Raw genomic sequence first — 67,686 nt, forward strand, 5'->3', positions numbered from 1 at the left:
AATTCCAGTGGGTCAGAAGTTCACATACACTAAGTTGACTGTGCCTTTAAACAGCTTGGAAAATTCCAGAAAATGGATGTCATGGCTTTAGAAGCTTGACAGACTAATTGACATAATTTGAGTCAATTGGAGGTGTACCTGTGGATCTATTTCAAGACCTACCTTCAAATTCAGTGCCTCTTTGCTTGACATCATGGGAAAATCAGCCAAGATCTCAGAAAAAAAAAATGTAGACCTCCACAAGTCTGGTTCATCCTTGGGAGCAATTTCCAAACACCTGAAGGTACCACGTTCATCTGTACAAACAATAGTACACAAGTATAAACACCATGGGACCACGCAGCCGTCATACCGCTCAGGAAGGAGACGAGTTCTGTCTCCTAGATATGATCGTATTTTGGTGCGAAAAGTGCAAATAAATCCCAGAACAACAGCAAAGGACCTTGTGAAGATGCTGGAGGAAACAGGTACAAAAGTATCTATATCCACAGTAAAATGAGACCTATATTGACATAACCTGAAAGGCCGCTCAGCAAGGAAGAAGCCACTGCTCCAAAATCACCATTAAAAAGCCAGACTACAGTTTGCAACTGCACATGGGGATAAACACTGTACTTTTTGGAGAAATGTCCTCTGGTCTGATGAAACAAAAATAGAACTGTTTGGCCATAATGACCATCGTTATGTTTGGAGGAAAAAGGGGGACGCTTGCAAGCCGAAGAACACCATCCCAACCGTGAAGCACGGGGGTGGCAGCATCATATTGTGGGGGTGCTTTGCTGCAGGAGGGACTGGTGCACTTCACAAAATAGATGGCATCATGAGGTAGGAAAATTATGTGGATATATTGAAGCAACATCAAGACATCAGTCAGGAAGTTAAAGCTTGGTTGTAAATGGGTCTTCCAAATGGACAATGACCCCAAGCATACTTCCAAAGTTGTGGCAAAATGGCTTAAGAACAACAAAGTCAAGGTATTGGAGTGGCCATCACAAAGCCCTGACCTCAAGCCTATAGACAATTTGTGGGCAGAACTGAAAAAGTGTGTGCGAGAAAGGAGGCCTACAATCCTGACTCAGTTACATCAGCTCTGTCAGGAGGAATGGGCCAAAATTCACCCAACTTATTGTGGGAAGCTTGTGGAAGGCTACCTGAAACGTTTGACCCAAGTTAAACAATTTAAAGGCAATGCTTCCAAATACTAATTGAGTGTACGTAAACTTCTGACCCACTGGGAATGTGATGAAATAAATCAATCACTCTACTATTATTCTGACATTTCATTCTTAAAATTCAACTGTATTTAAAAAATGGTCTAATACATTCAATCAATCTAGAGGAACATTTAGGGGCTTTAACCCAGAACTGTGGTTCTAACCCTAACCCAGAAGTGTGGTTCTAACCCTAACCCAGAAGTGTGGTTCTAAACCTAACCCAGGAGTGTGGTTCTAAACCTAACCCAGAAGTGTGGTTCTAAACCTAACCCAGAAGTGGTTCTAAACCTAACCCAGAAGTGTGGTTCTAAACCTAACCCAGAAGTGTGGTTCTAAACCTAACCCAGAAGTGTGGTTCTAACCTTAACCCAGAACTGTAGTTAAAGTCGCTAAATGTTCCTCTAGAACCAATAAAGAAGCACTTTACAAAGCTAAAACTCTTTTTGTATTACTGACATTTTACCCACAGTGATGTATTTATTCTAACCGCTGCATCCTGATAAAGGTGTAACATCAGAAACTTCATCAGCATTTCAGCATGATGCTCCCCTCACACAGGGAAGAGCAGGAAGCCACTGCAACTGTTGTAGTATTCAGTATTGGCATAGAGCCCCCAGGGCAGACCACATCCCCCTCTGGCTCCAGAGACAACACATTAGATAGATATGCCCCATCTCCACCAACATTCAATTCAGAATTACTCACAGCCAACTGTTCATTGTGGTACAGACATCTACCCATGTTTTGGAATTTGCTGTAATCATAGTCAGTGAATCTGAAGTAGTAGACTAAAAAAGTTGGACCTGTTCCAAAATGGATCCATGGTTTTCCACCCGGTCAGATATGCATAAATTCTAAATAAAAAAAATAAAAAAACAGAAACCAGTTCTGAATGGACCAGAGGACGATCCGACCCATTCCGAAAAGACCCGTGGAAAAACAGACCCGTGCAAGGTTGGGATCAAGGTTGGGATCCGAGAGACCCATTCAGATCTGAAAGTAGAAAGAAACCTCTGGCCAGGCGCTGCCACAACCATCACCAAACAAGCCATATTGGTCACATGACCCAGTTACATGTCCTTAAAAACTGCCTAGGACAAAATAACCCAAAAATATATTTAAGTTACTAATGTCAGCTCAGCTGTCTGACTTTATTAGCAGCTAATATTCACAACATAAACTCAATTATTTGATCATTTGAAGTTGGCTAATGTTGCTCAACATTTCTCTGGCTTGCTAGCGGAGAATTCCATCCAGCTGACAAGATACTTGTTCCACCACCTCAAACTTTCCAAATGTCAGTTGTTTTTCGGTTACAGCTCATGAAGTCCGCTTCATCACCTTCTCACCTCCGTCCCCGTGGTCAGGCTTCTCACCAAACGTTACCTCTTCGTTATCGTTCAGGGGACGCGCTGCTCTGCCTTTCCAGAGCGCCCCTGATGCTGGAACTAGTCAGTTGGCGGTCTCTTCTCTCTTCAGTCAGGTGCTGCATTCTGTTGTTATGTGAATGACTGAATGAGCCTTGGATACAGCAGCCAGTACCGCTCCAAACGCAGATCACTGGTTCCCTTACAGCCAGTACCGCTCCAAACGCGGATCACTGGTTCCCTTACAGCCAGTACCGCTCCAAACGCGGATCACTGGTTCCCTTACAGCCAGTACCGCTCCAAACGCGGATCACTGGTTCCCTTACAGCCAGTACCGCTCCAAACGCGGATCACTGGTTCCCTTAAAGCCAGTACCGCTCCAAACGCGGATCACTGGTTCCCTTACAGCCAGTACCGCTCCAAACGCGGATCACTGGTTCCCTTACAGCCAGTACCGCTCCAAACGCGGATCACTGGTTCCCTTACAGCCAGTACCGCTCCAAACGCGGATCACTGGTTTGCTTATCTGGTTCACCAGATATGGATGAAAACACCCTAAAATTAAAGCACACGATATGTACATTAACCTCATAATAATTGTTTGATTTCAAATCCAAATATTTGGAATATAGAACCAAAAGAAAAACGGTTCACTGTCCCAAATATTACGGAGGGCACTGCACAGTATACAGTTCAAAAGGAAAGTATTCCTACACCGACTTTATCCACATTGCCATGTTACAGCCTTATTCTAAAATGGATTCAATTCATTTATTTCCTCAATCTACACACAATACCCCATAATAACAAAGTGAAAACAGGTTTAGACATTTTTGGTAATTTATCAAAAATAAACAGAAATACCTTATTTACATAAGTATTCAGACCCTTTGCTATGAGACTCTAAATTGAGCTCAGGTGCATCCTGTTTTCATTGATCATCCTTGAGATGTTTCTACAACTTGATTGGACTCCATCGGTGTTAAATTGAATTAATTGGACATGATTTGGAAAAAGGCACACACCTGTCTACACTACCGTTCAAAAGTTTGGGGTCACATAGAAATGCCCTTGTTTTTTAAAGAAAAGCACATTTTTTGTCCATTAAGATATCAAATTGATCAGAAATAGTGTAGACATCGGTAATGTTGTGAATGACTATTGTAGCTGGAAACGGCTGATTTAATGGAATATCTACATAGGCCCATTATCAGCAACCATCACTCCTGTGTTCCAATGGCATGTTGTGTTAGCTAATCCAAGTTTATCATTTTAAAAGGCTAATTGATCATTAGAAAACCCTTTTGTAATTATGTTAGCACAGCTGAAAACTGTTGTTCTGATTAAAGAATCAATAAAACTGGCCTTCTTTAGACTAGTTGAGTATCTGGAGCATCAGCATTTGTGGGTTCGATTACAGGCTCAAAATGGCCAGAAACAAATAACTTTCTTCTGAAACTCGTCAGTCTATTCTTGTTCTGAGAAATGAAGGCTATTCCATGTGAGAAATTGCCAAGAAACTGAAGATCTCGTACAACGCTGTGTACTACTCCCTTTACAGAACAGCGCAAACTGGCTGAATTTAACACAGGTGGAGTCCAATCAAGTTGTAGAGACATCTTAAGGATGATCAATGGAAGCAGGATGCACCTGAGCTCAATTTCAAGTCTCATAGCAAAGGGTCTGAATACTTCTGTAAATAAGGTATTTCTGTTCATTATTATTAATACATTTGCAAAAATGTCTAAAAACCTATTTTCGCTTCGTTATTATGGGGTATTGTGTGTAGATTGCTGAGGATTTAAAAAAATGTAATCCATTTTAGAATAAGTCTAACATAACAAAATGTGGAAAAAGTCAAGGGGTCTGAATACTTTCCGAAGGCACTGTGTGTGTGTGTGTGTGTCAGATCAGTTCTATGTTCTGAGTGGAAAGGTCACCATGTCCAGTAGTTGAAACAGAAGAACATGAAGCTCGTTTTACTATCGGTGATGCCACTTTATATTGTAATAAAATCGGAGTTCTATATCTCGTCTGCTGTATTTTTATATCGATAGACTTTATTAAATCAGAAACACACATGGTTTTGTATTGACACACACCGTGAGACAGCGTGGTGTTTAAAATGGTTTATTCATTTCCTCCCCATAAAAAGTAGCACTGCATTGTTTGTTATTTTTACACAGTCATGTTTTCTTTCCAGTGAAATGTCATGTTTTCTACTGTTCTCCAAACTCGAGGTCAATCTGTTGTGCTGCGGAGACGTTCAACTATAAAATCCCAAGCAATGTTCCGTCTAAGATGAAGATTGAACTTCACTCAACTTCCTAGAGTTTTCTCCCTGTAATTAACACTCAAAGTTTCCCTTTACTGTGGGAATTGTGATAGAATCAATGAAATATTAACCGCTTTCTATGTACCGAAACAAAACTAACTGTGCAAGACTTATTAGTATGCAAAACTAACTATGCAAGAGATGTTGTTGTCGGCAGAACCCACCGTAATAGGAACGATTACACACCACTCAGCCCGTACTCTACACAGACCACACATTGGCTGCTACTCTGGGCTGAATGATACAGATATTTTCAAATGTTATGGGATGCATTCATTTTGTCCATTGTTTTGATGGTAGGCCACTCTGGTAGGACCTACATTATGATCAAATAGCCACAGCCTACTTGACCACTGTCTGAAACTGTAACTTAAAGCCGGTAGAGCCTCAGTTTACACAGTAAACGCGCCGGAAGTTGCACAAAATTTTCACAACATTCAAGTTTGTGCTCAGCAGACCTTAAATCTGCTCAGCGCCTAAATGATTTTAAGTGAACATTGATCACAAGAACCAAAACTCCTCCACACTGCTGGAAGAGTATGACTTGTTAAATCCTGTCAACCTTCCAGGTGTCTTTTTACAATCAGGGTTCACCTCATGACATCACAAGCCACAGTAGCTTTATATTCCTTCAGTTCAAATATGTACCTCATCCTTCCTCACAAAATGACAGGAAGGAAGGGAGGGGAGGCAGCAAGGCAGTGTTTGAGTGGATCTGAACAGGGCCCAAATCCCTCATTAAGCCCCAGATAATAGCTAGCTATTGCATACTACAACTGAAGCAGAAACACAGTTCCTTCATTACCACCAATCAAATAGGAAAAACATGATGAAACACTTCCTTTAAACATGACATCACACACACAGTAAAGAAAGGCTGCATCACAATATCATGGAAGACTGAGAACAAGAAATGCTAAAGTAATCATTTGTCACATGGCACAAGTGTTAAACATTATTTAATTCTGTTTTTAAAAACATTTCAATGTGGAGAGCTGATCGATGGAGTGAAATGACAAAAATCTGAAAGGTTGAAAAATTGAGGATAAATCTTTGTCCCCTGGGCAACCTAACCCAGAGAGAAGGTTCTAATGTCCTAAAGACTCTCCTGCCCTCTCCTGGTGACAGCCGGTACTACCCCAGACTACGGAATGTCCTAAAGACTCTACTGCCCTCTCTACCCCAGAATGTTCTAAAGACTCTACTGCCCTCTCCTGGTGACAGCTGGTACTACCCCAGACTACAGAATGTCCTAAAGACTCTACTGCCCTCTCTACCCCAGACTTCTGAATGTTCTAAATATTATACTGCTCTCTCCTGGTGACAGCTGGTACTACCCCAGACTACAGAATGTTCTAAATATTATACTGCCCTCGCCTGGTGACAGCCGGTACTACCCCAGACTTCTGAATGTTCTAAATATTATACTGCCCTCTCTTGGTGACAGCTGGTACTACCCCAGACTACAGAATGTTCTAAATATTATACTGCCCTCTCCTGGTGACAGCCGGTACTACCCCAGACTTCTGAATGTCCTAAAGCACCGGTCGCTGACTGGTCGATCTTCAAGGTATTCCTAGTCAATCATCAAACATGTCTGTAGAAAAGACGATAAAGGCTCGCTCTCCTTTTTTATTCGTGTTACTCGGTTGTTGGTAGGTGCATTGATTCAGAAGCCCTGCGCACCGGCTAGGAAAAGTGTTCCCATTCTGAAACATTTTATTTGTCTGAAAATATCAACTCAGCCTACCCTGCAGACTGGGAGATCTGTAGCTAAATTGAGCTTGCCTACTGCACTGGCCAATCGGATAACTCAAATCACCGTGCCTACAGATCTTCCCTGGCCATAGCAGTTTGATAGGCTACTAGCCTACATACAATGTAAAACATTTTTAAATCATGACTACAGAGAGATCGTCATAGAATATAGCAAAGAGCTGCTGAGTTTGTTTATTCAGCACTGTAAAACGGTTTTTAATTCAACACTATTACAAAACATAAAACGCGCTTCTCCATACTTCCGCTCACGCTGTAGCTGCAATGAATGAGTAGCCAAGTGTATCGATAGCCCTGCGTTTTATTATCATTAGCAGCTCGTCGTCTCTATGTTAATATCAATGAATACTTCACTTTCTCTGGTCATAGGAACAACATGAATGTGTGCATGAGGCAGATGCGGTGCGACTCGAGTTTCGCCATCAGGTGGAAGACTATCTCTGGTCAGTCTCACCGGAGGAAAGGAAGGAGAGAACAGGGACCGTGAGAGGTGGACCCTCTGCTGCTCTCTCTCTCCCTCCATTGAGACTAATGCAGTGTTCAAAACAACTGGGAACTCGGAAATCTCTGCCTCCGACTTCAGTGCGTTACTGGGAACTCCGAATGTTTTTTTTTAGATCCGACTGGGAAAATTTGTTTTGAAGGACATCTAACTCGGAATTCCAAGTCGTAAACTCTGGCATCTTTCTAGAGGTCCGACTTTCCAACCTGAAGTTCACTGACGTCATTTTTTTGACCTAGTTTTATTTTTCTCGAATTCACAGTTGTTTTGAAAGCACCTTGACCATAAGATGCAGGTACCATCAGTGCAGTAAAATAAAAAAGCAAAATATTTTATATTCATGCTCCACAGTGCCTCAAGTGCTACACCAACTGATCTATTTTGTTATCAAAGCTCGAGTTAAAAAATATAATATGGTCTGATTAACAATATTGGCAGGCCAATCATATAGCCACTATGCTGTGATAATGTATTAGGCCAATCATATAGCCAATATGCTGTGATAATGTATTAGGCCTATCATATAGCCACTATGCTGTGATAATGTATTAGGCCAGGCATATAGCCACTATGCTGTGATAATGTATTAGGCCAGGCATATAGCCACTATGCTGTGATAATGTATTAGGCCAGGCATATAGCCACTATGCTGTGATAATGTATTAGACCTATCATATGATAATGTATTAGACCTACTGCATAAACCTCATTCCTACAGAACTGTTTTTATTAGGTCAATGTTAAATTTTTAAAGCAATTTATGGAAAAACAATCTGAGCTATAGATCTCAGCTTACTTTTTGACTGTGAAAGTGATTTTGACTCAGAAAACGTGAACACTGTTCTAAATATTATACTGCCCTCTCCTGGTGACAGCTGGTACTACCCCAGACTACAGAATGTTCTAAAGACTACTGCCCTCTCTACCCCAGACTACAGAATGTCCCAAAGACTCTCCTGGTGACAGCTGGTACTACCCCAGACTACAGAATGGAAGGACTTACTGAATGAATGCTCGTACTGTATCTGCAGACATAGGGCATCTCAAATAGTACCCTTTACCTTAGTGCACTATATAGGGAATAGGGCTCTGGTCCAAAGTAGTGCACTATATAGGGAATAAGGTTCAGCTTGGGACATATTGATACAGTATCTGCTGATATGATACAGGACAAAAATAAACACCTGTGTGTGTATGCCTGCCGATCTGTGTTCCTGTCATACACACACGAGAAAGGTTGTGTCTGTCTGCCGATCTGTGTTCCTGTCTGTCTGAATAGAGATAATATGGATCAGTCCCACACACACACGAGAAAGGTTGTGTCTGTCTTCAGAAAGATGTTCAAAGTGCTTAAAAAAAAGCTTCTCAGCTAAACTGAAAAGCTTAGAGGTTCAAATCACATCGTTGTGCTCCTCAACTAGGAATCTACATCATTACAGAATCACAATAGTCTCCACATTCAACTAATCATTAACATTATAAAAACAACACCTGGTATTACTTAACACTGTCAATCAATCAATCTGATCACCTATAATACTGTGATTGATCGTACAGCACACTGGATCTGGGAAGCACAAAGACTGATGTGACATGACCGTTCAGGTATGTATGAGGACAGTGTGAAGAGCTGGGATAGATGCTGGATGTTGTATATGTGAGCTCAGAGAGAGTAGTCCTCTGTTATAGCTTGTCTACTGTAGAGGACTTGGCTCAGTTTACCAAAGGTACCTAAACCAGAGGGTGTGTGTCCACATCAGGTCAGTCTCTATATAGCAGGGGTTGGCAACAGGCGGCCCACGGGCCAAAACCAGCCCAAAAGTGTTTTATTGGGCCCCCCGAAATAGTAGTAGTAATAATAATAATAATAATAATAATAATAATAATAATACAGTAATTCAGCTAAAAATGATTTAAATTTAGGAAATGTGCTCCCAACTATTCCAATGAATAAAAATAAAGATTTGTGATTGTGTCTCAATGTAATCAAGGTATGAAATGATCATGTTATCTATTTTTGGGCTTAGTTGTGGTGAATTTACAGTGTTCAAATTATTCTAATTATGTTTCGGCCCCCAAACCGCGGCTAAATTTAGTTGCCTACTCTGCTAAACATTATCTTCGTCCATCTTAGAAACATCTGTCATGGGTGTGGCTTCACTACTCTCCTCCCCCCTTTCCTTCTCTCCCTCCAGCATGGCTGTGCACTCCTCCTTGGGCCGCTCCGGCTCTCTCCTCTCCTCCTCCTTCTTCTCCCTCTCCAACAGCTTGTAGTTGATGCCCATCCCTACGAAGAGGAAGACTGAGGAGATGATAAGGATGATACCACAACACAGGTAGGTCCACTGGTAGTCACCATAGAAGTCATAGAAACGACCTGGAGGGGGGAAAGAGAGAGGAGAGAGAGATAATATACACAACTGAATTATCTACCTCACTTGCTTTGGCAATGTAAATATATATGTTTCTCATGCCAATAAAGCCCCTTGAATTTAATTGAGAGGGACGAGAGAGAGAGAGGGACGAGAGAGAGAGGGAGAGAGAGAGAGAGAATGAGAGAGAAAGAGAGAGAAAGAGAGAGAGAGAGGAAGGAGAGAGAGGAAGGAGAGAGAGGGTGGAGAGAGAGGGTGGAGAGAGAGGGTGGAGAGAGAGAGAGACTTGTTGATGATGATAATAAGGGAAATTTGTCCATTGTGATATAGGTAGAGTATGGCTCTCACTCTCACACACACACTCACACACACACTTACTGAGTAGTGGCGGTCCCAGCAGTACCGGTCCACACTCCACGATGGTGACCAGTCCGACGGCTGAGGAGAACCTCTGGGCCCCGACCAGGTCCATCAGAGTCTCAAACAGAACTGCTGACAGCCAGCCGAACGCGAACCCAAAGAACACAGCATACACCACGAAGCCTACATAGTCCACGGACAGCGGCGCCAAGACGTGACACACCCCGTTATAGAGCACGGATGCAGCGAAGAAGTACTGTATCCTGGGTCGGACCCAGCGGGTGTTGGCTAACAGCCCCATAGAAGGACGGGCGAACATGTCAACAAAGGCGAGGATGGAGAGGAGCAGAGCAGCCTTCTCTTTACTGATGTCCTTACTCTTAGCGTAGTTGGAGAGGAAGACGAGGGGAGAGAACAGGCCGAAGAACATGATGACGTTGCCAAGGAGATACAGCAGGAAGCCGCGGTGTTTAAACAACGACAGGTCGATCACGGCATTGACCCGCTGCATCACCGTCAGATTAGACTCGGCCTTCTTCACCGCCCCGTTCTCCGACAGTTGGGGTTCGGCAGGTTTGGGTCCGATCGGTCTCATCAAGGACCCGGCGACACAGCAGTTCAGCAGTAGACCGCCGAGGATGAGGAAGGAGCCCCTCCAGCCAAACTGGTCAAAGAACCAGGAGTTAAGAGGAGCCAGCGTGGACAGGAAGACTGGGCTGCCCGCCATGGCGATGCCATTAGCTATAGGACGACGCTTATAGAAGTATTTACCAATCATAGTCAACGCCGGGTTCAGGTTGAACGCTAGACCCAGACCTAGAGAGGGGAGGGAGGGAGGGGAGGAAAGGGAGGGAGAGAGGGAGGGGAGGAAAGGGAGGGAGAGAGGGAGGGGAGGAAAGGGAGGGAGAGAGGGAGGGAGGGAGGGGAGGAAAGGGAGGGAGAGAGGCAATGATGAGGAAACTACGGTATTAGAAAAACGTCCACATACAGAAACACAGGGTTGGTGGTACCTCCAATGACTCCGACACAGAAGTAGAGTTGTTGCACAGTGTTGCAGAAGGAAGCTGCTATCAAACCACTTCCTGACAGACAGCCCCCTAGCATCATGATTGGTCGACTGCCATAGCGGTTCACCAGGATACTGCTAATTGGTCCTGGAGAGATAGGGGAGGGGGGTGAAAAAATTAAAGAAGACAGGGAAGGGGGAGAGACGGGAAGGGAGAGGGACAGAAGAGAGAATAATATTAGGAACAAGTTAGTCCAGGAGTGAATGAAAGTATTTATGTAAGGCCTCCTGAGTGGCCCAGTGGTCTAAGGCACTGCATCACAGTGCTGGCTGTGCCACTAGAGATCCTGGTTCGAGTCCAGGCTCTGTCGCAGCCGGCCACGACCGGGAGACCCATGGGTCTGTGCACAATTGGCCCAGCGTCCCTCCGCGTTAGGCCGGCAGGGATGTCCTTGTCCCGTCGCGCACTAGCAACTCCTGCGGGGGCCGGGCGCAGTTCACGGTGTTTCCTCCGACACATTGGTGTGGGCGGCTTAAGTGGGTATTGTGTCCCCAGACCTGTTTGGTGCGCACGACCTAGAGCGCGCCTTTCTTGTTTTTCTTTTATATTGACGAAGCTATTGTACAGTTGAAATATTATTGATTATTTTGACTAAAAACAACCTGAGGATTGATTATAAACATCGTTTGACATGTTTCTACGAACTTTACTGGTACTATTTAGAATTTTCGTCTGCCTGTTGTGACTGCCTTTGAACCAATGGATTACTGAACAAAACGCGGCAACAAAATGGAGGTTTTTGGATATAAAGAGGGACTTTATCGAACAAAACAAACATTTATTGTGTAACTGGGAGTCTTGTGAGTGCAACCATATGAAGATCAAAGGTAAGTGATTAATTTTATCGCTATTTCTGACTTTTGTGACTACTTTTGTGGCTGCTAACTGTTTGTAATGATTTGTCTGCTGGGCGCTGTTCTCAGATAATCGCATGGTTTGCTTTCACCGTAAAGCCTTTTTGAAATCTGACACCGTGGCTGGATTAACAAGAAGTTAATCTTTAAACCGATGTATAACACTTGTATGTTTTATGAATTCTTATGAGTATTTCTGTTTTTGAATTTGGCGCTCTGCATTTTCACCGGATGTGGGACGGTAGCATCCCACATAACCATAAGAAGTTAAGGAAATCATGAATGTCATGGCTATATTGGAATTACAGTGGGGGAAAAAGTATTTGATCCCCTGCTGATTTTGTACATTTGCCCACTGACAAAGAAATGATCAGTCTATAATTTTAATGGTAAGTTTATTTGAACAGTGAGACAGAAAAACAACAAAAAAATCCAGAAAAACACATCATTTGCATTTTAAATGAGGGAAATTAGTTTTTGACCCCTCTGCAAAACATGACTTAGTACTTGGTGGCAAAACCCTTTTTGGCAATCAGAGGTCAGACGTTTCTTGTAGTTTGCCACCAGGTTTGCACACATCTCAGGAGGGATTTTGTCCCACTCCTCTTTGCAGATCTTCTCCAAGTCATTAAGGTTTCGAGGCTGACGTTTGGCAACTCGAACCTTCAGCTCCCTCCACAGATTTTCTATGGGATTAAGGTCTGGAGACTGGCTAGGCCACTCCAGGACCTTAATGTGCTTCTTCTTGAGCCACTCCTTTGTTGCCTTGGACGTGTGTTTTTTTTGTCATTGTCATGCTGGAATGCCCATCCACGACCCATTTTCAATGCCCTGGCTGAGGGAAGTAGGTTCTCACCCAAGATTTGACGGTACATGGCCCCGTCCATCGTCCCTTTGATGCGGTGAAGTTGTCATGTCCCCTTAGCAGAAAAACACCCCCAAAGCATAATGTTTCCACCTCCATGTTTGACGGTGGGGATGGTGTTCTTGGGGTCATAGGCAGCATTCCTCCTCCTCCAAACACGGCGAGTTGAGTTGATGCCAAAGAGCTCCATTTTGGTCTCATCTGACCACAACACTTTCACCCAGTTGTCCTCTGAATCATTCAGATGTTCATTGGCAAACTTCAGACGGGCATGTATATGTGCTTTCTTGAGCAGGGGGACCTTGCGGGCGCTGCAGGATTTCAGTCCTTCACGGCGTACTGTGTTACCAATTGTTTTCTTGGTGACTATGGTCCCAGCTGCCTTGAGATCATTGACAAGATCCTCCCGTGTAGTTCTGGGCTGATTCCTCACCGTTCTCATGATCATTGCAACTCCACGAGGTGAGATCTTGCATGGAGCCCCAGGCCGAGGGAGATTGACAGTTTTTTGTGTTTCTTCTATTTGCGAATAATCGCACCAACTGTTCTCACCAAGCTGCTTGGCGATGGTCTTGTAGCCCATTCCAACCTTGTGTAGGTCTAGTCTTGTTCCTGACATCCTTGGAAAGCTCTTTGGTCTTGGCCATGGTGGAGAGTTTGGAATCTGATTGACTGATTGCTTCTGTGGACAGGTGTCTTTTATACAGGTAACAAACTGAGATTAGGAGCACTCCCTTTAAGAGTGTACTCCTAATCTCAGCTCGTTACCTGTATAAAAGACACCTGGGAGCCAGAAATCTTTCTGATTGAGAGGGGGTCAAATACTTATTTCCCTCATTAAAATGCGAATCAATTTATAACATTTTTGACATGCGTTTTTCTGGATTTTTTTGTTGTTATTCTGTCTCTCGCTGTTCAAATAAACCTACCATTAAAATTATAGACTGATCATTTCTTTATCAGTGGGCAAACGTACAAAATCAGCAGGTATCAAATACATTTTTCCCCTCACTGTAGATATCAGAACAGATCTATTTGACTTCCTGTTCTCCATATATATATATATCAGAACAGATCTATTTGACTTCCTCTGTTCACAACACAAATGACATGATAATGCCTGTCCATTCACCTGTAACACATGATCACTAGCTGTTGAGTGAGTCGACAATGTGATATGTACACATATTTTTGTAAAGAAAGGGGTCAGAACAGAATGTGTATAGGGTAAAGCACATTATGAGGAGCCCCCTGAACCAATCACACACTTTGGCATGAAGAGGACTTTCACTCCATCCTTTCTCACCTTCTCTCTCTCTCCCACCCATCTTGCCCTCTCTCTCACTCCCCCCCAACACTCATCTCTCTCTCTATTTTGATGTATTTTTTATGTTTTTAATAAAGACAGTATCTGTATTTCAGTGAAGAATAACAGAAAACCCTTCGGGGAGATCAGATTCCTCCCATACCAGCCCCCGCTACTCACCTCCACCGTACATGCAGGCCAGCATGATAGAGGAGATCCATGAGACCTGTGAGGGCGTAGCGTCAAAGGTGGACTCCAGCTCCTTGAAGAAGACAGTGATGGATTTGGGGAAGGCATAGGAGAAGCCGATAGAGATGAAGGCTCCCACCACCACCGCCCAGCCCCAGCCCCCCTCTGGAGGAGTATAGCCCACCGGACCGCCCACCGCTGGGGCCATGCTGTCAGGGCAATAGGGATAGTTCTAACACCTCCCACACTGAAGGGTTGGTCACACACACCCGTTTGAAGTAGCTGGTTAAGACACTGGTAGAGGTTGTAGTTATAGTAAGTCAGTCCTTCTCAGTCTGTAGGTACCATCAGGAATCACTCTGGACCTGCAGACAGAGAGACATTTGAATGTTAGTCATTTAGCAGATGGAGGATTATTTAAGATACCGTTTGAAGAGGTTTCAGATAATTAAGATACCGTTTGAAGAGGTAGGGGTTTCAGATGTTTTCGGAAGATGAACCGGGACTCTGCTGTCTTAGTTTCAGAGGGAAGCAGGTTCCATCATTTGGGTGCCAGGACAGAGGAGAGCTTGGGGTCCGAGGGCTGAGAGACCCGAGGTGGCAGAACGGCGTGCTCAGGTTGGGGTGTAGGATTTAAGCATAGCCTGAAGGTAGGGAGGGACAGTTCCTCTTTCTGTTCCGTAGGTAAGCACCATGGTCTTGTAGTGGATGTGAGCTTCGACTGGAAGCCAGTGGAGTGTGGAGAGGAGTGGGATGACAAACTTGGGAAAGCTGAAAACCAGGCGGGCTGCTGCGTTCTGGATAAGTTGCAGGGGTTGTGGTGGAAAAATTACATTTAGACATACTATGCTGTTTTACTTATACAATTGTCCATTGTTATATGCTAGTGTTTTTTTTTTGCTGATGCAGGCTTGTCTTGTGTGACTCAAACATAAGTCTGGGTGTACAGTTAAGAGCTGGGTGCGACCACAGTACGTGACATCCCGTTTGTACTATCTGCAGAAACTCATCTGTGGAAACTTGCAGGAAGGGACAGACAATTGTGGCAAAATCGGCTATCTGCACAGACAAGCTAAACGCCTTTTATATATTATGTTCCCCCACCCGTTTGCACACATCTGCTAACTGCCACATAGACAAAGAGGTCGGACTTTTCTATAAAAGCTGAGCCAACTCTGTTCGTTTGGCTTAACTTCTCTAGGGTAGGGGGCAGTATTTTGACGTCCGGATGAAAGGCGCGCCCGTAGTAAACTGCCTGCTACTCAGGCTCAGAAGGTAGGATATGCATATTATTAGTAGATTTGGATAGAAAAAAAACAGAAGTTTCTAAAACTGTTTGAATGATGTCTGAGTATAACAGAACTCATATGGCTGAGAAAAATCCAACCAGGAAGTGTGGAAATCTGGGGTTCGTAGTTTTTGAAGTGATTGCCTATACAGTATACAGTGACTTAGGGTTAATTTTGCACTTCCTAAGGCTTCCACTAGATGTCAGTCTTTAGAACGTTGTTTCATGCTTCTACTGTTACTGGGGAGAGAATAAGAGCTGACTCCACAAGTGGACTGCCTGATGCCAATGAGTTGTTCACTGTGCGGTCACGCAGGTGCACCGTTCCTTCTTTTTCCTCTGTAATGAATACGCTATTGTCCGGTTGGAATATGATCAAATATTTATGTTAAAAAGACCCTAAGGATTGATTGTAAACATCGTTTGACATGTTTCTACGAACGGTAATGGAACTTTTTGACTTTTCGTCTAGGGTTTTGCACTCGCGCATTGTGCCTTTGGAATAGTGATCTGAACGCGCGAACAAAACGGAGGTATTTGGACATAAATATGGAGTTTATCGAACAAAACAAACATTTCTTGTGGAATTGGGAGTCCTGGGAGTGCGTTCCGACGAAGATCCGCAAAGGTAAGTGAAGATTTATAATACTATTTCTGAGTTTTGTTGACTCCAGAACTTGGCGGGTAAATGTATACCTTGCTTTGATGGCTGAGCTCTGTACTCAGAATATTGAACAATGTGCTTTCGCCGTAAAGCTATTTTGAAATCTGACATAGCGGTTGCATTAAGGAGAAGTGTATCTATAATTCTTTCAATAACTGTTGTAAATGTTATCAACGTTTATGATGAGTATTTTTGTAAATTGATGTGCTCATTCACCGGAGGTGTTGGAGGCAAAACATTTTCTGAACATCACGCCAATGTAAAATGGGGTTTTTGGATATAAATATGAAATTTATCGAAGAAAACATACATGTATTGTGTAACATTGAGTCCTGGGAGTGTCATCTGAAGTTTACATTCACTCAATTAGTATTTGGTAGCATTGCCTTTAAAAATTGTTTAACTTCGGTCAAACGTTTCAGGTAGCCTTCCACAAGCATCCCACAATAAGTTGGGTGGATTTTGGCCCATTCCTCCTGACAGAGCTGGTGTAACTGAGTCAGGTTTGTAGGACTCCTTGCTCGCACAAGCTTTTTCAGTTCTGCCCACAAATGTTCTATAGGATTGCAGTCAGGGCTTTGTGATGGCCACTCCAATACCTTGACTTTGTTGTCCTTAAGCCATTTTGCCACAACTTTGTAAGTATGCTTGGGGTCATTGTCCATTTGGAAGACCCATTTGCAACCAAGCTTTAACTTCCTGACTGATGTCTTGAGATGTTGCTTCAATATGTCCACATCATTTTCCTGCCTCATGATGCAATCTGTTTTGTGAAGTGCACCAGTCCCTCCTGCAGCAAAGCACCCCCACAACATGATGCTGCCACCCCCATGCTTCCCGGTTGGGATGGTGTTCTTCGGCTTGCAAGCATCCCCCTTTTTTTCCCTCCAAACATAACGATGGTCATTATGGCCAAACAGTTCCATTTTTGTTTCATCAGACTAGAGGACATTTCTCCAAAAAGTGCGGTCTTTGTCACCATGTGCAGTTACAAACCGTAGTCTGGCTTTTTTATGGCGGTTTTGGAGCAGTGGCTTCTTCCTTGCTGAGCGGCCTTTCAGGTTATGTCAATATAGGACTCATTTCACTGTGGATATAGATACTTTTGTACCGGTTTCCTCCAGCATCTTCACAAGGTCCTTTGCTGTTGTTCTGGGATTTATTTGCACTTTTCGCACCAAAGTACATTCATCTCTAGGAGACAGAACGCGTCTCCTTCCTGAGCGGTATGACGGCTGCGTGGTCCCATGGTGTTTATACTTGCGTACTATTGTTTGCACAGATGAACGTGGTACCTTCAGGCGTTTGGAAATTGCTCCCAAGGATGAACCAGACTTGTGAAGGTCTACAATTTTCTTTTCAGAGGTCTTGGCTGATTTCTTTTGATGTTCCCATGATGTCAAGCAAAGAGGCACAGAGTTTGAAGGTAGGCCTTGAAATACATCCACAGGCACACCTCCAATTGACTCAAGTGATGTAAATTAGCCTACCAGAAGCTTCTACAGCCATGACATAAACAGCTTGGAAAATTCCAGAAAATTAACTTCTTAAAGTATAGGGGCAGTATTTTCACGGCCGGATGAAAAACGTACCCAAATTAAACTGGTTACTACTCTGGCCTAGAAACTAGAATATGCATATTATTAATAGATTTGGATAGAAAGGTGAAAAGTGTCTGTGAGTATAACAGAACTCATATGGCAGGCAAAAACCTGAGAAAAATCCAACCAGGAAGTGGAAAGTCTGAGAATTGTAGTTCTTTTGAATTCCTATCGAAACTACAGTGTCTGCGGGGTCACGTTGCACTTCCTAAGGCTTCCATTGGCTGTCAACAGCCTTCAGAAAGTTCTTTCAGCATTCTCCTGTCACTGGGCAGAGAATAGTAGCTCAGTCAATCAGTGGACTGCCTGGGGACAAAGGGATTGGATATGCGCGATCCCGCGAGAGCGCCGTTCCTTCTTTTTCTTCTTGAATGAATATGCTATTGTCCGGTTGGAATATTATCGCATTTTTACGTAAAAAATACCATAAAGATTGATTTTAAACAGCGTTTGACATGCTTCTAAGAACGGTAATGGAACATTTAGACTTTGTCTCTGGTACCGCGCTTGCGCGTTATGCCTTTGGATAGTGCTCTGTACGCACGAACAAAACGGAGGTATTTGGACATAAATATGGATTATTTCGAACAAAAACAACATTTGTGGAAGTAGCAGTCCTGGGAGTGCATTCTGACGAAGATCAGCAAAGGTAAGAGAATATTTATAATACTAATTCTGAGTTTAGGTGACCCTGAACTTGGCGGGTGTCTGTATAGCTTGCTGTGATGGCGAGCTATGTACTCAGAATATTGAAAAATGTGCTTTCTTCGTAAAGCTATTTTAAAACCTGACACAGCGGTTGCATAAAGGAGTACTGTATCTATAATTCTTAAAATAATTGTTATGTATTTTGTCAACGTTTATGATGAGTATTTTTGTAAATTGATGTGCACATTCAACAGAGGTTTTGGTGGGAAAACATTTTCTGAACATCACGCGCCAATGTAAAATGATGTTTTTGGATATAAATATGAACTTGATCGAACAAAACATACATGTATTGTGTAACATGATGTCCTAGGAGTGTCATCTAATGAAGATCGTCAAAGGTTAGTGCTTCATTTAGCTGTGTTTTGGGTTTTTGTGACATGTCCTTGCATGGAAAATGGCTGTGTGGTTATTTTTGTCTATGTACTGTCTTAACATAATCTAATGTTTTGCTTTCGCTGTAAAGCCTTTATGAAATCGGACAATGTGGTTGGATTAACGAGAAGTTTATCTTTAAAATGGTGTAAAATAGTCGTATGTTTGAGAAATTGAAATTATGATATTTTTGCTGTTTTGTATTTCGCGCCATGCTATATCACCCAATACATTTTTTCCCAACGTCCTATGTTTTTGGGAAAAACATTGTTTGCACCCATGAGCTAGCTAGCTTTTTTTTGATGACCAGCACTGTAGGTACGCAAGACAACTTTACCAGCATCATAGCATACATGTCGATGAATCGTTGTGACATTTTTTTAATATATTTTTTTTTATTTCACCTTTATTTAACCAGGTAGGCAAGTTGAGAACAAGTTCTCATTTACAACTGCGACCTGGCCAAGATAAAGCAAAGCAGTTCGACAACATACAAAAACAGAGTTACACATGGAGTAAAACAACATACAATCAATGATACAGTAGAAAGAAATAAGACTATATACACAATGTGAGCAAATGATGTGAGATAAGGGAGGTAAAGGCAAAAACAGTGTCTTCTGATCCCTCCTGTCTCAGCCTCCAGTATTTATGCTGCAGTAGTTTATGTGTCGGGGGGCTAGGGTCAGTCTGTTACATCTGGAGTATTCTCTTGTCTTATCCGGTGTCCTGTGTGAATGCAAATATGCTCTCTCTAATTCTCTCTTTCTTTCTTTCTTTCTTTCTCTCGGAGGACCTGAGCCCTAGGACTACCTGGCATGATGAATCCTTGCTGTCCCCAGTCCACCTGGCCATGCTGCTGCTCAAGTTTCAACTGTTCTGCCTGCGGCTACGGAACCCTGACCTGTTCACCGGACGTGCTTGTTGCACCCTCGACAATTACTATGATTATTATTATTTGACCATGCTGGTCATTTACGAACATTTTAACATCTTGACCATGTTCTGTTATAATATCCACCCGGCACAGCCAGAAGAGGACTGGCCACCCCTCATAGCCTGGTTCCTCTCTAGGTTTCTTCCTAGGTTTTTGGCCTTTCTCAGGAGTTTTTCCTAGGGAGTTTTTCCCAGCCACCGTGCTTCTTTCACATGCATTGCTTGCTGTTTGGGGTTTTAGGCTGGGTTTCTGTACAGCACTTTGAGATTTCAGCTGATGTACGAAGGGCTATATAAATAAATTTGATTTGAAAAAAGGCCATGGTGGCAGAGTAAATAAAGTATAGCAAGTAAAACACTGGAATGGTAGATTTGTAATTTGAAGAAAGTTCAAAGTTAAAATATAAATAATATGGTGCAAAGGAGCAAAATAAATAAATAAAGTAGGGGAAGAGGTAGTAGCCCATCTATAATTTAGCCCAAACTATGTACAGGTGCAGTGATCTGGGAGCTGCTCTGATAGCTGGTGCTTAAAGCTAGTGAGGGAGATAAGTGTTTCCAGTTTCAGAGATTTTTGTAGTTCGTTCCAGTCATTGGCAGCAGAGAACTGGAAGGAGAGACGACCAAAGGAAGAATTGGCTTTGGGGGTGACCAGAGAGATATACCTGCTGGAGCGCGTGCTACAAGTGGGTGCTACTATGGTGACCAGTGAGCGGAGATAAGGGGGGACTTTACCTAGCAGGGTCTTGTAGATGAGCTGGAGCCAATGTATTTGGCGACGATTACGAAGCGAAGGCCAGCCAACGAGAGCGTACAGGTCGCAGTGATGGGTAGTATATGGGGCTTTGGTGACAAAACGGATGGCACTGTGATAGACTGCATCCAGCTTGTTGAGTAGGGTATTGGAGGCTATTTTGTAAATGACATCGCTGAAGTCAAGGATTGGTAGGATGGTCAGTTTTACGAGGGTTAGTTTGGCAGCATGAGTGAAGGATGCTTTGTTGCGAAATAGGAAGCCAATTCTAGATTTAACTTTGGATTGGAGATGATTGATATGAGTCTGGAAGGAGAGTTTACAGTCTAACCAGACACCTAGGTATTTGTAGTTGTCCACAAATTCTAAGTCAGAACCGTCCAGAGAAGTGATGCTGGACAGGCGGGCAGGTGCAGGCAGCGATCGGTTGAAGAGCATGCATTTAGTTTTACTTGTATTTAGGAGCAGTTGGAGACCACGGAAGGAGAGTTGTATGGCATTGAAGCTCGTCTGGAGGGTAGTTAACAGTGTCCAAAGAAGGGCCAGAAGTATACAGAATGGTGTCGTCTGCGTAGAGGTGGATCAGAGATTCACCAGCAGCAAGAGCGACATCATTGATGTATACAGAGAAAAGAGTTGGCCCAAGAATTGAACCCTGTGGTACCCCCATAGAGACTGCTAGAGGTCCGGACAGTAGGCCCTCCGATTTGACACGCTGAACTCTATCAGAGAAGTAGTTGGTGAACCAGGTGACGCAATCGTTTGAGAAACCAAGGCTACTGAGTCTGCCGATGAGGATGTGGTGATTAACAGAGTCAAAAGCTTTGGCCAGGTCAATGAATACGGCAGCACAGTATTGTTTCTTATCGATGGCGGTTACGATGTCGTTTAGGACCGGATTCCTGGATATGAAATACGAGTGATAGTGTAATCAACTTGTAATAACTATGGGGAAAAAAATCTTGAATGTGTTAAATTATGTGACGTGAAGTCATATTCAAGCCCTGATTGGTCAACAAGCTTATTTGACAGGTCAAAGTGTTATCTTTTTTGACATGCAAAGACCCAAACGGCGTTCCATAGAAACCCTGGTTGAGAATGAAATGACTGAACAACGAAACAGCATAGCAAGTAAGTGAAAGAAATAGGTTTTGTTTATGTTTGACAGGTAATGGGGACATGCGTAAATGCCAACAAAATAGCTTTTTGGTCAGTGTGGTGTGTCTTTAAATAAAGGTTAACTAGGCAAGTCAGTTAAGAACAAATTCTTATTTACAATGACAGCCTACTGTGGCCAAACCCGTGGCCAAACCCGGACAATGCTGGGCCAATTGTGCGCTGCCCAACAAAGGCTAATAGTTTATTACCATCTGTTCTAAATCAGGAAACAGTCATTCAACAAGATGGAAATGCATAAACTATTCCCATGAAACAGACCAAATGATTGGCATGCAGATTCACCAGTAACACTTCAAGAATTAGCATTCACCATTGACAGTGATTATGGACTGTTTTGAAATTAGGTATGCCTAACTTGGTGTTTGAGGGTATTAGAAATATAACATTTTCTTGAGACAAAATGTGTGGGAATAGGCAGACATTGCAATCGGAGGATGCATTTTATAACAGGGCTCTCCAACTCTGTTCCTGGAGAGCTACCGTCCCGTAGGGTTTCACTCCAACCCTGTTCCTGGAGTACTACCGTCCCGTAGGGTTTCACTCCAACCCTGTTCCTGGAGTACTACCGTCCCGTAGGGTTTCACTCCAACCCTGTTCCTGGAGTACTACCGTCCCGTAGGGTTTCACTCCAACCCTGTTCCTGGAGTACTACCGTCCCGTAGGGTTTCACTCCAACCCTGTTCCTGGAGTACTACCGTCCCGTAGGGTTTCACTCCAACCCTGTTCCTGGAGTACTACCGTCCCGTAGGGTTTCACTCCAACCCTGTTCCTGGAGTACTACCGTCCCGTAGGGTTTCACTCCAACCCTGTTCCTGGAGTACTACCGTCCCGTAGGGTTTCACTCCAACCCTGTTCCTGGAGTACTACCGTCCCGTAGGGTTTCACTCCAACCCTGTTCCTGGAGTACTACCGTCCCGTAGGGTTTCACTCCAACCCTGTTCCTGGAGTACTACCGTCCCGTAGGGTTTCACTCCAACCCTGTTCCTGGAGTACTACCGTCCCGTAGGGTTTCACTCCAACCCTGTTCCTGGAGTACTACCGTCCTGTAGGGTTTCACTCCAACCCTGTTCCTGGAGTACTACCGTCCCGTAGGGTTTCACTCCAACCCTGTTCCTGGAGTACTACCGTCCTGTAGGGTTTACATTCCGGGAAGACTTGGAAGAAAATGTGTCAGCTTATATAATTCGCAACAAATCTGCTGATAGGAGCGTCGCTGAAAGACGTCCAATGGCTCTATCGGACAAGGACAACCACATCTACACCCACAAAAACGTATAGTGTGGTCAGTACCACAGAATCAAAATCACATTGTATTGGTCACATATAAATATTCAGCAAATGTTATTGCGGGTGTAGCGAAATGCTTGTGATTGATTATCTGGTGTAACATGGAGCCATCGTGAAATGCTTGTGAATGATTATCTGGTGTAACATCGAGCCATCGCGAAATGCTAGAAAGCATGACTACATTTATTTTCAGACCTCCCCCCATCAATACACCGGAAGTCGTCATGGGGTGTATCATTCAGCGAGCGATGCCCAGACCTGCCTTCCTCCTGGGCATTGGGTGAAACCGTCCTAGAAATGCCTCGGACCTGATGAAAACAAGCCCAGATTCGCCCAGGGTGAAATTCCCCTTTAACAATAGGTAGTCCAGGTATGTCATGACATAGCACAAGTAGGGGGGTGGGCCTTTCCTCTTTTGTTTTATATTGCACCTCTATTGTTCCTCAAGCAAGGGGGAGGCCGATGACATGAATTCCCATCAGACCAAGTCCTTAAATGCCCTACTCCTCTAAAAAGCACTATTTGCCATTAGACTATTTGTTTTGGCCCATTAGTGTGTACGTTACTGCATTTATATTTGGGATATGGCTTTGCAACAGGAAGCATTACAAAATCACTGTAGGATGTGGTGGAAGATCCTTTGGCAGTCATTACAGCTGTGAATCATTTAGAATACAATTCTACCAACTTTATGAAACTCTTAAGGCAACATACAGTGTACAAAATATTAAGAACAGGGACCAGAAGGAATGGGAAGGACAGGAACCAGGAAGAACAGGGACCAAAAGGACAGGGACCAGAAGAACAGGGACCAAAAGGACAGGGAAGTACAGGGACCAGAAGGACAGGGACCAAAATGACAGGGACCAGAAGGACAGGGCCAGAAGGACAGGGACCAGAAGGACAGGGCCAGAAGGACAGGGACCAGAAGGAATGGGAAGGACAGGAACCAGGAAGGACAGGAACCAGGAAGACAGGGACCAAAAGGACAGGGCCAGAAGGACAGGGACCAGAAGGACAGGGACCAGAAGGACAGGGACCAGAAGGACAGGGACCAGAAGGACAGGGACCAGAAGGACAGGGACCAAAAAGACCGGGACCAGAAGGACAGGGGCCAGAAGGACAGGGACCAGAAGGACAGGGACCAGAAGGACAGGGCCAGAAGGACAGGGCCAGAAGGACAGGGACCAGAAGGACAGGGACCAGAAGGACAGGGACCAGAAGGACAGGGACCAGGAAGACAGGGACCAGAAGGACAGGGACCAGAAGGACAGGGACCAGAAGGACAGGGACCAGAAGGACAGGGACCAGAAGGACAGGGACCAGAAGGACAGGGACCAAAAAGACCGGACAGAAGGACAGGGACCACAAGGACCGGGACCAGAAGGACAGGGCCAGAAGGACAGGGAGGGAGGAATGAATGCGGTCTGATTCTCTACCCTTCTTCAGAAGTGTGCACTCACACACTTCCCCTCGTGGATAACTTCCCTCAGTTACATGATCTGACTGAGCTGATGTCTCTTCAGTCACGTGTCAATGTTTTGAACTGATGTAAAGACAGGACACTTGACTTGTTACTAACCCTAACTAGAAACAATAATGTTCACTCTCTCCTACCTCATGTAGGATATTTTTGCTTTGATCTCATGAGAAGCTCCATTTAGCCATTAGTGCTGCTATTCTGTGTTACGGTCTCTTGCAGTCAATTCATGTGAGTTGCAGTGCTTTTCTCCAATGGGAAAAACATATGCTAATTACATTTACATTTTAGTCATTTAGCAGACACTCTTATCCAGAACGACTTACAGTAGTGAATGCAGACATTTCAATTCATTTCATAATTTTTTTTTTTTTCCCCCCCATACTAATTGTTGAATATTAGGGGTACAGTAATACTTCTGGCATTTCTTGAAAGTCAAAAACTCTCCCCTTTAAGGTAACTACTGTTATTTACCCTCTTGATGGTTATGATGGGGAGAAAAATCAGATCAGTAAATTGTTTAATCTCTAGCCAAGGCTTTATAGTACATGGTTAATTATGGCTGGCACTGGTTACAATCTGCCACAATATCAATGCTGCCAGCTAAGGTATTTAAGCGGATTGTCGGCCTGGTTGGACAAGGTTGGACAAGGCTGGACAAGGTTGGACCAAATGGAATTTAGAGAGAAAATGGACAGACTGTGTGACTCAAATGGCTGACTAAAACTGGACAAATATTGTCCTAAACTAAAGGACGAAATGACTCAAATGTAAAAGTGTATTTTAAGACTAAAACTAGTAAAACTAAATCTCAAATAGCTGCCAAAATGAACACTGCCCTGCAACCTGTACCACTAGTACCAGGTGTAAACAGCATGTCTCTATGTAATCATTACCCTGTCAGTCTGGTAACTACACTCGAGGCTGACGCGACATTACAATACACTAATACCTCATGATCTAAAACACAAAGGCCCAGACGAATTACCAGGACAAGTACTCAGAGCACACTCTGCCCAGCTGGCAAGTGTCTTCACTGACATTTTCAACCTCTCCCTCAACCAGTCTGTAATAGAGGTCGACCGATTAATCGGAATGGCCGATTTCAAGTTTTCATAACAATCGGTAATCGGTATTTTTGCCGCCTTCTGAGATCCCATGGGAGCCGTAGGAAGTGTCACGTAACAGCAGAGATCCCCTGTAATGGATAGAGATAATCAAGAAGGGCAAGAAATGGTCAGACAGGGTACTTCCTGTACAGAATCTTCTCAGGTTTTGGCCTGCCAAATGAGTTCTGTTATACTCACACACCATTCTAATAATTATATGCATATTCTAGTTTCTGGGCAGGAGTAATAATCAGATTAAATCGGGTACGTTTTTTATCCGGCCGTAAAAATACTGCCCCCTAGCCATAACAGGTTAAAATCAATACACAGAGGTATATATTTTTAAACCTGCATATTTAGTTAAAAGAAATCCAGGTTAGCAGGCAATATTAACCAGGTGAAATTGGGTCAGTTCTCTTGCGTTCGTTGCACGCAGAATCAGGGTATATAGAATCTGGCTCGTTGCGAACTAATTTGCCAAAATTTTACAGAACTATGAAATAACATTGTAGGTTGTGCGATATAACAGGAATATTTAGACTTATGGATGCCACCCGTTACATAAAATACGTAACGGTTCCGTATGTCACTGAAAGAATAATGTTTTCTTGATGATAGGTCATTAATATGGTCAAATCCAGAAACTAAGGTTTATTATATTAGTTAAGTCTATGATTTGATAGAGCAGTCTGACTGAGCGGTGGTAGGCAGCAGCAGGCTCGTAATAGTCAAAGATATATGGTTTAGAGAGAAATAGTCGACGCGTCATAATTCCTGTAATAACTTGCGGCTGAACTTTATTTGAACGTTATTTACCATTCATGTCTTCCATAGAGAATGTCTTGATCTACTTCAAATAAGGTCGGCGTTTTGTGCTTTAACCGCCTCGGCGTTTTGATACCCGTGTAAATCTCACTAGGTAACGTTTGTCAACATATTTTCATAAATCCACTCTACAAAAAAAAAAAATTATCTTCGCTTATATTGATCAGAGTTATATCCTATGGATATCTACACAGTTATAAAATTGGCAAGATGGTGTAAGCCTAAACCAAACACAGACCTTATTTTAAGTTAGCCCATAGAGGTTATGTGGGACGCAAGCGTCCCACCCCTGGTACACCCTATCAACAACAAATGAAATATCAAGAGCGCCAAATTTGAAAACAATTAAATGTCATAATTCAAATTTCTCAAACATACAACTATCTTACACCCTTTGAAAGATAAACATCTCCTTAATCTAACCACGTTGTCCGATTTCAAAAAGGCTTTACGGCGAAAGCATAAAAATAGATTATGTTAGGACAGTACATTGAAAATAGCTGTGTGTAATGTTTTGTCAATGCAAAGACACGCGTCACCTAAAGCAGAAAACCAGCTAAAATTATGCACTAACCATCAGATGACACTCCTAGGACATTATGTTAGACAATACATGCATTTTTAGTTCTATCAAGTTCATATTTATATCCAAAAACAGCGTTTTACTATGGCGTTGATGTTGAGGAAATCTTTTCCCTCCAATACCGCCAGTCAAAATCAGCACAACAAATTAAATAATTACTATTCGAAAACATTGGTAAAATATTATATTGTCATTCAAAGAATTATAGATTTACATCTCTTGAACGCAATCGACTTGCCAGATTTAAAATTAACCTTACTGGGAAATCACACTTTGCAATAATCTGAGCACTGCGCCCAGAAAAATACGCTTTGCGATACAGACTAACCGCCATGTTGGAGAGATCTAAAATCGAAAATCCTATGTAAATAATCCATTACCTTTGATTCTCTTCATCAGATGTCACTTCCAGGAATCCCAGGTCCATAACAAATGTAGTTTTGTTAGAAAAAGCTCATAATTTATGTCCAAAAAGCTCTGTGTTGTTAGCACATGATCTAAGCCCGCCGGACTTCTCTTCATGAAAGAGGGGAGAAAAAATATTTACGTTCGTTCAAACATGTCAAACGTTGTATAGCATAAATCATTAGGGCCTTTTTCAACCAGAACATGAATAATATTCAAGGCGGACGATTGCATTCTCTTTTAAAACGTATTGGAACGAGAGTACCCAACATGAACTCGCGCGCCAGAGTCTTGTCGGCCACCACCGTTCCAAGGCTGTTGTTCGTTCAGTTCTCACAGTAGAAGACTCAAACAACTTTGTAAAGACTGGTGACATCTAGTGGAAGCCATAGGAAGTGCTCAACGATTAATAAGCCCCTGTGTGTTTCAAGGGCATAGGCTTAAAGGTAATTCAACACATCAGGTATCCACTTCCTGTCAGAATTTGTCTCAGGGTTTTGACTGCCATATGAGTTCTGTTATACTTACAGACACCATTCAAACAGTTTTAGAAAATTCAGAGTGTTTTCTATCCAAACCTGAACAATAATATGCATATTCTAGCTTCTGAGTTGGTGTAGGAGGCAGTTAAAAATGTGCACATATTTTTTTCAAAATTCTCAATACTGCCCCATATCCCCAACAGGTTTTAATCAAAAAATATCCTATGGAATAAATGAAGGAACCGCTTTCAGATTTTGCTAGAAGGTGTCATGGGAATTATGACTCGCACTTTGGTAGTCAATTCTTACCATGCCCATTATTAAAATAGGATTTCCTGCATATAGAAATTACAGTTTTTGTTTTCAGCATTCATCACAGGTAACTTAAACTCTATTTTTATTATTCAAACAGTTGAGACTATTTGTCTCCTAAGCAGACTCTTCAGTATCGTTGTCACTTCAGAGCTGTGTGTGTGTGTGTGTGTGTATTTATATACACACACATATAAAAAAATATAAAAAAATCATAATAATATTTTTTTTTTATAAAAAAAAAAAAAAAAAAAAAAATAAAAAAAAATCGGCCGATTAATCGGTATCGGGGTTTTTGGTCCTCCAATAATCGGTATCGGTGTTAAAAAATCATAATCAGTCGACCTCTAGTCTGTAATATCTACATGTTTCAAGCAGACCACCATAGTCCCTGTGCCCAAGAATGCCAAGGTAACCTGTCTAAATGGCCATCGCCCCGTTGCATTCACATCTGTAGCTATGAAGGGCTATGAAAGGCTGGCCAAGGCTCACATCAACATCGTCATCCCAGACATCCTGGACCCACTCCTATTCTCACACCGCCCCAACAGATGATGCAATCTCTATTGCACTCCACACTGCCCTTTTCTAACTATACACTCACTATGTGAGTGTGATCTCAGTCCCCTCCTGTACACCCTCTTCACCTAAGACTGAGTGGCCGCGCATGACTCCAACACCATCATTAAGTTTGCTGGCGACAAGACGGTTGTAGACCTGATCACCGACGACGAGACAGCCTACAAGTAGGAGGTCTTTGACCTGGCAGTTTGGTGCCAGGACAGCAACCTCTCCCTCAACGTGGGCAAGACAAAGGATCTTATCGTGGACTACAACATTTTACATTTTTACATTTCAGTCATTTAGCCAACGCTCTTATCCAGAGCGACTTACAGTAGTGAATGCGAACCCACAACCCTGGCGTTGCAAACACCATGCTCTACCAACTGAGCCACCAACTGAGCCAAGAAATGTAATGTATATAGCCTAGTTACCACTGACTCAGTACTGGTACCCCGTGTATATAGCCTAGTTACCACTGACTCAGTACTGGTACCCCGTGTATATAGCCTAGTTACCACTGACTCAGTACTGGTACCCCGTGTATATAGCCAAGTTATCTATGTAAGTAAGCATTTCACCGTTAGTATACACCTGGTTGTTTACGAAGCACGTGACAAATTACAATTTTATTTTAATTGATTTGACACACACACACACAAATACTGACACCGCTGTCTCACTTTCTACAACACGCAAACACACTGCCTTGCCTTCCTCTCTTTAAGAACTCCGTTGGCGTTAGACTGGTGGACTGCAGGGCACCAGACCGGGTCTGGACTCGTGGACTGCAGGGCACCAGACCGGGTCTGGACTCGTGGACTGCAGGGCACCAGACCGGGTCTGGACTCGTGAACTGCAGGGCACCAGGCCGGGTCTGGACTGCAGGGCACCAGGCCGGGTCTGGACTGCAGGGCACCAGACCGGGTCTGGACTGCAGGGCACCAGACCGGGTCTGGACTGCAGGGCACCAGACCGGGTCTGGACTGCAGGGCACCAGACCGGGTCTGGACTGCAGGGCACCAGACCGGGTCTGGACTGCAGAGCACCAGACCGGGTCTGGACTGCAGGGCACCAGACCGGGTCTGGACTGCAGGGCACCAGACCGGGTCTGGACTCGTGAACTGCAGGGCACTAGGCTGGGTCTGCACTGGGTCTCTCTATGTGGTGAAATAATAATGTTGGGTTGATAGTAGCTTAGGTTTAATCTTTAGAATCAACAAGGTTCTCTCTCTTCTCAGTCTGACCCACTATTAGACTAAACAAGGTTTCCTCTCTTCTCAGTCTGACCCACTATTAGACTAAACAAGGTTCTCTCTCTTCTCAGTCTGACCCACTATTAGACTAAACAAGTTTTCCTCTCTTCTCCGTCTCGTCTAACAGTCCTAACACTGGGCTGAGTGTAGGAACAGTTTTAGAGGTCTGGAGTCTCCGGTCTGTGTCCTGACCAGGAAGAATCAACACCACAAATGGATCCTTCTGAGCTTTACGCAGTCTGGGGACCAGATTAAACAACTTATACAGGAATCACTACTCAAACTGACATGACAACACACACCATTGAGCCATCTGGAACATGGTCTCAGCCATGTAGCCACAGCTTCCTCTGATGAAATCAGATCTCATGGTGCGTCCGGATGCTGTTTCCCAACCAACACGATTCAAACGCACCATTAGACCAGAGGGAGCTGCTCAACTCTAACGTCATCACAACAAGGGGGGGGACAAGAGGACCTCTAACGTCATCACAACAGGGGGGGGGGACAAGAGGACCTCTAATGTCATCACAACTTGGGGGAGAAGAACTACAGTGGCTACCTGTACCTGGTCAAAAGGAGTGGTCAAAAGGAGTGGTCAAAAGGAGTGCACTATATAGAATAAAGAGTCATTTAGGACGCTGCACAGCTGTCTGACTACAGTATGATCTACATCAGTGCTTAAACCCCTCCTGTCTCAGCCTCCAGTATTTATGCTGCAGTAGTTTGTGTCGGGGGGCTAGAGTCAGGAGTATTTTTCCTGTGTGAATTTAAGTATGCTCTCTCTAATTCTCCCTCTCGGAGGACCTGAGCCCTGGGACCATGGCTCAGGACTACCTGGCCTGATGACTCCTTGCTGTTCCCAGTCCACCTGGTCGTGCTGCTGCTCCAGTTTCAACTGTTCTGCCTGCGGCTATGGAACCCTGACCTGTTCACCGGACGTGCTACCTGTCCCAGACCTGCTGTTTTCAACTCTCTAGAGACAGCAGGAGCGGTAGAGATACTCGTAATGATCGGCAATGAAAAGCCAACTGACATTTACTCCTGAGATGCTGACCTGTTGCACCCTCTACAACCACTGTGATTATTATTATTTGACCCTGTTGGTCATCTATGAACATTTGAACATCTTGGCCATGTACTGTTATAATCTCCACCCGGCACAGCCAGAAGAGGACTGGCCACCCCTCATAGCCTGGTTCATCTCTAGGTTTCTTCCTAGGTTCCTGCCTTTCTAGGGAGTTTTTCCTAGCCACCGTGCTTCTACACCTGCATTGCTTGCTGTTTGGGGTTTTAGGCTGGGTTTCTGTACAGCACTTTGTGACATCAGCTGATGTAAGAAGGGCTTTATAAATACATTTGATTGATTGATTCCCAACCCTGGTCCTCCAGTATAATCTAGAACAGTGTTTCCCAATCCTAGTCCTCTACAACGACGAGACGGCCTACAGGGAGGAGGTGAGGGCCCTCAGAGTGTGGTGTCAGGAAATTAACCTCACACTCAATGTCATAAAAACAAAGGAGATGATCGTGGACTTCAGGAAGAAGCAGAGGGAGCAGCCCCCTATCCACATCGACGGGACTGTAGTGGAGAAGGTGGAAAGTTTAAGTTCCTTGGCGTACACATCACGGACAAACTGAAATGGTCCACCCACACAGACAGCGTGGTGAAGAAGGCGCAGCAGCGCCTCTTCAACCTCAGGAGGCTGAAGAAATTCAGCTTGTCACCAAAAACACTCAAACTTTTACAGATGCACAATCGAGAGCATCCTGTCGGGCTGTATCATTGCCTGGTACGGCAACTGCTCCGCCCATAACCGGAAGGCTCTCCAGAGGGTGGTGTGGTCTGCACAACGCATCACCGGGGGCAAACTACCTGCCCTCCAGGACACCTACACCACCCGATGTCACAGGAAGGCCAAAAAGATCATCAAGGACAACAACCACCCGAGCCACTGCCTGTTCACCCCGCTATCATCCAGAAGGTGAGGTCAGTACAGGTGCATCAAAGCTGGGACCGAGAGACTGAAAAACAGCTTGTATCTCGAGGCCATCAGACTGTTAAAATGGTGTAAAATAGTTGATTGTTTGAGAAAATGGAATTATAAGATTTTAGCTTTTGAATTTGGTGCTCTGATTTTCCACTGGCTGTTGTCAAAATCAATCCCGTTAACGGGATAAGAAGGGGTCCTCCCCCTCGCCCTCTCTCTCCCCCTCCCTCCCTCCCTCCCTCTCTCCCCCTCCCCCTCTCCCCATATCATCCGTTATCTTGCGAGTATGTATGACTGTTTGTTGGTGGGAAAAGGGGATGCCAAGTCACCCATAGGCATACATTACCCTTAGGAAAACTGTGTCTAAGTACCCTAGTTAGAACTGGGCGGCCAGCCACTGTATTTTATTGGTTAGTTAGCTAACTGTTCTTGAAGCAGGTAAGACTAGCTTGTGTTTATTAGTTCTTTCCTTGGGTCCAGCTCAGCCCCCCCCCCCCATTACCGTGTGTTTGAAATGAGATCTACAGATCTTTGGCCCCCCCTAGACTGCAGGGCCAAAGGGGTTCGTAACACCAACAGACTGACTCAACTCTAGCCACTTTAATAATAGAAAAATTGGATGTAATAAATGTATCACTAGCCACTTTAAACAATGCCACTTTATATGTTTACATACCCTACATTACTCATCTCATATGTATATACTGTACTCTATACCATCTACTGCATCTTGCCTATGCCGCACGGCCATCACTCATCCATATATTTATATGTACATATTCTTATTCATTCCTTTACACTTGTGTGTATATAAGGTAGCTGTTGTGAAATTGTTAGATTACTTGTTAGATATTACTGCATGGTCGGAACTATAAGCACAAGCATTTCGCTACACTCGCATTAACATCTGCTAACCATGTGTATGTGACCAATAACACCTGCTAACCATGTGTATGTACCAATAACATCTGCTAACCATGTGTATGTGACCAATAACACCTGCTAACCATGTGTATGTACCAATAACATCTGCTAACCATGTGTATGTGACAAATAACATTTTATTTCATTTTGTTTTCAGTATAATCCAGATGAGTGCTTCCCAACCCTGGTCCCCCAGTACCCCCAACAGCCCAACCCTGGTCCTCCAGTACCCCCGACAGCCCAGCCCTGGTCCTCCACTACCCCCGACAGCCCAGCCCTGGTCCCCCAGTACCCCCCCGACAGCCCAGCCCTGGTCCTCCAGTACCCCCGACAGCCCAGCCCTGGTCCCCCAGTACCCCCCCGACAGCCCAGCCCTGGTCCTCCAGTACCCCCGACAGCCCAGCCCTGGTCCTCCAGTATCCCCGACAGTACACAGTTTGTTGTAGCCCTTGATAAACACCTCATTGAGGGCTTCACGATTATTGGACAAGTTAAATCAGGTGAGCTTGTCCAGGGTTATAATAAAAATGTGTTGGGGTACTGGAGGACCAGGGTTGGGGGGTACTGGTGGACCAGGGTTGGGCTGTTGGGGGGGACTGGAGGACCAGGGTTGGGGGGTACTGGAGGACCAGGGTTGGGCTGTTGGGGGGTACTGGAGGACCAGGGTTGGGGGGTACTGGAGAACCAGGGTTGGGCTGTTGGGGGGTACTGGAGGACCAGGGTGGGGGGTACTGGAGAACCAGGGTTGGGCTGTTGGGGGGTACTGGAGGACCAGGGTTGGGGGGGGTACTGGAGGACCAGGGTTGGGGGGGAACTGGAGGACCAGGGTTGGCTGGTACTGGAGGACCAGGGTTGGGCTGGTACTGGAGGACCAGGGTTGGGCGGGTACTGGAGGACCAGGGTTGGGCGGGTACTGGAGGACCAGGGTTGGGGGGGTACTGGAGGACCAGGGTTGGGGGGGTACTGGAGGACCAGGGTTGGGGGGGTACTGGAGGACCAGGGTTGGGGGGGGAACTGGAGGACCAGGGTTGGGGGGGGAACTGGAGGACCAGGATTGGGGGGGGTACTGGAGGACCAGGGTTGGGGGGGAACTGGAGGACCAGGGTTGGGGGGGAACTGGAGGACCAGGGTTGGGGGGGAACTGGAGGACCAGGGTTGGGGGGGAACTGGAGGACCAGGGTTGGGGGGGAACTGGAGGACCAGGGTTGGGGGGGAACTGGAGGACCAGGGTTGGGGGGGTACTGGAGGACCAGGGTTGGGGGGGTACTGGAGGACCAGGGTTGGGGGGGTACTGGAGGACCAGGGTTGGGGGGGTACTGGAGGACCAGGGTTGGGCGGTACTGGAGGACCAGGGTTGGGCGGTACTGGAGGACCAGGGTTGGGCGGTACTGGAGGACCAGGGTTGGGGGAGTACTGGAGGACCAGGGTTGGGCTGTTGGGGGGGGTACTGGAGGACCAGGGTTGGGGGGGTACTGGAGGACCAGGGTTGGGGGGGGTACTGGAGGACCAGGGTTGGGGGGGGGGGTACTGGAGGACCAGGGTTGGGGGGGTACTGGAGGACCAGGGTTGGGGGAGTACTGGAGGACCAGGGTTGGGGGGGGGGTACTGGAGGACCAGGGTTGGGCTGTTGGGGGGTACTGGAGGGCCAGGGTTGGGCGGTTGGGGGGGTACTGGAGGACCAGGGTTGGGGGGGTACTGGAGGACCAGGGTTGGGGGGGGGTACTGGAGGACCAGGGTTGGGGGGGGGGGGTACTGGAGGACCAGGGTTGGGGGGGGGGTACTGGAGGACCAGGGTTGGGGGGGGTACTGGAGGACCAGGGTTGGGGGGGTACTGGAGGACCAGGGTTGGGGGGGTACTGGAGGACCAGGGTTGGGGGGGTACTGGAGGACCAGGGTTGGGGGGTACTGGAGGACCAGGGTTGGGGGGGTACTGGAGGACCAGGGTTGGGCTGTTGGGGGGTACTGGAGGACCAGGGTTGGGCTGTTGGGGGGTACTGGAGGACCAGGGTTGGGCTGTACTGGAGGACCAGGGTTGGGCTGTACTGGAGGACCAGGGTTGGGGGGGTACTGGAGGACCAGGGTTGGGGGGGTACTGGAGGACCAGGGTTGGGGGGGTACTGGAGGACCAGGGTTGGGGGGGTACTGGAGGACCAGGGTTGGGCGGTACTGGAGGACCAGGGTTGGGGGAGTACTGGAGGACCAGGGTTGGGGGAGTACTGGAGGACCAGGGTTGGGGGGGGGGTACTGGAGGACCAGGGTTGGGGGGGTACTGGAGGACCAGGGTTGGGCGGTACTGGAGGACCAGGGTTGGGGGGGTACTGGAGGACCAGGGTTGGGGGGGGTACTGGAGGACCAGGGTTGGGGGGGTACTGGAGGACCAGGGTTGGGCTGTTGGGGGGTACTGGAGGACCAGGGTTGGGCTGTTGGGGGGTACTGGAGGACCAGGGTTGGGCTGTACTGGAGGACCAGGGTTGGGCTGTACTGGAGGACCAGGGTTGGGGGGGTACTGGAGGACCAGGGTTGGGGGGGTACTGGAGGACCAGGGTTGGGGGGGTACTGGAGGACCAGGGTTGGGGGGGTACTGGAGGACCAGGGTTGGGGGAGTACTGGAGGACCAGGGTTGGGGGAGTACTGGAGGACCAGGGTTGGGGGAGTACTGGAGGACCAGGGTTGGGGGGGGGGTACTGGAGGACCAGGGTTGGGGGGGTACTGGAGGACCAGGGTTGGGCGGTACTGGAGGACCAGGGTTGGGGGGGTACTGGAGGACCAGGGTTGGGGGAGTACTGGAGGACCAGGGTTGGGGGGGGGGTACTGGAGGACCAGGGTTGGGGGGGGGGGGGTACTGGAGGACCAGGGTTGGGGGGGTACTGGAGGGCCAGGGTTGGGCGGTTGGGGGGGTACTGGAGGACCAGGGTTGGGGGGGTACTGGAGGACCAGGGTTGGGGGGGGGGACTGGAGGACCAGGGTTGGGGGGGGGTACTGGAGGACCAGGGTTGGGGGGGGGGTACTGGAGGACCAGGGTTGGGGGGGGTACTGGAGGACCAGGGTTGGGGGGGTACTGGAGGACCAGGGTTGGGGGGGTACTGGAGGACCAGGGTTGGGGGGGTACTGGAGGACCAGGGTTGGGGGGGTACTGGAGGACCAGGGTTGGGGGGGTACTGGAGGACCAGGGTTGGGCTGTTGGGGGGTACTGGAGGACCAGGGTTGGGGGGGTACTGGAGGACCAGGGTTGGGCTGTTGGGGGGTACTGGAGGACCAGGGTTGGGCTGTTGGGGGGTACTGGAGGACCAGGGTTGGGGGGTACTGGAGGACCAGGGTTGGGCTGTACTGGAGGACCAGGGTTGGGCTGTTGGGGGGTACTGGAGGACCAGGGTTGGGCTGTTGGGGGGTACTGGAGGACCAGGGTTGGGCTGTTGGGGGGTACTGGAGGACCAGGGTTGGGCTGTTGGGGGGTACTGGAGGACCAGGGTTGGGCTGTTGGGGGGTACTGGAGGACCAGGGTTGGGCTGTTGGGGGGGTACTGGAGGACCAGGGTTGGGCTGTTGGGGGGTACTGGAGGACCAGGGTTGGGCTGTTGGGGGGTACTGGAGGACCAGGGTTGGGCTGTTGGGGGGTACTGGAGGACCAGGGTTGGGCTCTTGGGGGGTACTGGAGGACCAGGGTTGGGCTCTTGGGGGGTACTGGAGGACCAGGGTTGGGCGGTTGGGGGGTACTGGAGGACCAGGGTTGGGCGGTTGGGGGTACTGGAGGACCAGGGTTGGGGGGTACTGGAGGACCAGGGTTGGGGGGGGTACTGGAGGACCAGGGTTGGGGGGGTACTGGAGAACCAGGGTTGGGCTGTTGGGGGGGGGGGGGTACTGGAGGACCAGGGTTGGGGGGTACTGGAGGACCAGGGTTGGGCTGTTGGGGGGTACTGGAGGACCAGGGTTGGGCGGTTGGGGGGTACTGGAGGACCAGGGTTGGGCGGTTGGGGGGTACTGGAGGACCAGGGTTGGGGGGTACTGGAGGACCAGGGTTGGGGGGTACTGGAGGACCAGGGTTGGGCTGTTGGGGGGGTACTGGAGGACCAGGGTTGGGCTGTTGGGGGGGTACTGGAGGACCAGGGTTGGGCTGTTGGGGGTACTGGAGGACCAGGGTTGGGGGGTACTGGAGGACCAGGGTTGGGCTGTTGGGGGGGACTGGAGGACCAGGGTTGGGGATACTGGAGGACCAGGGTTGTGAAACACTGAGCAAGATGTTGACTGGGAGGGACTGTATCACTTCCTCATGACTAATGTAATAACTGTTGATGAGTCTCTGATTTAGAAGAGGAACAGAACTACAGACACTACACTGTTACTATGGGGACCCGCTGTTAGCAACCCTACAGACACTACACTGTTACTATAGGGACCCGCTGTTAGCAACCCTACACTGTTACTATAGGGACCCGCTGTTAGCAACCCTACACTGTTACTATAGGGACCCGCTGTTAGCAACCCTACACTGTTACTATAGGGACCCGCTGTTAGCAACCCTACACTGTTACTATAGGGACCCGCTGTTAGCAACCCTACACTGTTACTATAGGGACCCGCTGTTAGCAACACTACACTGTTACTATAGGGCAATTTAGAAGAGAAACTGAATGCCTTCAGAGAGACAGAGACCGAGAGAGATGGGGAAGATACCGAGAAGAGAGGGGGGGAAGAGACCGAGAAGAGAGAGGGGGGGAGAGACCGAGAAGAGAGAGGGGGGGGGAAAGAGACCGAGAGGGGGGGGGGGGGGGGAAGAGACCGAGAGAGAGGGGGGGAAAGAGGGGGGGAAGAGACCGAGAGAGAGGGGGGGGGGGGAAGAGACCGAGAGAGAGAGGGGGGGGGGAAGAGACCGAGAGAGAGAGGGGGGGGAAAGAGACCGAGAGAGAGAGAGGGGGGGAAAGAGACCGAGAGAGAGAGAGGGGGGGAAAGAGACCGAGAGAGAGAGAGGGGGGGAAAGAGACCGAGAGAGAGAGGGGGGGAAAGAGACCGAGAGAGAGAGGGGGGGGAAAGAGACCGAGAGAGAGAGGGGGGGAGAAAGAGACCAAGAGAGAGAGGGGGGGAGAAAGAGACCAAGAGAGAGAGGGGGGGAGAAAGAGACCGAGAGAGAGGGGGGAAGAGACCGAGAGAGAGAGAGGGGGGGAAAGAGACCGAGAGAGAGAGAGGGGGGGAAAGAGACCGAGAGAGAGGGGGGTGGAAGAGACCGAGAGAGAGGAGGGGGGGAAGAGACCGAGAGAGAGGAGGGGGGGAAGAGACCGAGAGAGAGGAGGGGGGGTAAGAGACCGAGAGAGAGGGGGGGGTAAGAGACCGAGAGAGAGGGGGGGGTAAGAGACCGAGAGAGAGGGGGGGAAGAGACCGAGAGAGAGGGGGGGGGAAGAGACCGAGAGAGAGGGGGGGAAGAGACCGAGAGAGAGGGGGGGAAGAGACCGAGAGAGAGGGGAGAGAAATATAAATGTGTGCTAACTATATCCCCCAATTGAATCCCCAAACTTTAACGATGACAGCTTCTCCATCCTAGAGGGGGAGATCAACCATTTCCAGGGACATGTACTAGTCTGTGGTGACCTAAATGCCAGAACTGGACAAGAACCTGACACCCTCAGGACACAGGGGACAAACACCAACCTGGAGGGGACAGCATTCCCTCCCCCATATGCCCCCCTAGACACAACGATGACAAAACAACCAACAAAAACAGGTCACAACTCCTGCAGCTCTGTCGCACGCTGGGTATGTACATAGTCAATGGTAGGCTTCGAGGGGACTCCTATGGTAGGTACACCTATAGCTCATCTCTTGGCAGTAGTATTGTAGAATACTTTATCACTGACCTCAACCCAGAGTCTCTCAGAGCGTTCACAGTCAGCCCACTGACACTCCTATCAGATCACAGCAAAATCACAGTCTACTTGAACAGAGCAATACTCAATCATGAGGCATCAAAGGAAAGGAACTGAGTAATACTAAGAAATGCTTTAGACGGAAGGAAAGTAGTGTAGAAATCTACCAAAAAACTATTAGGCAACAACAAATTCAATCCCTTTTAGACAACTTCCTGGACAAATGTTTCACTGTAATAGTGAAGGTGTAAACTTGGCAGTAGAAAACCTAAAAACCGTATATTTGACCTCTCAGCTTCCCTATCAAATCTAAACATTTCAAGCAGACAACTTGAAGAAAATTACCAACAGTGACAAATGGTTTGATGAAGAATACAAAAACCAAAGAAAGAAATTGAGAAACCTGTCCAACCAAAAACAGAGACCCAGAAAACCTGAGCCTACTCTTTCACTATGGTGAATCACTAAAACAACACAGAAATACACTACTGAAGAAGAAGCAACAGCATGTCAGAAATGTAACTGAAGAATCCATAGACTAACCACTTCTGGGAAAATTGGAACCCATTAAACAGAGTTATTTATTATTTAACTAGGCAAGTCAGTTATGAGCAAATTCATATTTACAATGACGGCCTACCTAAAGGAAAAGGCCTCCTCCTGCGGGGACTAAAAATAAAATATTGGACAAAACACACATCAAGACGAGACACCACAAAACTAAATAAACAGAGTCCTAAAACAACATAGCATGGCAACAACACATGAAAACACAGCATGGTAGCAACACAACATGACAACATGGTAGCAACACAGCATGGCAGCAACACAGCATGGCAGCAACACAGCATGACAACATGGCAGCAACACAGCATGGCAGCAACACAGCATGGCAGCAACACAGCATGGCAGCAACACAGCATGACAACAACACAGCATGGTAGCAACACAACATGACAACATGGTAGCAACACAGCATGGCAGCAACACAGCATGGCAGCAACACAGCATGGTAGCAACACAGCATGGTAGCAACAACATGACAACATGGTAGCAACACAGCATGGCAGCAACACAGCATGGCAGCAACACAGCATGGTAGCAACACAGCATGGTAGCAACACAGCATGGTAGAAACACAGCATGGTAGCAACACAACATGACAACATGGTAGCAGCACAACACATGGTACAAACATTATTGGGCACAGACAACAGCATAAACGGCAGATGGAAAAATGAAGGTGTGTGGATAAACCACTGCTCCAATCTTTTTGGCTCTATAACAAAGAAAAACAGCAAAAACATGATCAAATACAAATCTTAGAATCAACTATTAAAGACTAACAGAACCCACTGGATTCTCCAATTACCTTGAATGAACTACAGGACAAAATGCAAACCCTCCAACCCAAAAAGGCCTTTGGTGTTGATGGTATCCTACATTAAATTATAAAATATTCAGACCACAAATTCTAATTGGCTATACTAAATCTCTTTAACATCATCTTTAGCTCTGGCATCTTCCCCAATATTTGGAACCAAGGACTGATCACCTCAATCCACAAAAGAGGAGACAAATCTGACCCCAATAACTACTGTGGGATATGAGTCAACAGCAACCTTGGGAAAACCCTCTCCATTATCATTAACAGACTCGTACATTTCCTCAGTGAAAACAATGTACTGAGCAAATATCAAATAGGCTTTTTACCAAATTACCGTACAGCAGACCACGTATTCACCCTGCACACCCTAATTGACAAACCAAAACAAAGGCAAAGTCTTCTCATGCTTTGTTGATTTCAAAAAAGCTTTTGACCCAATTTGGCATGAGGGTCTGCTATACACATTGATGGAAAAACATCCAACATTATAAAATCCATGTACATAAACAACAACATCCTAGTTGTTGCATCTTTAGATTCTCATCTCTTTCACATATGGAACTGTGCTCGTCAGGTGTTTAGAATGGTGAATTCCTGCGAATTGCATTTTGGCAAATGTTTGAAAATGACGTTTTATTGGCTGCTTCATTAAAGGAGTTTTATGTTCTGTTGCCATAAAAACTAAGTGTGATTTCTGTCATTCTGAGCACCGCGGGTGGACACCCCAATGGGTGACACATCCAATGCATATGGGTCTGGTATATTAAAATCTGTTGTCCTGCACCTAACAGAAACCCTGACTCACCGAGAACATTGGAAAAACAAAGAGACTCCAGAAAGCAGTCTTAAATGAGATAGGGAGCAAGACAGAGGAAAGGGGAGAGAGACAATAACAACAAAAAATTATCATGTGTGCTACCTATATCCCCCCAATAGAATCCCTGTACCTTAACCTGATGAGGATAGGGGGCAGTATTTTTACGGCCAGATGAAAAACGTACCCAAATTAAACTGCCTACTACTCGGGCCCAGAAACTATAAAATGCATATTATTAGTAGATTTGGATAGAAAACACTCTGAAGTTTCTAAAACTGTTTGAATGATGTCTGTGAGTATAACAGAACTTATATGGCAGGCAAAAACTTGAGAAAGATCTCCCACTTCCTGGTTGGATTTAAGAATTGTAGTTCTTTTGAATTCCTATCGAAACTACAGTGTCTGTGGGGTCACGTTGCACTTCCTAAGGCTTCCATTGGCTGTCAACAGCCTTTAGAAAGTTCTTTCAGCATTCTCCTGTTATTGGGCAGAGCATAGTAGCACAGTCAATGAGTGGACTGCCTGAGGACAAAGGGCTTTGTGATGCGCGAGCCCGCCGTTCCTTCTTTTTCTCCTGGAATGAATACGCTGTTGTCCGGTTGGAATATTATCGCATTTTTACGTTAAAAATACCCTAAAGATTGATTGTAAACAACATTTGACATGTTTCTACAAACAGTAACGGAACATTTTGACTTTGTGTCTCGATTTGCGCTCTCGCATTATGCCTTTGGATAGTGATCTGAACGCACGAAAAAAACTGAGGTATTTGGACATATATAGAGTATTTCGAACAAAACGAACATTTCTTGTGGAAGTAGGAGTCCTGGGAGTGCATTCCGCCGAAGATCAGCAAAGGTAAGGAATGATTTATAACACTAATTCAGAGTTTTGTTGATGCCAGAACTTGGCGGGTAGCTGTATAGCTTGCATTGATGGTTGAGCTATGTACTCAAAATATTGAACAATGTGCTTTCTCCGTAAAGCTATTTAGAAATCTGACACAGCGGTTGCATCAAGGAGTAGTGCATCTATAATTCTTTAAAAAATTGTTTTATATTTTGTTAACGTTTATGATGAGTATTTCTGTAAATGAATGTGCTCATTCACCGGTGGTTTTGGTGGGAATACATTTTCTGAACATCACCCGCCAATGTAAAATGCTGTTTTTGGATATAAATATGAACTTGATCGAACAAAACATACATGTATTGTGTAACATGATGTCCTATGAGTGTCATCTGATGAAGATGGTCAAAGGTTAGTGCTTCATTTTAGCTGTATTTTGAGTTTTTGTGACATCCCCTTGCTTGGAAAATGGCTGTGTGGTTGTTGTTTGTCTATGTACTGTCTTAACATAATCTAATGTTTTGCTTTCGCTGTAAAGCCTTTTTGAAAATCGGACAATGTGGTTACATTAAGGAGAAGTGTATCTTTAAAATGGTGTAAAATAGTCTATGTTTGAGAAATTGAAATTATTAGATTTTTGATGTTTTGTATTTCGCGCCCTGCTGTTCCATTGGATGTTGGCTAGGCGTTCCGCTAGCGGAACGTCTGTCCTCAATTAACAATGAACGCTTCACCATCCTAGAGGGGGAGATCAACCATTTCCAGGCCCAGGGACATGTACTAGTCTGTGGTGGCCTAAATGCCAGAACTGGACAAGAACCTGACACCCTCAGGACACAGGGGGACAAACACCTACCTGGAGGGGACAGCATTCCCTCCCCCATATGCCCCCCTAGACACAACGATGACAAAACAACCAACAAAAACAGGTCACAACTCCTGCAGCTCTGTCGCACGCTGGGTATGTACATAGTCAATGGTAGGCTTCGAGGGGACTCCTATGGTAGGTACACCTATAGCTCATCTCTTGGCAGTAGTATTGTAGAATACTTTATCACTGACCTCAACCCAGAGTCTCTCAGAGCGTTCAGTCAGCCCACTGACACCTTTATCAGACCACAGCAAAACTACAGTCTAATTGAACAGAGCAATACTCAATCATGAGGCATCAAAGGAAAGGAACTGAGTAATACTAAGAAATGCTTTAGACGGAAGGAGAGTAGTGTAGAAATCTACCAAAAAAATATTAGGCAACAACAAATTCAAACCCTTTTAGACAACTTCCTGGACAAATGTTTCACTGTAATAGTGAAGGTGTAAACCTGGCAGTAGAAAACCTAAACAGTATGTTTGACCTCTCAGCTTCCCTATCAAATCTAAACATTTCAAGCAGACAACTTAAAGAAAATTACCAACAGTGACAAATGGTTTGATGAAGAATGCAAAAACCAAAGAAAGAAATTGAGAAACCTATCCAACCAAAAACAGAGACCCAGAAAACCTGAGCCTACTCTTTCACTATGGTGAATATATAAAACATTACAGAAATACACTACTGAAAATTGGCTATACTTAAACTCTTTAACATCCTCAGATCTGGCATCTTCCCCAATATTTGGAAGTAAGGGCTGATCACTGCAATTCACAAAAGAGGAGACAAATGTGACCCCAATAACTACCGTGGGATATGCATCAACAGCAACCTTGGGAAAATCCTCTGCTTTATCATTAACAGACTCGTACATTTCCTCAGTGAAAACAATGTACTGAGCAAATGTCAAATAGGCTTTATACCAAATTACCTTACGACAGACCACGTATTCACCCTGCACACACTAATTGACAAACAAACAAACCAAAAAGGCAAAGTCTTCTCATGATTTGTTGACTTCAAAAAAGCTTTTGACTCAATTTGGCATGAGGGTCTGCTAGACAAATTAATGGAAAGCGGTGTTGGGGAAAAACATACGACATTATAAAATCCATGTACACAAACAAGAAAAAAAGTGTGGTTACAATTGGCAAAAAACACACATCTCTTTCCACAGGGCCGTGGGGTGAGGCAGAGATGCAGCTTGAGCCCCACCCTCTTCAACAAATATATCAAGAATTGGCGAGGGCACTAGAACAGTGCAGCACCCGGCCTCACCCTACTAGAATCTGAAGTCAAATGTCTACTGTTTGCTGATGATTTGGTGCTTCTGTCCCCAACCAAGGAGCACCTACAGCAGCACCTAGATCTTCTGCTCTGTCAGACCTGGGCCCTGACAGACCTGGGCCCTGACAGACCTGGGCCCTGACAGTAAATCTCAGTAAGACAAAAATAATTTGTGTTCCAAAAAATGTCCATTTGCCATGACCACATATTCCATCTAGACAACGTTGCCCTAGAGCACACAAAAAAATATATACATACCTCGGCCTAAACATCAGCGCCACAGGTCATTTCCACAAAGCAGTTAACGATCTGAGAGACGAGGCAAGAAGGGCCTTCTACGCCATCAAAAGGAACAAAATCCAACATACCAATTAGGATCTGGCTAAAAAAATACTTGAAATCAAATTTTTGTTGTCACATGCGCCAAATAAACCTTATTGTGAAACGTTTACAGGCCCTTAACCAACAATCCAGTTAAGAAAAAAAGACAAGTAAAAAATAATAAAATGAAACAATAAATAACAATAACGAGGCTATATACAGGGGGTACTGGTACCGAGTCAATGTGCAGGGGTACAGGTTAGTCGAGGTAATATGTACATGTAGGTAGGGGTAAGTAAAGTGACTGTGCATAGATAATAAACAGCAAGTAGCAGCAGTTATAGAACCCATTACCCTTTATGGTTGTGAGGTCTGGGGTCCGCTCACAAACCAAGAATTCCCAAAATGGGACAAACACCAAAAACATCCTCTGTGTACAACATAAAACACCGAATAATGCAAGCAGAGCAGAATTAGGCCGATACCCACTAATTATCCAAATCCAGAAAAGAGACGTTAAATTCTACAACCCCCTAAAAGGAAGTGATTCCCAAACCTTCCATAACAAAGCCATCACCTACAGAGAGATGAACCTGGAGAAGAGTCCCCTCAGCAAGCTGGTCCTAGGGCTCTGTTCACAAACAGACACCACAGAGCCCCAGGACAGCAACACAATTAGACCCAAACAAATCATGAGAAAACAAAAAGATAATTACTTGACACATTGGAAATAATTAAAAAAAAAAAAAAAAAGAGCAAACTAGAATCCTATTTGGCCCTAAACAGAGAGTACACAGAGGCAGAATACCTGACCACTGTGACCCAAACTTAAGGAAAGCTTTGACTACGTACAGACTCAGTGAGCATAGCCCTGCTATTAATAAAGGCTGCCGTAGGCGAACTTCTCTTGAGAGCCAAGTCTGCCTATGTGCAAACTGTCCACAAAATGAGTAGTGACATGATCATCGGTGCTTGGCTGCCATTTGACAAATAACAATTCTTTGTCTCTCCATTTTGTCAATAATAATCTCATCATGTAGGCTATAACCGCACTATCGGCAAGCTGTTGGCTAGAGCACACATTCCAATACCATGGGCACAATCGCTATAGAACACCATTATTTGGTTTTGGAAACGCGATGGAAACGCGATGGAAACGCATTTAACTTCATCACGTACAGCCTTTTATCCGCAACAAATACATTTGATGGAAACATCTTCGGTGGGAAAATGAGCGTATTGTTCCTATGAAGATTTTAGAATATTCACATGAACAGCTGTCGCCAATTGGATGCAAACCTAGCTACAGTGAGAATGAAGTCCTGTATCTAAAATGGCATCCTATATTCCCTAAATAGTGCACTACTTTTGACCAGAATCCAAAGGGCATTTCGGACCCAAGCCATCTCCTGTTTCCTTCGAGTTACTGTTAACGTTCTCTGGAGTTAGCAGATATCACAGCTAGTTGGGGCCAATTCCATTTAAATTCCAGTCAATTCAGGAAGTACACAGAAATCCCAATAGGGCTGCAACGGGCCATGGCCCTCTTTCTGCCGTGGCCCTCTTTCTGCCGTGGCCCTCTTTCTGCCGTGGCCCTCTTTCTGCCGTGGCCCTCTTTCTGCGATTATGGTTCCAGGAACTGAAACAGCCACACTTTTTTTTTCAATTAAAATTTCAACAACATACTGGTTATCGTGGTTCCAAACGTTGAATAGCTACAAAAAGGGTGAACCATCAATTCAAAAGATTAGAATCGCTTTAAAAAAAACGGATATATGAAAAAAGTAAAGGGTATAAGACTGTGTACTACTCATCCCAAACTAGTCATCCCAAACTGTATACATACCAGTTAGGAGGCAAACTACTCATCCCAAACTGTATACATACCAGAGTTAGGAGGCAAACTACTCATCCCAAACTGTATACATACCAGAGTTAGGAGGCAAACAAACTAGTCATCCCAAACTGTATACATACCAGTTAGGAGGCAAACAAACTAGTCATCCCAAACTGTGTACATACCAGTTAGGAGGCAAACAAACTACTCATCCCAAACTGTATACATACCAGTTAGGAGGCAAACAAACTACTCATCCCAAACTGTATACATACCAGAGTTAGGAGGCAAACTACTCATCCCAAACTGTATACATACCAGAGTTAGGAGGCAAACTACTCATCCCAAACTGTATACATACCAGAGTTAGGAGACAAACTACTCATCCCAAACTGTATACATACCAGAGTTAGGAGACAAACTACTCATCCCAAACTGTATACATACCAGAGTTAGGAGGCAAACTACTCATCCCAAACTAGTCATCCCAAACTGTATACATACCAGTTAGGAGGCAAACAAACTAGTCATCCCAAACTGTATACATACCAGAGTTAGGAGACAAACAAGTCATCCCAAACTGTATACATACCAGAGTTAGGAGGCAAACAAACTACTCATCCCAAACTGTATACATACCAGAGTTAGGAGACAAACTACACATCCCTAACTGTATACATACCAGAGTTAGGAGACAAACTAGTCATCCCAAACTGTATACATACCAGTTAGGAGGCAAACAAACTAGTCATCCCAAACTGTGTACATACCAGAGTTAGGAGACAAACTACACATCCCTAACTGTATACATACCAGAGTTAGGAGACAAACTACTCATCCCAAACTGTATACATACCAGAGTTAGAAGACAAACTACTCATCCCAAACTGTATACATACCAGAGTTAGAAGACAAACTACTCATCCCAAACTGTATACATACCAGTTAGGAGGCAAACAAACTACTCATCCCAAACTGTATACATACCAGTTAGGAGACAAACAAACTAGTCATCCCAAACTGTATACATACCAGAGTTAGGAGACAAACAAACTAGTCATCCCAAACTGTATACATACCAGAGTTAGGAGGCAAACTACTCATCCCAAACTACTCATCCCAAACTACTCATCCCAAACTGTATACATACCAGTTAGGAGGCAAACAAACTACTCATCCCAAACTGTATACATACCAGAGTTAGGAGGCAAACAAACTAGTCATCCCAAACTGTATACATACCAGAGTTAGGAGGCAAACTAGTCATCCCAAACTGTATACATACCAGAGTTAGGAGGCAAACTACTCATCCCAAACTACTCATCCCAAACTACTCATCCCAAACTGTATACATACCAGTTAGGAGGCAAACAAACTACTCATCCCAAACTGTATACATACCAGAGTTAGGAGGCAAACAAACTAGTCATCCCAAACTGTATACATACCAGAGTTAGGAGGCAAACTAGTCATCCCAAACTGTATACATACCAGTTAGGAGGCAAACTAGTCATCCCAAACTGTATACATACCAGAGTTAGGAGGCAAACAAACTACTCATCCCAAACTGTATACATACCAGAGTTAGGAGGCAAACAAACTACTCATCCCAAACTGTATACATACCAGAGTTAGGAGGCAAACAAACTACTCATCCCAAACTGTATACATACCAGAGTTAGGAGGCAAACAAACTAGTCATCCCAAACTGTATACATACCAGAGTTAGGAGGCAAACAAACTAGTCATCCCAAACTGTATACATACCAGAGTTAGGAGGCAAACAAACTAGTCATCCCAAACTGTGTACATACCAGTTAGGAGGCAAACAAACTAGTCATCCCAAACTGTGTACATACCAGTTAGGAGGCAAACAAAGTAGTCATCCCAAACTGTATACATACCAGAGTTAGGAGACAAACTACTCATCCCAAACTGTATACATACCAGAGTTAGGAGACAAACTACTCATCCCAAACTGTATACATACCAGAGTTAGAAGGCAAACTACTCATCCCAAACTGTATACATACCAGAGTTAGGAGGCAAACTACTCATCCCAAACTGTATACATACCAGTTAGGAGGCAAACAAACTAGTCATCCCAAACTACTCATCCCAAACTGTATACATACCAGAGTTAGAAGGCAAACTACTCATCCCAAACTGTATACATACCAGAGTTAGGAGGCAAACAAACTAGTCATCCCAAACTACTCATCCCAAACTGTATACATACCAGAGTTAGAAGGCAAACTACTCATCCCAAACTGTATACATACCAGAGTTAGGAGGCAAACAAACTAGTCATCCCAAACTACTCATCCCAAACTGTATACATACCAGAGTTAGAAGGCAAACTACTCATCCCAAACTGTATACATACCAGAGTTAGGAGGCAAACAAACTAGTCATCCCAAACTACTCATCCCAAACTGTATACATACCAGTTAGGAGGCAAACTACTCATCCCAAACTACTCATCCCAAACTAGTCATCCCAAACTGTATACATACCAGAGTTAGAAGGCAAACTACTCATCCCAAACTGTATACATACCAGAGTTAGAAGGCAAACTACTCATCCCAAACTACTCATCCCAAACTACTCATCCCAAACTGTATACATACCAGAGTTAGGAGACAAACTACTCATCCCAAACAGCATTGCGGTCTGTATCGTCAAATTCTAGAAGGAGAAAAAAAAAAAAAAAAAAAATTCTCAACACAGATGTTGATACCAATGCGCATCAAAATCATTTTCGGTAGAAAATAGAATGTCTACGCTTCACAGTAACAGCGCTTCACAGTAACAGCGCTTCACAGTAACAGCGCTGATATTTGATATCATCACAGGATTCCAGTATTGAGAATCCCCTTCCTGCAGTCCTATTGCTATGCCCCGCCCCCCTTGGTTACTGTTACAACCTCGGACAATATTTTCTAGGGAAGCCCGTTACCCATTCTAACTAGTGAAGGAAACCCATCACAATGATCTGAAACTGTGTTTTTAAATACACAATGAAATTAAAATCATACTACCCCTTGCTAATCAGAAAACTCTTGGTATGTTGTGGTAGACTATCATTACTTTACGAGAACCTGGTAAAATTGTAGCGTGGCTAGCCACTGAAAGGCTCCGAATTCAGTGTCTGGAGCTCCCAGACAAAGCTACTAACCACTTTTGCTAACTAGTGTTCTCAAATCATATCCGGATGTCGACAGCAGATGAGAGATTGTGAAGTGCAATTTTTAAACTAATTTTACTGACTTGAGAGAATCACGATTCGTTTGAGTGACTCGTTAATTTTTGCTGTTCATTTGACCTGCTGGCCGCAATGAATTGTACAGCAGGATCAATATGTGGTCGTCCAGTGACTCCGGAGGCGTACTCCAACCAACAACTGACTGTCGTAACTAGATTACACTGCAGGCAGCATACGAAAAAGGTATTCAACTGATAATTGATCACACGGTTCAAGAATGTTACGATGAAGACAGCTTTGTAGAGACAAAACATACACAGCCTCTGCTCAACAAACTCCGACTCAATAATTAATTGTTTGGGTTGCTGCAGTTCGCAAACGATCATGTGTTTATCACCCTCACGGCAGTCAAGAAATGCATTCCGAGTCATTGAAAATCTAGTCCCGTTGAGGCCACAACTAGACCTTGTTTCAAATGTACCAAGAAATAATTGTGTTTGTATGACTAGCAATCAACAAACGTGCATTGTTAAAAGCATGCTTTTACAAGTCTCAGTCCCAAATGACAGCTCCAATAAGTCCTTTATGATTTACTACATGTGAACGAGAGGCTTGTAGAACCATGACTATTTCAAGTGTTCAGTTCATCGTTGGCAGGTAGGAGGTCCTGGATGCTCTAGGCATTACTGACTCAAATGAACAAAATGTGTCTAAAGATTTGTTATTTTGACTGAATGAGTCGAAAATATCTGAGTCAGTGAAGAGGCGAACTTCGCATCACTAATGGGAGTTGTATTCATAACATGGCTAACTTAGCTAGCCAACATACATTGAGTTATATTTTTATTTTTTATTTTTTTATTTTACCGTTATTTTACCAGGTAAGTTGACTGAGAACACATTCTCATTTACAGCAACGACCTGGGGAATAGTTACAGGGGAGAGGAGGGGGATGAATGAGCCAATTGTAAGCTGGGGATGATTAGACAGCCGTGATGGTATGAGTGCCAGATTGGGAATTTAGCCAGGACACCGGGGTTAACACCCCTACTCTTACGATAAGTGCAATGGGATCTTTAATGACCTCAGAGAGTCAGGACACCCGTTTAACGTCCCATCCGAAAGACGGCACCCTACACAGGGCAGTGTCCCCAATCACTGCCCTGGGGCATTGGGATATTTTTTAGACCAGAGGAAAGAGTGCCTCCTACTGGCCCTCCAATACCACTTCCAGCAGCATCTGGTCTCCCATCCAGGGACTGACCAGGACCAACCCTGCTTAGCATCAGAAGAAAGCCAGCAGTTGGATGCAGGGTGGTATGCTGCTGGCTAAATTAAGTGGCTAGCTAGCGTTAGCAACGTTTGGTCACACAGGTGCCATTTTGAAACGAAAGGGAGGAGGGGGTGGGAGATCCTAGGAGGGAATCCCAGAAGTCGCTAGTCAAAACAACGTTGTGGACTAGTAGTTTAAAACTGTTGCCGGCTATAACATCGACTTCTATCGATAAATGGGCAGATGCAAAGCAGTCCAACTAAAAGGTTTCTGGATCGAGTGTTACATTCACTTAGGTAAGATCATACGTGGGTTTTTTTTTTCCAGACAGTTTGTTGCTAGCTAGCTAGCATTAATTAATGTAACGTCATTGCTACATACATTATAAGTAGTTAATGTTCCCTGTTGTTGTGGCTGTGCTTGTCATCTTGGATAATCGAATACAATGATGATTTCACAGCCAGGAGGAGTGAGGCAGGAAGGTGTAGTGTGAGGGCAAGGTCATATCGCTCAGTGCAAAGGAATGAGACTGTACATAATTGAGGTAGTTTGCTGGTCAGTAAGGTCAATTGAGTATGGCAGTTTCTATGTCTAAATTAGGCTAAGACTACTTTATAAAAAGATGCATACACGACTCAAATGGCAAGTGTGTTGGTATATGTATTAGAGGTCGACCGATTATGATTTTTCAACAACGATACCGATTATTGGAGGACCAAAACAAGCCGATGCCAATTATTTGTAATAATGACAATTACAACAATACTGAATGAACGCTTTTATTTTAACTTAATATAATACATAAATAAAAATCAATTTAATCTCAAATAAATAATGAAACATGTTCAATTTGGTTTAGCCTGTTACGGCTAGCGGAACATCGACAACATCCGGTGAAATTGCAGAGCGCGAAATTCAAATTAGAAATATTTAACTTTCATAAAATCACAAGTGCAATACGTCAAAATAAAGCTTAACTTCTTGTTAATCCATCCACCGTGTCAGATTTCAAAAAGGCTGGAGCAAACCAGGCGATTATCTGAGGACAACGCCCCATCATACAAATGCATGATAAACATATTTTAACCAGGGAAGTGCGACACGAAAGTCAAAAATAGCGATATAATTCCTGCCTTACCTTTGAAGATCTTGTTGGCACTCCAAAATGTCCCAGAAACATCACAAATGGTCCTTTTGTTCAATAAATTCCTTCGTTATATCCCCAAAATGTCAATTTATTTGGCGCGTTTGATTCAGAAATACACCGGTTCCAACTCGCCCAACATGACTACAAATGATCTAATAAGTTACCTGTAAACTGATCCAAACATTTCAAAACAACTTTCCTAATCCAACCTTAGGTATCCTAAAACGTTAATAAATCGATACATTTTAAGACGGAATATACTGTGTTCAATAGTGGATAAAATCAACGTGGAGCGAGGTCACGCGCAAAACACAATAGAGTCCACTTGGCTTGACACTCACAATGAACAGCCCTACTTCTTCATTTCTCAGAAGAAAAACATCAACCAATTTCTAAAGACTGTTGACATCTAGTCGAAGCTATAGGAACTGCAACCAGGTGCCTCAAATAGTTTCCCATAGAAAACGAATTGAAAACAGTGACCTCAATTTTTTTATTTTTTATTATTTATTTTTTTTCCTGGATGGTTTGTCCTCAGGGTTTCACCTGCCAAATAAGTTCTGTTATACTCAGACATTATTTTAACAGTTTGAAACTTTAGAGTGTTTTCTATCCAAATCTACCAATTATATGTATATCCTAGCTTCTGGGCCTGAGTAACAGGCCGTTTACTTTGGGCACGCTTTTCATCCGGACGTGAAAATAGTGCCCCCTAGCCCAAAGAGGTTTTAATGAACGCAAAAACACAGTGTTGGAGAAGAAAGTGAAAGTGCAATACGTGCCAAAAAATAACGTTTAAATTCCTTGCTCAGAACATGAGAACATATGAAAGCTGGTGGTTCCTTTTAACATGAGTCTTCAATATTCCCAGGTAAGAAGTTTTAGTTTGTAGTTATTATAAGACTATTTCTCTCAATACCATTTGTATTTCATATACCTTTGACTATTAGATGTTCTTATAGGCACAATAGTATTGCCAGCCTAATCTCGGGAGTTGATAGGCTTGAAGTCATAAACAGCGCTGTGCTTCAAGCATTGCTAAGAGCTGCTGGCAAACACAGTAAAGTTTGAATGAATGCTTATGAGCCTGCTGCTGCCTACCACCGCTCAGACTGACTGCTATATCAAATCATAGACTTAATTATAAAAACACACAGCAATACGAGCCTTAGGTCATTAATATGGTCAAATCTGGAAACTATCATTTCGAATACAAAATGTTTATTATTTCAGTGAAATACGGAACCGTTCCGTATTTTATCTAACGGGTGGCATCCATACGTCTAAATATTGCTGTTACATTGCACAACCTTCAATGTTATGTCATAATTATGTAAAATTCTAGCAAATGAATTAAGGTCTTTGTTAACCTGTTCGATTTACCCTAGGATAGGGGGCGCCACAGCGCATTTTGGAAAAAAATCGTTCCCATTTTCAACGGCCTACTAATCAAAGTCAGAAGCTAAGACATGCATATACTTATTTTATATGGATAGAAAACACCCTAAATTTTCTACAACTGTTTGAATGGTGTCTGTGAGTATAACAGAACTCGTATGGCAGTCAAAACCCCGAGACCGATTGAACCAGGAAGTGGAAATCTGAATTGTGGACTCGACTTCACAGCCTTACCTATAAATCACAACGTAAAAAAAATGAAAATTGAGCACTTTCCAGTGCTTCCACTAGATGTCCCCAGTCTTTACAAAGTGTTTTGAGGGTTCTGCGGTAGAAACTCAGTGAAAGAGACGATGTGGCAATTGGTCAGAGTAGTAGGGCCATGAGCATTGTGACGTCGGCGGCCGTGTCTGCCCCCACCTTTGGAAGCCTTTTGAAACACAATGACATCGTCCCACTCGAATCTGATTGGCTCTCTTGTTGAAACAGGCCCTGACGATTATTTTATACAACGTTTGACATGTTTGAACGAACCTAACTAACCGTAAACAGTCATTTTGCGTTAGACAGGTGCCGCGCACGGAACAACATTTGATTACAGCCTTAGGACGCGCTAACGACAGGAAGCTAATGGAACATAAAGCATGGACTTTTTCGACCGAAAATACATTTGTCATGGACCTGGGACATCGGGAAGTGTTTTCTGATGAAGACAACTAAAGGTGAGGGATTATTGGCGATATTATACAATATCAGATGTTACTTGCTCAAATGTTCAAAGATGGCGCCGAGCTAGGTTTTCGAGCTCAATTTCTGGGTATCGCATCCCATTTGATCTCAAAGTGTGATTACCCTGTAAAGTTAATTTAAAATCTGTTTTGACAGGTGTTTTCAAGAGATATTCATCTATAAATCTTAGATTGACAATATATATTAAAAAAATCGTTTTCGAATAGTAATTTATAAAATTGTAGCACTGTTTCCCCGGACGCATTATATGGGAAAATAGTTAGTCAACCTCAGGTGCCGATGTAAAATGCTGTTTTTATATAGAAATATGACCTTTATTGAACAAAAGATTGCATGCTGTGTGTAACATGATGTCCTAGGTGTGTCATCTGATTAAGTTTGTAAAAGGTTAGTGCTGCATTTAGCTGTTTTTTGGTTATATGTGATGGGTGTGCTTGCTCGGAAAATTCATATGATGCGACTTTTACAATGTACTCCTCTAACATAATCTAATATTGTGCTTTTCCTGTAAAACCTTTTTGAAATCGGACAACGAGGGTCGATTCAAGAGAGGTGTATCTATAAAACGATATGAGACAGCCCTATATTTGAAAAAAAAAAAAATATTGAATTTCGTTATGCTAATGTCGCTAGGAGTTTTCGCTGGAAAATGATCCCGCTAACGGGATGGTAGGCTGAAGAAGAAGAAATGGTCTTCACACAGTTCGCAACGAGCCAGGAGGCCCAAACTGCTGCATATACCCTGACTCTGCTTACACAGAACGCAAAGTGACAATTTCCCTAGTTAATATTTATTTAACTAGGCAAGTCAGTTAAGAACAAATTCTTATGTTCAATGACAGCATAGGAATAGTGGGTTAACCGCCTTGTTCAGGGGAAGAACGACAGATTTTTACCTTGTCAGCTCAGGGATTCTATCTTACAACCTTTCGGTTACTAGTCCAACGCTCTAACCACTAGGCTACCTGCCTCTCCATATGTTAGCAGCAATATTGCCTGCTAATATGAATTTATTTTAACTAAATATTCAGGTTTAAACAAAATATATTTGTGTATTGATTTTAAGAAAGGCATTGATGTTTATGGTTAGGTACATTGATGCAACGATACATCTGGTGAAGTAGGCTGTGATTCGATGATAAATTAACAGGCACCACATTGATTATATGCAACGCAGGACAAGCTAGTTAACCTAGTAATATCAACAACCATGTGTAGTTAACTAGTGATTATGTTAAGATTGATAGCTTTTTATAAGATAAGTTTACTGGTACCCCATGTACATAGTCTAGTTATCACTGACCCAGTACTGGTACTCTGTGTATAATAGTGTATTTACTATTACTTTTCTATTATTTTTTTTTTTCTCTCTGCATTGTGGGAAGGGCCTGTCAGTAAGCATTTCACTGTTGGTCTACACCTGTTGTTTACAAAGCATGTGACAAATAACATTTTTATTTAATAGATTTTAAATCCATGCAACAATCAAACCTCTAAGTTTTGTTATTAATTACAGGTAAGTAGACTTTTTTTTGCATTGTTCTGCTTTTAACTTCTGCTTTGATATAGCCTTAGTTAATGCATTACGGGATTGTATGGCCAATCCTTATCATTATCTGCTCCTTATAGTGTATAGAGCCTTCGAAAAATATTCAGACCCCTTCCCTTTTTACACATTTTGTAACGTTACAGCCTTATTCTGAAATGATTAAATTGTCCCCCCCCCCCATCAGTCTACACACACACACACACAATACTCCAAAATGACAAAGCGAAAACAGGTTTTTAGACATTTATATACAGTACCAGTCAGAAGTTTGGATACACCTACTCATTCCAGGGTTTTTCTTTATTTTTACTGTTTTCTACATTGTAGAATAATAGTGAAGACATCAAAACTAAGAAATAACACATATGGAATCGTGTAGTAACCAAAAAAGTGTTTTATATTTGAGATTCTTTAAAGCAGCCAGCCTTGATGACAGCTTTGCACAATCTTGGCAATGAAATCCACTTCGCCTATTGTTCTGGCACATTCATTTATTTTCTTTTACGAGCAGGGTCCAACATTAACGACAGCCCACTAGCCCGGGGCCTGTAAAAACATGTGATGGGTGAGTAGATCTTGTCCCCGACTGGGCCAGTAACTTCACAGCACATTTTTTGCATTCCAGTTCAACATGTACCTACCTGCTCTTTTGCAGTATACCATTGAAGACTACACGCCTAAATGTCATGCTGTTCGTATGACCACCACGCTCTGCCAGTCACTGCTTCTCCAGCAGTACATCAGTTAATGTCTACACACAGCACACACAAGCTTTCCAGAGCAAAAACAAGCGTCCATCAACCTACTCACTGAGCTCATTTCTTTTAGGGACAGTGATTTACAATAGTAAACCTTCAAAAGTGAACATACTAGCAATATACTGGCTACTGTTGATAGTGTGCCACGTCCAGCTCTCTTTGGGAATGTTTGTCTTAGAAGGTATGCTCAGTGTATGGTCCCTGAATGACCCCAATGCATTTAAGAACTACACAATGTCCGGGCCAGTATAAATTCTGTCGATTTTTGGCCAAATGCCCCGACCGGGCCAATAAGGGAAAAAAGTTAACGTTGGTCACTGGTGTGTTTCAGATGCAGCCACAGAGTGTTGGCACATAGGCTATTTACTGTGCTTTGATGAACACGTTTAACCAGGCCAGCTCAGGACCTCCACATCCAGCTTCTTCACCTGTGGGATCATCTGAGGAGTATTTCTGTCTGTAATACTGCCCTTTTGTGAGGGAAAACTCATTTTGATTGCCTGGGGCTGGCTCCCCAGCTTGCTGCACCCCTGCCCAGTCATGTGAAATACATAGATTCAGGCCTAATTAACATATTTCAATTGACTGGTTTCCTTATATGAACTGTAACTTTCAAAATCTTTGAAATTGTTGCATTTATATTTTTGTTCAGTAAGAAAAAGAGAGAAAGAGAAAAAGAAAATAAGTTAAATGTATTAACCTAAATCTATCCCTGTTAGAAGCGACAGCCAGCCACCTCTCCTTTCAAGTTGTTGTTGTGACAGAGACGGTGGTGCCCAGTGGCAGCCCACAAAGCGCTCGTCCTCCCCACCATGTGACTCCATTCAGCTCAGCTGGCACTGCCTCAACACTGACCACGTGTTGTACAGAAAAACTGGACAAATGGACCCTGGACAGTCAAAACTGAACAACAGTCTAATTCAAACAGTTACTAATGGAACCACAAACAAAGAAATCAGGACAGTGTCTTCCCTCACCATCTTGGTCTTTTACACAGAACCTGAGCTGTTCCATCTGAACCTAACAGAAGGAATCCAGTATATATGGATAGCCACTCTAGCAGACTACAGAGTACTAGGTATGGTGCTAGCAGGCTACAGAGTACTGGGTATGGTGCTACAGAGTACTAGGTATGGTGCTAGCAGACTACAGAGTACTAGGTATGGTGCTAGCAGGCTACAGAGTACTAGGTATGGTGCTAGCAGACTACAGAGTACTAGGTATGGTGCTAGCAGGCTACAGAGTACTAGGTATGGTGCTAGCAGGCTACAGAGTACTAGGTATGGTGCTAGCAGACTACAGAGTACTGGGTATGGTGCTACAGAGTACTAGGTATGGTGCTAGCAGGCTACAGAGTACTAGGTATGGTGCTAGCAGGCTACAGAGTACTAGGTATGGTGCTAGCAGACTACAGAGTACTAGGCATGGTGCTAGCAGACTACTAGGTATGGTGCTAGCAGACTACTAGGTATGGTGCTAGCAGACTACAGAGTACTAGGTATGGTGCTAGCAGACTACAGAGTACTAGGTATGGTGCTAGCAGACTACAGAGTACTAGGTATGGTGCTAGCAGACTACAGAGTACTAGGTATGGTGCTAGCAGACTACAGAGTACTAGGTATGGTGCTAGCAGACTACAGAGTACTAGGTATGATGCTAGCAGACTACAGAGTACTAGGTATGGTGCTAGCAGGCTACAGAGTACTAGGTATGGTGCTAGCAGGCTACAGAGTACTAGGTATGGTGCTAGCAGACTATAGAGTACTAGGTATGGTGCTAGCAGACTATAGAGTACTAGGTATGGTGCTAGCAGACTACAGAGTACTAGGTATGGTGCTAGCAGACTACTAGGTATGGTGCTAGCAGACTACAGAGTACTGGGTATGGTGCTACAGAGTACTAGGTATGGTGCTAGCAGACTACAGAGTACTAGGTATGGTGCTAGCAGGCTACAGAGTACTAGGTATGGTGCTAGCAGACTATAGAGTACTAGGTATGGTGCTAGCAGACTATAGAGTACTAGGTATGGTGCTAGCAGACTATAGAGTACTAGGTATGGTGCTAGCAGACTACAGAGTACTAGGTATGGTGCTAGCAGACTACAGAGTACTGGGTATGGTGCTACAGAGTACTAGGTATGGTGCTAGCAGACTACAGAGTACTAGGTATGGTGCTAGCAGGCTACAGAGTACTAGGTATGGTGCTAGCAGGCTACAGAGTACTAGGTATGGTGCTAGCAGACTACAGAGTACTAGGTATGGTGCAAGCAGACTACAGAGTACTGGGTATGGTGCTACAGAGTACTGGGTATGGTGCTACAGAGTACTAGGTATGGTGCTAGCAGACTACAGAGTACTAGGCATGGTGCTAGCAGACTACAGAGTACTAGGTATGGTGCTAGCAGGCTACAGAGTACTAGGTATGGTGCTACAGAGTACTGGGTATGGTGCTACAGAGTACTAGGTATGGTGCTAGCAGACTACAGAGTACTAGGCATGGTGCTAGCAGACTACAGAGTACTAGGTATGGTGCTAGCAGGCTACAGAGTACTAGGTATGGTGCTACAGAGTACTAGGTATGGTGCTACAGAGTACTAGGTATGGTGCTACAGAGTACTAGGTATGGTGCTAGCAGACTACAGAGTACTAGGTATGGTGCTAGCAGACCACAGAGTACTAGGTATGGTGCTAGCAGACTACAGAGTACTAGGTATGGTGCTAGCAGACTACAGAGTACTAGGTATGGTGCTAGCAGACTACAGAGTACTAGGTATGGTGCTAGCAGACTACAGAGTACTAGGTATGGTGCTAGCAGACTACAGAGAACTAGGTATGGTGCTAGCAGGCTACAGAGTACTAGGTATGGTGCTAGCAGGCTACAGAGTACTGGGTATGGTGCTAGCAGGCTACAGAGTACTGGGTATGGTGCTAGCAGACTACAGAGTACTAGGTATGGTGCTAGCAGACTACAGAGTACTAGGTATGGTGCTAGCAGACTACAGAGTACTAGGTATGGTGCTAGCAGACTACAGAGTACTAGGTATGGTGCTAGCAGACTACAGAGTACTGGGTATGGTGCTAGCAGACTACAGAGTACTAGGTATGGTGCTAGCAGACTACAGAGTACTAGGTATGGTGCTAGCAGACTACAGAGTACTGGGTATGGTGCTAGCAGACTACAGAGTACTGGGTATGGTGCTAGCAGACTACAGAGTACTGGGTATGGTGCTAGCAGGCTACAGAGTACTGGGTATGGTGCTAGCAGGCTACAGAGTACTAGGTATGGTGCTAGCAGACTACAGAGTACTAGGTATGGTGCTAGCAGACTACAGAGTACTAGGTATGGTGCTAGCAGACTACAGAGTACTAGGTATGGTGCTAGCAGGCTACAGAGTACTAGGTATGGTGCTAGCAGACTACAGAGTACTAGGTATGGTGCTAGCAGACTACAGAGTACTGGGTATGGTGCTAGCAGACTACAGAGTACTAGGTATGGTGCTAGCAGACTACAGAGTACCGGGTATGGTGCTAGCAGACTACAGAGTACTAGGTATGGTGCTAGCAGACTACAGAGTACCGGGTATGGTGCTAGCAGACTACAGAGTACCGGGTATGGTGCTAGCAGACTACAGAGTACTGGGTATGGTGCTAGCAGACTACAGAGTACTAGGTATGCAGAAACAATCCAGGAGGGACAGGAAACTAGTGACCTTTGATTGGTCAATCGCAACGCGATGTCGCCGAGCATGCAAAAGTTCAGCTTTGCACAACTTCGGTTCCGCTCCCTAGCCAAGTCTGGCATGTCCAATGGTCACCGCCAAATTCGCTTCCCTTCATTGAAAGTGAATGGGTCTCCGTTGTTTAATCACCCCCAAAGTGTTAAAATGGATTTCTACCATAAACCCTGTCAACCAGATAACCAGATAACTCACTGGCCGGTAAAGGCAACTCATCTAGCTACTAAAGATGGTTCCCTATATATCCATCCATCAGTGTAGCTGGCTGGTACATGAAGTGGTGGCGGATTTACTGCTGGTGCTGAAACGTGGAGGAATTTCAATAGCTAGCTAGTTAGCTGTCCCGTTATACGGAGAGAGAGACCCTCTTCTGCATGTCTTTCGCTGCTAGCTACCCTATAACTAAATATCTAGCTAGTTAATCAGCTAAAGCATCTGGACTTGATTAGCCTCCACAGCGCCATAACACTAGCTAACTTTAATGGCCTGGATAGTGACGAAACTTGGCTAAAGTACCTAACTTTGCCCAAACAGCTAAAGGCCCTTCGGTTTAAAACACACAACGGTTACATGAATATACATTTACCTTTTGATATAAAAACTCACCCTAAAAGTCAGTGAAGTCTCTCTTGTCCAGGTATTGGTCTGTGTGTCCTGGCTGCACTTGCCAACAGTACTTCAGGAGAGTAGCCATAGAGATACATAGAGGGCTCATCTTTGTATCTGTGCCACTATAGCGTCTGTGATCATTTTTTTTTGACAATCTCCATTTTGAAGTAGTACATTTTCTTCTTCTTGATTAACAGATCCCTCCTGATGACCCTGTTGGACATGACTTCAACAGGGTCACCAGGAGCGATCAGCCAATGAAGTTGAAGTCCCACCCAGTTGACTACATAAAGAATGGTGGAAGCCATCAATGGCGCTGCCCATACTAATATAGCTGTTGGCCACTAGAGGCCTCTACCATCTTCTATGGCTGGAGCGTGTTCAGCTAGAACCGCATTGAGCACCGATGTGAAAATGGGCGCAATAACAATTAGCCACGAGTGGAATTTGCGTTTCGCCTTCTAAATAAAAGTCCCTATTTGAAAGTGATGCAAATTGATATAAATAATGGAATCATGCCATATTTTGTTATATAAATTAAAGAAAATACAATTATTAATTTGACCAAAAAAAGTATAAATCAGTTGAACTCGCACTGTGGATGTGTTAGACTTTAGAATTGCTTTGGGGGCACACTAATATGTCACTGTACAGCCTTACTTGTGGATTGTGGACCAATGAAATGGTGTATCAGTCTTCTCAGTGTCACCCACAGAACAACTTTGAAGAGTTTACACAAATATTAATGTCATAGTGTAGGTTCCGTCCCTCTCTTCGCCCCAACCCGGGCTCGAACCAGGGACCCTTGCACACATCAACAACTGACACCCATGAAGCATCGTTACCCATCGTGCCACAAAAGCCACGCCCTTGCAACGCAAAGGGGAAACCCTACTTCAAGTCTCAGAGTGAGTGACGTCACTGATTGAAACGCTATTAGCGCGCACCACCGCTAACTAACTAGCCATTTCACATCGGTTACAATAGCTCATATTGCAGGATGTGATATCAACATAGAGGTATATTTTCTGGGTGATTTAAATATTGACTGGCTTTAATCAAGCTGCCCACTCAAGACAAAGCTTCAAACTGTAACCAGCGCCTGCAACCTGGTTCAGGTTATCAGTCAACCTACCAGGGTAGTTACAACCAGCACAGGAATTAAATCATCAACATGTATTTATCACATCTTTACTAATGCTGCAGAAATGTGTTTGAAAGCAGTATCCAGATCCATAGGATGTAGTGATCACAATATAGTAGCCATATCTAGGAAAACCAAAGTTCCAAAGGCTGGGCCTAATATATAGTATATAAGAGGTCAAACAATACGTTTTGTAGTGATTCATATGTTGATGATGTAAAGAATATTTGCTGTTCTGTGGTGTGTAATGAGGAGCAAACAGACGCTGCACTTGACACATTTATGAAATTGCTTATTCAAGTTACTAATAAGCACCCATTAAGGAAATGACTGTAAAAACGGTTGAATCCCCGTGGATTGATGAGGAATTGAATAATGGTATGGTTGAGAGGGATGAGGATAAAGGAATGGCAGATAAGTCTGGCTGCACAACTGATTGGCAAACGTACTGCAAATTGAGAAATCATGTGACTGTACCTCACGACAAAGTTAACACGGTAACCCTGTACATTTTGAATAACAAAGAAACAAACTATTGATAACTATGTCTAATTGAACACAGAGTAAAACTGTAAATACATGTGAATTGGATAGCCTATGGCATGGCTTCTCAAAGTGGGTCCTCGGTGTGAAGGAATCCGCTCTGATGACAGAATGGAGAGAATAGAGGAAAGGAGAAGAAAGAAGAGAAAGGAAGATGGAATAAATTCAGATGAGATAGAGAGGAATGGGGAGATGGAGAGGAGAAAAGGAGAGAGACTAAGGAGAAGAGAGAGAGGAATGGGGAGATGGAGAGGAGAAAAGGAGAGAGACTAAGGAGAAGAGAGAGAGGAATGGGAGATGGAGAGGAGAAAAGGAGAGAGACTAAGGAGAAGAGAGAGAGGAATGGGGAGATGGAGAGGAGAAAAGGAGAGAGACTAAGGAGAAGAGAGAGAGGAATGGGGAGATGGAGAGGAGAAAAGATAATGAAGAGAGATAAAGTGCAGATATGATCCAAAGAAAACATGTTACAGCCTACAGTTTATGTGTCCTTTAGAGTTTAGGCTGTTAATTATTCCCTGAAGTTACATTCAGATAAATCATCTATTTTCCAGGGCGACCATGAAGGCTTCTTCAGAATAAAACCCAATCATCTAACAAGGACAGGACACAGCTAAAACGTATACAATAACATACATTACATCTACAAAGGCCTAACATGAAATGAGAAACAGTAATCTAACACAATATCTTAGTTTTTCTATATATAGTCACACTATGGAGCTGTTGGGTGCTACTGGTTAAGGTGTTCAACAGAGAGGTGTTTGTGAGACAAGGACACAAGACCAAACATCGTTTATGGTTTGTGAGCGAAGAAGATATACTGTTAACCAAGGAGCGTGACGCCCAATACATATGGAGCATACATACTTAGTCCTGCCGAGGAAGGGTAGATCGTCATCTTATTGGCTGAGGAGGAGGAGGAGTAGACCTATTAATCTGATTGGCTGAGCTGTAGTGTGAGGTGTTCTTGCGTAACCGTGGGTTACGGTGGTGTTCTGTTCTGTGTTTCCAGGTGACAGCGTCTAATGAGGGTTCTGGCCCAACAACCTGACATCCTCTGATTGGAATGTTAATTTAGCTTCTGTTAACGAGTAGAGTGAGAGAGAGAGGGAGTGAGAGAGAGGGAGAGAGAGAGGGAGAGAGAGAGGGAGAGAGAGGGGGAGAGAGAGGGAGTGAGAGAGAGGGAGAGAGAGAGAGGGAGAGAGAGAGGGAGAGAGAGGGGGAGAGAGAGAGAGGGAGTGAGAGGGAGAGAGAGAGAGAGAGAGAGTGAGAGAGAGAGGGAGTGAGAGAGAGAGAGTGAGAGAGAGAGGGAGTGAGAGAGAGAGGGGGAGAGAGAGAGGGAGAGAGAGAGAGAGAGAGAGAGAGAGAGAGAGAGAGAGAGAGAGAGAGAGAGAGAGAGAGAGAGAGAGAGAGAGAGAGAGAGAGAGAGAGAGAGAGAGAGAGTGAGAGGGAGAGAGAGAGAGAGAGAGGGAGAGAGAGAGAGAGAGAGAGAGAGAGAGAGAAAGAGAGAGGGGGGACAAGGGGTATAGAGAGAGTGTGATTCAACATTCTTCAATATTTACCGAATCTCAGAAGCTCAACAGAGGGCTTGATTGTCTGGGGAGGGGAAAGCACGGAGAACGGGAATGTCTACTCATGGGGTTACGAGGTTTCTGAACCAACAAACAGCTAAGAAGAGGAAGGGAATCCCACCTCTGTTTTCCTGACTCACCCCTCTCACCCCTGAAACCCCCACAAATGGGGGAGGATGCGGGGGTCACTGCTTACTGCTGAAACAGCAAGGAAGGAGAGAGAGGGAGAAGAGTTAACAACACAATGCTAGCAGACACCATCAGACACCAGTAACATCCTGTTGTTGTTAACAACACCACGCTAGCAGACACCATCAGACACCAGTAACATCCTGTTGTAGTTAACAACACCATGCTAGCAGACACCAGTAACATCCTGTTATAGTTAACAACACCATGCTAGCAGACACCATCAGACACCAGTAATGTCATTTTGTAGTTAACAACACCATGCTAGCAGACACCATCAGACACCAGTAATGTCATTTTGTAGTTAACAACACCATGCTAGCAGACACCATCAGACACCAGTAATGTCATTTTGTAGTTAACAACACCACGCTAGCAGACACCATCAGACACCAGTAATGTAATTTTGTAGTTAACGTTCCCCTAACTTTAACACCAAACATGCTACAAAGGTTCTCTGAGTGGTTGTGCTGACATGGTAGCATGTTCCCCTATGGAAACTCTATGGAAAATTGGCCACTCAAACATTAGGGGAACATTAAATGTTAAATGCTTTAAAAAAATTCTCTGTGCCTAAAATGTTTAGCTGGGTATGCAGTTATGGAATTAGAGAGGCAGGGTTTCTCTGCTCTACAGCTACAGACAACCATGTATCTGTTTTGAACCCTTAGGGAGCTAACACGATTCTTCAGGTCAACTCTCATACTCGGTTCTCATTCATCAACGTTGAGGATTGTACATCGTCAGTAACAGGCTTCATTAGGAAATATATTGATGATATTGTACCCACAATAACAATCCGGACATACCCCAAACAAAAACCCTGGATGAACGGAGAAATCCATACCATGCTGAGAGTCTGTACTGCAGCATTCAACGTCAGCAGAACGAACCCTGATTACTTGGTGGTGCACGACGCATACAAGGCAAGCAGGTATCAGCACTGCAAATGCATTAGGGATGCAAAAAGACAATACCGACGCAAACTTGAATCGATCTTCTACAACTCAGACTCACGACGCATGTGGCAATGACTACAGACTATCACGGACTACATAGGCAAATCCAGCTGTTTGTTGCCCACCAAAGCTTCCCTCCCAGACGAACTTAACACATTTTATGCTTGCTTTGAGGCAGACAATACCGAGCCATCCAGGAAGGCTCTCGCTGCTCCGGATGACCAGTTGCTTTCGCTCTCCGAGGCTGACGTAAGGAAAACTCTTATAAGAGTGAATACTCACAAAGCCGCCGGCCCACATGCCATCCCTGGCTGCGTCCTCAGAGTGTTTGCTGACCAGCTGGTGGGTGTCTTCTTTGACATCTTCAACCTGTCCCTGTCCCAGGCTGTAGTCTCCACTTGCTTCAAGGAGATCACAATCGTCCCAGTGCCCAAGTAAAGCAAGGTTGACATGCCCAAATGACTATCACCCCGTCGCACTCACCCTGGTCATCATGAAGTACTTGAGAAGCTGGTCATGGTCCACATCAAGGCCAACATGCCAGGCACATTGATTACAACATTCAACACTATTGTTTCCTCCAAGCTTTACACTAAGCTCATAGCCCTGGGTCTGGACACCACCCTCTGCAACTGGATCCTGGACTTCCTGACGGGCAGACCATAGCCCTGGGTCTGGACACCACCCTCTGCAACTGGATCCTGGACTTCCTGATGGGCAGACCACAGCCCTGGGTCTGGACACCACCCTCTGCAACTGGATCCTGGACTTCCTGATGGGCAGACCATAGCCCTGGGTCTGGACACCACCCTCTGCAACTGGATCCTGGACTTCCTGATGGGCAGACCACAGCCCTGGGTCTGGACACCACCCTCTGCAACTGGATCCTGGACTTCCTGACGGGCAGACCATAGCCCTGGGTCTGGACACCACCCTCTGCAACTGGATCCTGGACTTCCTGACGGGCAGACCATAGCCCTGGGTCTGGACACCACCCTCTACAACTGGATCCTGGACTTCCTGATGGGCAGACCACAGCCCTGGGTCTGGACACCACCCTCTGCAACTGGATCCTGGACTTCCTGACGGGCAGACCACAGCCCTGGGTCTGGACACCACCCTCTGCAACTGGATCCTGGACTTCCTGATGGGCAGACCACAGCCCTGGGTCTGGACACCACCCTCTGCAACTGGATCCTGGACTTCCTGACGGGCAGACCACAGCCCTGGGTCTGGACACCACCCTCTGCAACTGGATCCTGGACTTCCTGATGGGCAGACCATAGGCTGTCAGGATTGGAAATATCACCTCCTTCACACTGACTCTTAACACCATCATTAAGTTTGCTGATGACACTATGGTTGTTGGCCTAATAACCAACAACAACGAATCAGCCTATAGGGAAGAGGTAAATGAACTGGTATTGTGTCGCCAAGACAACAACCTCTTCTTCAACATCAGCAAAACAAAGAAGTTGATTGTCGACTTCAGGAAGCATTTTAGGGAACAAGCCCCTATCCACATTAACTGGACTGCAGTAGAGAGTCAGCTGTTTTAAGTTCCTCACCGTCCACATCACTGAGGACTTGACATGGACTACAGCATCACCACTCTTGTGAAGAGAGCGCAACGACACCTCTACTTCCTAAAATGGCTGACGAAATTTTTCAAGCCACCCCGGATCTTCTCCAGATTCTACCACTGCATTTCGAGAGGGTTGTGACAGGTTGCATCACGGCCTGCTACGGGAATTGCTCCATCCACGACAACAAAGGCCCTCCATCGTGGTGAAGACAGCCCAGTACATCACTTGAAACAGTGCCTGAGGAAGTCCTGTAGCATCATCAAGGACTTCATACACCCCAGCCATGAGCTATTCACTCCCTTACCGACGGTCGCGAAGACTGTATCGGAGCATGTCTGATACCAACAGACTCAAAGACAGTTTCTATCTACAAGTCATCAGACTGCTGAACACTTGAACTGGACTAAGCACCTGCTCTGATTCTCCACACATTTGCACACATGCTGCAAAGAAAGACCTAGTTAAGCTGCAGCTGGCCCAGAACAGAGCGGCATGTCTTGCTCTAGATTAACCCAGAAAGAGGGCTAATATTAATACTAGGCATGCCAGTCTCTCTAGGTTGAGTTGAGGAAAGACTGACTGCGTCAATTCTTGTTTTTATAAGAAACATTAATGTGTTGGAAATTGTTTGCAAAGTCAATTTACACACAGCATTGACACACACACACTTACCCCACCAGACATGCCACCAGGGTTTTTTTCACAGTCCCCAGGTCCAGAACAAATTCAAGTAAATGTACAGTATTATACACAGCCATGAGTGCATGGAACTCCCTTCCATCTTTTATAGGGCAAGTGAACAGCAAACCTGGTTTCAAAAAACAAATAAAGCAGCACCTCACGGCACAATGCCTCTCCCCCATGTGACCTACTTGTTGTGTGTATGTACTGACATGTATGGGTAACTGATAGATACACACACACACACACACACACACACACACACACACACACACACACACACACACACACACACACACACACACACACACACACACACACACTGCTTGGAGTAACCCTGGTTTGTAAACTGTCATGGTCAAAACATATTGAATCAACAGTAGCTAAGATGGGGAGAAGTCTGTCCATAATAAAGCACTGCTCTGCCTTCTAAACAAC

The 67,686-nt window shown here is 44.8% G+C and overlaps 1 protein-coding gene across 5 annotated transcripts; it reads right to left on the reverse strand.

Annotated features, from left to right (window-relative positions):
• Nucleotides 1-7,900: 7,900 nt before the first annotated feature.
• LOC115168757 (monocarboxylate transporter 1) lies at nucleotides 7,901-60,671 on the reverse strand. 5 transcript variants are annotated; one of them, XM_029724310.1, is made up of 6 exons: nucleotides 60,573-60,670; nucleotides 48,781-48,838; nucleotides 14,199-14,572; nucleotides 10,937-11,080; nucleotides 9,945-10,742; nucleotides 7,901-9,571 (listed from the first exon to the last, which is right to left on the reverse strand). In XM_029724310.1, exons 3-6 carry the CDS (start codon nucleotides 14,413-14,415, stop codon nucleotides 9,303-9,305), a joined length of 1,428 nt encoding a protein of 475 aa, XP_029580170.1. In that variant the 5' UTR covers nucleotides 14,416-14,572; nucleotides 48,781-48,838; nucleotides 60,573-60,670; the 3' UTR covers nucleotides 7,901-9,302. The 5 variants fall into 5 exon arrangements, with proteins under 5 accessions (XP_029580170.1, XP_029580174.1, XP_029580171.1 ...); XM_029724314.1 differs by lacking the exon at nucleotides 48,781-48,838 and adding an exon at nucleotides 14,665-15,004 and having other exon boundaries at nucleotides 60,573-60,646; XM_029724311.1 differs by lacking the exon at nucleotides 48,781-48,838 and having other exon boundaries at nucleotides 60,573-60,671.
• Nucleotides 60,672-67,686: the final 7,015 nt, after the last annotated feature.

The sequence above is a fragment of the Salmo trutta genome, chromosome 30, assembly GCF_901001165.1.
Source record: "Salmo trutta chromosome 30, fSalTru1.1, whole genome shotgun sequence".
Lineage (NCBI taxonomy): Eukaryota > Metazoa > Chordata > Actinopteri > Salmoniformes > Salmonidae > Salmo > Salmo trutta.

What these genes read in the sequence shown, in the direction of transcription:
- LOC115168757 (XM_029724311.1), bottom strand. Translation starts at nt 14,415, where the DNA reads ATGGCCCCAGCGGTGGGCGGTCCGGTGGGCTATACTCCTCCAGAGGGG. An exon ending in GGCCTGCATGTACGGTGGAG is followed by an intron (nt 11,081 to 14,198) that starts GTGAGTAGCGGG and finishes CTATCTCTCCAG; the next exon opens with GACCAATTAGCAGTATCCTG. An exon ending in CTGTGTCGGAGTCATTGGAG is followed by an intron (nt 10,743 to 10,936) that starts GTACCACCAACC and finishes TCCCCTCTCTAG; the next exon opens with GTCTGGGTCTAGCGTTCAAC.